Here is a 52,964-nt window from a genome sequence, read left to right as displayed (position 1 = left end):
AATACATTCTGAATGATTCAGAGCCATTATCAAACAGCATGTCACATTTAGAGCTAATTCATACAGAGCCTCTGAATCATTCACCATTTGAATCATTCAGCGCTTAATCATTCTGAAGTAAACAAGCAGCCCCTTAGTAGTAGTACTAATGAGGTGTAAGATGTAATTCATTAGCACGAATAAGTTATTTCAGAACAATTTAACTTGAAATCTACGGGTTTCGACTTGATCCAAATTGATAGGATCGGATTAAAAAAAATCGGATTTGAGTTAGGTCGGATTTTTTAAGGGGTGAGGTCAATCGAGTTGAGTTCGGGTGGAGGATGAAAGAACTTTGACCTGGGGATAAATAATGTAAATTCTTTAAAAATATATTATTTTTTTAATTAAATCCTTATCTTATACCTGATCGGATTTATACTCTAAAAGTTTGAGTCGAATGTGATTGGATGAAGGATATATAAATTTTCGGATCGAATGAAATTCGAATAGAAGATATAAATTTTTAAACTGAATCAACCAAAAACTCGACCCTAATTCTACCCGTAACCATCCCTAGATTGCAAATCCATATATAAGAACATCCCTCGTAACTAGATTTCAATATTTTAATGAAGATTGCAAATCCATTGAGAAATTATAACAACAAGCTTGTTTGCATGGCCTCTTTGTTTGCTATACACGTAAGGATGAATATGCAATATAATATAATTAATGGTTCAATGAGTTATATTATTTAGTATCCCGGAAACATTGGCGGAGGTGGCGATGAATACTCGAATCCCAAGTTTGGTGGGAGGGTAATGTCCGGTTTAGGTGGAGGTGGTGAGTAGACGGGTGGTGGTGGAGAGTAGACTGGTGGTGGGGGTGAGAGGACTGGAGGTGGTGGTGGTGGAGAGTAGACTGGTGGTGGTGGTGAAAGAACTGGAGGTGGTGGGGGTGGAGAGTAGACGGGTGGTGGTGGTGAGTAGACTGGAGGAGGCGGTGAGAGGACCGGATGAGGTGGAGAGAAGACGGGTGGTGGTGGGGAGGCGACAGGCACAGGCGGAGGTGGCGGAAATACAGGTGGCTTTGGTGGTGAAGACACTTTGCTGCACTTGTCTTTACTGCAATCCACCGGATTATTCACAACCGGTTGGCACTCTTCGGCGGATTTCTGTTGCGGCTGATCAGCCAAACAATTACCGGTGCCGTCGAACACGACGTTCTTCCCCGGTGCCGCTCGGCAAGCATCGGCCTCATCTTGGAAATAGTTGCTAGAATATGTGAAATTCACCAACTTTGGCAACTTGCAAACAGCTTCAGGCACCATTCCCGTAAGCTTATTACCGGAAATATCCAACAATTCAACACTCTCCAAGCCTGAAATAGTCTCCGGCAATGAGCCGACGAAATTGTTCGAGCTCACATCGAAGACCGTCACTTCCTTTAGCATCCCTACTTCTGGTGGGAAGCAACCGCCGAGGTTATTATTCAAAAACAATATCTGATTCAAGTTCTTCATCTTGCCGATGCTGCGCGGAATGCACCCCTCGAATTTGTTATTGGCGAACACCACGACCGACACCGTCGACGTGCCGATCGTGTCGGGGATGGTCGACGTGAACCGATTGTTGTTCAAAAACAAGGCGTCCAACGGTTTCTCGAAGAGCTCCGGTGGTAGTTGTCCTTCAAAGTCATTGAACCTTAGGTCAATGTACCTTACCGAGGGCCATGTGAGTACAACTTCAGGGAAAGGGCCAACGAACCGGTTGTTACTTATATCAAACTCGTACATAATTGTCATCTTAGACAATGTCTTCGGCACAATCCCACAAAACCTATTGCTATTTAGATGGATCAATGCAACATCGGCCAACATCGCCAATTCCACCGGGAGGTGTCCGGCGATATCGGCATGGTTGAGATCGACCCCCGCCACGGTTGTCAGGTTATTGTCATCCAACGCCTGTGCACAAAACACGCCGTTGTAAGCGCACACGTCAGGTCCGACCCAGTTTCCGGTTTTATTTAAAGGGTCCGAGTATATAGCCTTTTTCAAGGCTTGAAGGCCAATGAAAGCTCTCTTAAGCCTGTGGTTTGCAAAAGTCTCCGTTACTTTAACCTCGTACTCGACCTCGTCCGGTAGCTCATCATTCAGAGGAAGGCTTGTAAGCTGGCGGTGAACGATGAAAGCTACCTCGTCGTCGGTCAATGCGAGGACGAATGTCGATAACGAAGCGAAAATACAAGAAAATAAGAGAAAGCTGCCAAAGGCACACAATCTATGAAGGCTAGCCATCCTTGATGTACTAGGATGGCCTTGGAAGATTGATGAGAGGACCCATTGATGAGAGGAGGTTTATATTGAGGCACATAATAGGGTATGGTTTCAACGACCATTGAGAAGTTTATGGGATGTTTGGTCTTTTTTTTATGTCCGGAATTGTTGGTTTCATTTAGACACCATACAAATTTTGGGCGTCACCCTTGATTTTAGAGACAAATATTGTAAGCCCTTAATAGAAAACAAGCAAAGCCAATTGAACAGATTTAGACGTCCGAAATCATTAAATTTATCAAAGGCTTATTACTCAAATAAATAAGTGTCCAAACTATATCGTTTTCCCGAATAGGTGTCTAAAATATTTTTTGTAACGTTACAAACGTTACCATTTGAGGTGTTCGAGTCGTCAACGATGTTAATTTATTCATTGAGTGACCCATGTCACAATCTGGTGATTTTGAAATTTATTTATTTTTAAATATTATTATATTTATAAAAAAACATTATTTTCTCTTAAATTATAAAAAACCCACAAAACCCCAAATCCTAATCTTAACCCGCCACCGCCCTTTTCGGCCACGACCACTACTACCGATGTAGTCCCCGCAATCCTCCTAGTTATACGCCACCATAGTTGTCGTCGATTGGTTGTCGAAATCAAGTGGGATTGCGATTTTCATCCTAGAGTTTGCGGAGTATAGAACGTCGCTCGACCGTCGATCGGTCACGATTTCATAGGGTTTTGATTGCGGGGGAGGTGAGGTCGGGTGGAGCTGCGTCGACGGCAAATGGCGACTGTCGTTGTGGGTTTAGGGTTGAAATGAAGGTTTTTAAAGTTTTGGAGTTATTTCAAAATGTTTATGTTTTTTTAAATATATAATTTTAATTTTAAATAAAATTTTTAAAATTATCATATTGTGACATATGTCACTTAACAGGAGAAATTAAAATCGTTGACAGTCCGAACACCTAAAGTGGTAATGTTTGTAACAATAAGCATTGAGATGAGTCAAAAAAATACTTTAAGCGCATATTCGTGAAAAGCGATATAGTTTGAACACTTATTTGGGTATTAAGCCTTTATCAAAATGTATTACTGTTTATTATATTAAAAGGGTAATTTGTAATAGTTTGATAAGTTTAATAATCGTTTTGTAACATTTGAAAATTTGGTGGTTTAAAAAATATTTTAATGTAATTCAATGACTCACTGTACAAATTACCCTTACCTGAAATGCATGGCCGAATGACATGGTCAGACATTCACATGTAATGTGTTCTATGTTTTCCGCTATATTGTTATTAAATTATACTTGGGCCGAACCAAGCAGATGCACATGAGTCGGGTAAAGTCAGGTTTTCGGTCAACTTGATACGACTAAAAATTATGCATCTTTCATTCGACTCGAATTTGATTCGAAAATTATACACCCTCTATCTGACCTAAAATTGATCGCTCTTTTGAGATAAAATTCGAACCCTACCTGATCCGACATAAACCAAAATAATATATTTATAAAAAAATATTACTTTTATTTAATAAAAGTTAGGGATTTAATTGAAAAAAATAATATATATATAGGGTCTTATTGTAATTATCCCTAAATATATAAAGGTAAAACTACATTTTTTTGGGATCAGGTTGGGTATTTTTCATCCTAAACTCGAACCTGACCTGACCCGAACATATTCTCTAAAAAACCCAAACCGATCCGTACTCAAAGTTTTTAAAAAATTCTACCCGATAAAATCAAATCAGGTCAGAATCCGTCGAGCTCGGGTCACATGCCCATCCTGATCACGTCTCTTTTTTAATTTCATCATAAAAAGGTAAAATTGACCCTGGAAGAAAATTTTAAAGATGTCATTTGTTAAAAAAAAGAGTTAAAATAGAAATTCAAGTGTAGTTTAGGGGTCAATTTTCTTATTAAAGCTACATTTTAATGCGCTAACTTTTTAAGTGAAAAAAATGGGGTATTACACGTTTAACATCTAAACTATCCGTTTTAATATTTAAATTTTTAAATTTTTAAAATCATACTTAATGTTTAGTTTTTGTTTCATTTTAGTACCTCGCTGTTAAAAACTTAACGACATTGCATTTTAATGGTTAAATTACATCATTCATCATTCAACTATCTTTTCACTCCTATTTTGGTACTGAAGTTATTTTCAATTTAACTATTCAACTTTCAAATTGCTCCTATTTTAATCACTCTAATTTATTTTATTAATATTTTTGAAATGAAAATTTTTGTTATAATTTTATTAGTATATAATTAAAAATAAAAAATTGAAAGTTAGACTGGTTAAATTAAGAGTAATTTGAAAGTCAAGTAATTAAATTTAAAAAATTTAAACATTAGTGACCAAAATAGCAGTGAGAAGTTAATTGAGTGATGAATGATGCAATTTACCAATAAAAGAGGTGCCACATGTAAATCACCCATTAAGTTTTTAACGATGAGGTACTAAAAAGAAAAAAAACTGGTAGTTTAGGTATGCTTTTAAAAAAATTAAAAGTTTAGGTACTAAAACAAAAAAATGATAGTTTAGGTACTAAAACAAAAAAAGGATAGTTTAGGTACTAAACATGTAATTTACCCTAAAAATGGCTTAAGTACTAAAGAGAAAAAACGAAAATAAGTAAGGGATTAAATTCAGAGTTATCTCTTTCTTTTTTCTTTCCTAGTCCAACGCAAACACTGCTGGAGCTGACTGAAATATATATAAATGAAAATTACTTAATTATTCTCTGTTTAATCTCTGCCGATTAACTTCTTCTTCCATAAGAAGAATTTTGAAAATTCTGGGAATTCAAGCAATCGAATTCCCCGAATTGGAAAGAAAGTCAGAAAGGAAAGAAAAAAAAAAATCTGAAAATGAAGCCCATGGAGACGATACAGGATCTGATCGACGAAGCCAAAGCACGGACTGTTTGGTGGTTCATGGCTATCTTTGCCGTCACTTACTTCATGTCTCGTAAGTTAACTAATGAGATTTCCAAAGAAAAGCAGTTATTTGCTCTATGTTCGTGTTTTTTTAGTTTTTGAATGTATTTTTGTGGTGAATTCTTTAATTTTACTTCGCTTGGGGTACTCGAGTTTCTCAGAATTGTTTTTTTTTCTAGAGAGGTTTTTTTGGACAATTCCCGTTTTTATCGGAATCAATTGAATATTATATTTTAAGTTTCTATTAATTGAGTAATTTAGGGTGATCTATTTGTATTTTTCGGTTATGTGGATTAGTTTCTCCTGTAGGAATTGATTATAAGTGATTTGTCTGAAGTTCTACATTTGTTAATTGATGCAGATACAAGTACATCAATGTGGATGAATTTACCTATAGGGATTCTTATCGTCTCCGCGTTGCGAATTTTAACTAATGAGGTTGAGTTCAAATGGAAAAGTAAACCAGTTTGTCCGCAAACTTATTTATCTCATTTGGAGAAGAAACAGTTGTCTGTGAATGATTCTCGTCTTTCTAGCACACCTCCTCGGACCAAGTGGAAGAAGAAAATTGATTCTCCTATGGTGGAGGTGGCTATAAATGAGTTTATTGATAAAATACTCAGGGACTTTGTTATTGATTTGTGGTATTCGGAGATTACTCCAGATAGGGAGTTCCCCGAGTTGATTCGCGATGTGATTTTTGATGCTATTGGTGAAATATCAGGAAGGGTGAAAGAGATAAACCTTGTTGATTTGCTAACAAGGTAGGTTTTTAGTTTAAGAAGATTTTTCAATTGTAAAATTGTGAGATTTCTAAAGCTCAAGGATTTCAATTGGTTGTCTAATGTTCCAGGGATATAGTTGATTTGGTAGGGGATCACTTGGATCTGTTTAGAAGAAACCAAGCTGCAATAGGTGTTGATGTTATGGTAACACTGTCATCTGAGGAAAGGGATGAGAGATTGAAACACCATATTATGGTTTCTGAAGAGCTTCATCCTGCATTGATTTCACCAGAGAGTGAGTACAAGGTGTGAGTGGAGTGTTCCAATGAAAACACATGTTGCTTTTGCGTTTTGTGGTTTCTTTTTAATCCGTTTTCTTTTCCAGGTTATTCAGTGGCTTATTGGTGGAGTTTTAGCTGTAGTATTGAGACCGCGAGAAGCTCAATGCCCTCTAGTTCGAACTATTGCTCGTGAGATTGTAACTTGCTTGGTAGTGCAACCTCTTTTGAGATTGGCAAGCCCTGGGTACATTATTGAGCTATGATTTGTTGTGTGTTTAATTCTAAGTACTTCATTTGAAGTTGCAGTTCCAGTTACCAGAGTTAGCCTAAACTTTTAGGTCAAGAATTTCTCTAGTTGATTTGGAAATGCATTCCTATTAAGTGTTTATTTGGTTCTGAAAAAAGAAGAAGCGACTAGAATGTAGGCCATGATGCTTGTAATGACGTTTATAGTGGCTTCTTGATTACCCTCTTACTCTTTATCAATTTAGTTAAAACAATAGGAGGAGAATGTTTACAATGGTTACTTATGATGATTCATTTTTCCTGGGAACAGACTTTGGTATTTTCCTTAATAAATTTTCCTCCTTTTCCCCTTATGTTTTGTTGTCAGGTATATCAATGAAGTGATTGAATGTGTCTTACTTGCCATTAACAATGATACAAACAAGGCGGGGGTTGGTTTTGATCAGTCTTCAGTGGGAGTACATGGTGATGATTCTACCTTACATAAAAATGCATCCTCAAACAGTCAAGGAACTGATTTGACTTTGGCCAGAATTGACAATAGGAAAGAAACATCTTCAGATTGTAATAGATATGAGGAAGAATCAGCGCCGTCTCGACCAGCTGATTGGGCTCGAATATTAGAGGCAGCAACCCAAAAAAGAACTGAAGTTCTTACCCCTGAAAATCTTGAAAACATGTGGACGAAAGGGAGGAACTACAAAAAGAAGAACAATGATTTAAAAGCAGGATTTCAAGACTCTATTCCAAAGGGTTCTGTAACAAAGAGTGCTTTATTAACAGGGAATTCAGGAAGTGAAGTCTCTAACAACAAAATTGCAACTTCAACTGGAAGGGAAGAGAAAAATGTGATGCGACTTATGCCTTGTTCAACTCTTTACACTCAGTTATGTGAATATAACTCTACAGATGCAAAGTTGGGTTCAGAGTTTAACAAGTCGTCATTATTTGAAGGAGATCAGCTTGTCAAAAAGTGTGATGATACTAGCAATCAAGCTGCTGATGGAAATAAGAATAGACTTAAGAGATCCAGTAGTACCTCCGACTTGAAAGTCAAACCTGATATAAAGAAGGCACTTACAGGAGATATTGGAGGTACTATTATTTCAGAGTTCTACAGCCCTGATGCTGGTGATCACAGCAAAGAATATAGTGGAAAGATTGCCTCAAATATAGTGCTTCAAAATGAGGGGCCACATACTCCAAAGCTTAGATGCCGGGTAAGTTTACCTGTTAAAATTGCTGAGTTATACTGATTCAAATTTGATCTGCCAGCTGATTCCAAATGCGACATGGGATCTAAATTAAAACAGCTTCTTGAGCTTGGTGCTGTTGAAATGTGATATGTAATTCTATTTTCTATTCCATGTCTACCTCTACAGGTTATTGGAGCATACTTTGAAAAACTTGGATCAAAACCATTTGCAGTTTATTCAATTGCCGTGACAGATGTGGAAAACAAAACTTGGTTTGTCAAGCGAAGGTTTTATCTCACCAAACTGTTTTATCTTTCTTAAAAAAATACAAAAGCCATTTGTTTAAGGGTCTTTATTTGTTTGATTGCTCTTTTCTGTTAGACTTCAAGGTTTAAATCACTAAATATTCATCTCAAGAGAAAAACTTAAAGATCCAAAAATTTTATTTATTCTCTTCCTTCTTTTATTTTTTTTACAGATACAGTAATTTTGAACGGTTGCATAGACATCTTAAAGAAATTCCTAATTATACATTACATTTGCCTCCAAAAACAATATTTTCATCAAGCACTGAGGACGCTTTAGTTCACCAGCGTTGCATTCAGCTACACAAATATCTGCAAGTAAGTCACTTTTTTTGGTAGTATATTTACTTTCTAAACTTGTTGCTTCAATTAAGCTACCTTTTGGCAGGATCTGTTGTCTATAGCCAATGTGGCTGAACAGCATGAAGTGTGGGATTTTTTAAGTGTTTCTTCAAAGGTGTGTATCTTTGTGACATATGGTGCTACTTTGTTTCTTATGGGTGGGATGAATGCTTTCTGATTCTTCTTGTGGTTTTCTTTTGCTTTTGAAGAATTATGCTTTTGGAAAATCTTCATCAGTGATGAGATCCCTTGCAGGTATGTTGTTCCACTTCTTGGTTATCCACTTACCATGCTATTCTTCCTGTTTTTACATTTGGGTTCTAGATGTTAGCTGTTGCTAACTTAGATATGTTTCATATTGTGGGTATACTTCATCACATCAAGATTGTCCAGAATAAAACAGTTTAGAGATGCTCCAAATGAGCCTCTATAAGTTTAGGAATGCAATGTGCATTTTCCTATCTGAAGTCGAATTTTGTTTGGTAGATGAGGTGTAGCAGTATTAGTTGTTTCACTTCTTACAATGACGTGTTCTACCTATCTCAACTTTCAGAGAATTGCTTATCTTGTTACTTGGTTAAAATTCTGCTTCTGGTTCTTATATATAAAAGGCATGCAAACCCGTCTCTTTGATCAGGGATTCATGCACCTATCATTAAGCCGATTGGCTGGTGCAATTCAGTCTTTTCCAGTTTACCTGTTATGGTGATGTACTGTTAATTTATCTGAAAATAAAAATATCATATTTGTGTTATTATTCTTCTGATTGTGAACTCTTTAGTATCTCATTAATAGTTGAATCCGTATGCTTGGTTGTCTTATGAGTTTTGGCCTATTATCTTAGAATGGTAAATGATTATCCTTTGTCCAATTTACTGAAAATCATACATGGATCTTATGGTTATTGATTTGATTCCACCACTATTGTTTTGAATTTGGTTTTAACTTGGCCGATTTCTTGCTTAATATTGACCATTTTTTTACAGATTAATTCCTGACCTTTTCCAATTTTCCTGTTTATGAATAGTCAATGCGGATGATGCCATGGACGATATTGTACGCCAATTTAGAGGAGTATCAGATGGCTTAATGCGCAAAGTTGTTGGTTCATCTTCTTTCCCTAGTGAAGCTTCTTCTTCAGTCGCTGACAGGACCTTGCCATGGAGTTCAGATGAGATGGCTAAAGAAATTTCTAGGCAAAATAACTTAGAAACAATGAATAGCCTTTCTGATAACGAAGTAGGTGAAAAGGATGGTAGCCATGTTCTGGATGATAGATCTGGTTTACAAGGTCACGGCTGGCATTCAGACGATGGATTGAACTCAAAGCGTTTGCAGCCACAGGTGATAAAACATGGAGAGCGTAGCAATTCAGCTTCTGAGAAACAGGGTTTTGGTGTGAAACCTGAATTGCTTGGCCAGGGTGGATTTCCTGGAGTAAAATTTTCGGCGATCTCCAGCCATTTGGAGGATCCAGTTGGAATGCCTCCTGAGGTAAAAAGCTTCAGCTCTGTTTTTATTTTATTTATCTTTTTAATTCCTATTGGTAATATGATTTTAGCTTATTCTAAGACATTGTTTCTCAACCAATACTTGGAAGCTTCAAATATTTACCAATAGATTTTTGTGCAGTGGACACCACCTAATGTGAGCGTACCTTTACTGAATCTAGTTGATAAGGTGTTTCAGCTTAAGAGAAGAGGCTGGCTACGGTGAGCTAAGTTTCGACTTTTTCCATAGTTTTGAATTAATTAATTGCTAAAATGTTGTATTCTACTATTTTGTAATTATAATTTTAGAAAGATTCACATAAATTGATATTGGACCTTGTTCTTTGGTGTTACTACTGTTTGCTTACCTGTAATTTTGAGTAGTTTGTAAATTATGTTGTCACTGTAGTCATATTTTGTCATTTATTCAAGCCGTATACATTGCTGCTTCAAGGATAGGAGCGAACCGTTTGATATGGTGACTTGATTACCTTTCTTGGAACTAGTAAAAATAATAATGTCTCGAGTCTACTGTTGTTCAATCTTTTAACTTGGATTTAAATGCGTCAGACTACGGCCATGTTTGATATGTTATGATGTTCTAAAATGACTTATTTCTGGAATAAGTTGGGATAAACATGTGCATGTTTTCATTAATGAAGGAGACAGGTCTTCTGGATATCTAAGCAAATATTACAGCTGGTGATGGAGGATGCCATCGATGACTGGCTTTTGAGGCAGATCTATTGGCTTCGGAGGGAGGACACTGTTGCGCAAGGCGTTCGATGGATTCAAGATGCAAGTGCTAAACACTTTTAAGAGATTTTGTAATTTAACTAAGGCTGTTAATTGGCCCCGCATCCGATGCTGTAAAAGCATAACTTTTGTCATTCTAAGCTGCTGCTACCGACATATGAACTTTTAGGTGGTTTCCTGTTTCATAAGGCAGTGTATATAATGATTGGGTTGGACTAAAGATGACATCTTTAACCCGAAATCTGTCTTTGAATGAGAACCGTAAAAAAAAAAAATCTTGAAGAACCATGAACAAGTCTTCTGTTTCTATTAATTGTTTGTTTTTCCCGTAGGTTCTGTGGCCAGGCGGTACGTTCTTTACAAGATCGGAGAACATTCAGAGCAACTTTGGTGATACACCTCCGGACCAGACACCTGCAGAGACCAGCCAATTTAGTGGGCGTGTTGCTCCTAAACCTGGGTCCTTTGAGCAACAACTTGAAGCTACCCGTAGGGCAAGCGACATCAAAAAAATGCTTTTCGGTAAGCATGTTTTTGTGTTACTGGTATCATGCCATCATCAGATCAGGATGAATATCTGCCATGACTTTAGGATCTGTGGCGGTTTACATGCTTGCCATCTGCTCGATCGTCACTTCAAATGTTTCTAATTAAAACTTCTGAAGAACTTTTGTTCTGGTTTATCGTAGTTTGTAATATGTTTATCGATATAGTTTATGTTGTGAAAATCATCGACATATTTGGCAGATGGAGCTCCAACAACCTTAGTTAGCTTGATCGGGCATAAACAATATCGACGGTGTGCCAGAGACATCTATTATTTCACTCAGGTTGCGTTTTTATCCATCTTCCACAAGTACCTTGACGTCGATATTTTCGTACTTTCTTTTTGGTTTCGACTTTCTGAATGTATTTATATGCCATCATCCATTGCAGTCTACTATATGTGTGAAGCAACTTGCTTTTGCGGTATTGGAACTTCTACTCGTATCGATTTTCCCCGAGCTGCAGGATCTCATGAAGGAACTTCACGGCAAGAAACAAACGAAAGTCCCGTAGGAAGTTCCGGTTTCGAGATCTGCCAACGAAGCGGATTTTTGTGTATTTTTTTCGTGTTGTGTCTTAACTAACATTGCCATTGCCAGTGTGATTTAGGGAATAGGTTTTGTTTTCATGTTGTAAATGTAAAGGAATGTGGATATGCTATGTACACTGGGACTTTGGTGTAACACCCATAACCCGTATAATTATACCTATACAGATTATAAATGTCACCCGAATTTCTAAAATCTATTTCCATTTCACAATTGATTTAAAATTTATTTTCTTAAAATGGTAAATGATATTATAAAAATATCATATCATATGAATTATGTTTTATTATAACAAATTTAAGGTAAAATATTTTTTATGAACAGTATCGTGAACAGTGAATCGATGTACTGTTACAGTAACGTGAACAGTGTATCGATGCACTAAACTTTCGAATAAAAAATGTGTATCGATGCATTGCTACAGTATTTTTCGAAAATTACATAAAACTCAAAAATTTAACCTTTCTTCACTCCAAGGTTACCATTTTGTTTCCAAATTTGTTCAACAAAATAAATCGAACATTATTAATTACATGTCACTTTCTAAGTCAAATTCCATCATAGGATGTCTTACTGATATTGAAATATACTCATCGATGCTTGATGTCCTTTTTGAACTCTTTATTCCATTACTGACTTTTTACCTACGAGTGAAAATCATCACACGCTAAGTATAAACTTAGTGAGGCAATTTAAAACAATAAACAGTGCAATACAATTCATGCATGAATTTCAATGTCAAATTCAAAATGCCATAAAATCATGTTACCAACATGTCCAATATTTTTCCATGATCAAAATAAGATATAAAATTTCTTATCATTTATCCTATAAGCTCGTAAGCTTATTTTTCCAATATACTTACCATTTATCCCATAAGCTCGTAAGCTTATTTTACTAATATATTTGTCATTATTTCATAAGCTCGTAAGCTTATTTGTATGCTTACCATTTATTAAGCAATAAATCATAAACCATAGACAATAGCCCAATATAACACCCTGAGGACCCTTGGTATTCGAGTAATATTTGCACTGTAGTGCTACACATAAGGTCGTGCCCACCATATACACCGAAGTGTATTACACATAATGTTGTGCCCATCATATACACCGAAGTGTATTATAAACCTGCTGCTGCTATAATATATGGCATGCCAACTATACCCTGTCCCCCAATGACTTACTTGGGCATATAGTCTATTTTATTTGATCCATCCATGGCAAAATATATTAACATAATTTAACATTGGGCAGTTCATACCCGAAATAACATTCATGGTAAATCATCACATTTTCTATAATCAATGCATTATAATTTCATACGTTAACATATAAATGTCATGTCAATTTATAAAAATATGACATAATATCATGCTGATATAAATAAAGTCGACTTATCACAAGTCTTCCTGATGATGTATAAAACATCCATGTATAATGTTATGCATGTATTGCACTCACCTTGACACTTTATATCTTTCAAAAATATGTGTCTCACTATTGTCCACAATAACCCTTTTCTTTTATACTCGAATCGCTTTGAACACCGAATAAATCACGATCTGTATAAAATATAGATTCATACCTATATATATGTTAGTATTGTACTAACATAAATATATTTCCAAAATAAATTTCATAATCATACTTCAAACTATTCACCACCAATTACTTTAACACTTATTAATTCTTTTTAATATTGAAACCAACTTTTCCAATTTACTCAAAATGGTCATTCACCATTTTACCACTTAAATTCTTAATACCAATAATTCCAGCATTGAAATTATTTCCATTCAAATACTTTTACAAAAGCATAATTACATTTAAGTACCCCAACTATACAAATGTTGCACTTAAATCACAAACCTTTTCAAACTTCCAAAATAGTCATATTTCACATCTAACACTCATTTCAATTCCCAAACAACAATTTCCAACATAGTACATCAATTATATATAACACTTACACAACAACCCATCAATTTTCCATATTCAGACAACTCGCACTACCTTTAAAGAATCAATATCCTGTATTGATATACACATTGGAATTTAATTTTGTTTATTCCGTTGAAAACTAGACTCGAATAAGAATATATCCATATAAAGAACTCCTTCTAATTCATTCTGCACAATTTATGGTGAATTTTCAAACTCACTGCTAATTTCAAAATATAAACTGTTTTCTTTAACCTCATCCTTAGATTCTTCATCAATTCTTACAACCAATTCTTTAAAATCACTTAACTCTTCATAACCCATAAAACACAAGAAGTCAACATCCTCTTCATCAACTCAAGATGAACTTGGACACTAGCAATATTGGTATCAAATGATAGCGTTTTTCGCATATAATAATTTTCTATTTTCAGCATACTCAAAATCCTAAGGAAATTGCTTGAAAATTGAATTGAAGTTTTCTCTTACCTTAAGAGAAAACCCACGCAGCTTTGGAGAAGAAGAGAGCAAATTTGGATGAAATGTGGGGGAACATCTCATCTTAATTTACATTATAATCCACTATAAATGAATATAATATTCATTTACTTGAGATAAAACCAAATCACCCTTAATGAATCTTCTAATTCACCATAAAACCATGAAAACTCATCCTTATCATATTTCAAAGTCAAAGCTGAATTATTTTGACTTTCATTTATGAAATTTCCCCTGAATTTTTCAAATCTTGCGTTTTAGTCACTAAATTCCACTGTTTCGGTTAAATCTAAAAAATTGAACATTTCCAAACTAAATTTCTCTGATCCAAAATATTAAAATAATATTTCCAATCATTTTATAACATCCTTCAAATTTTTGTAAAACTCCAATTAGATCCGAATTACCAATTTCTTATCGGCTTTAACCCTTTCTAATTTTTCTTTACTAAAATTCCATGATTTCTATAAAACCCCACTCTCAATAGTAAAATATCTCTTTATGGAATAGAATTTTTTTAAGGAAATTTATCACTTAGTTCCCTAAACTTTTTCTCAATTTTCTACTTTGACCATCAAACTTTCCAAATTTTCATTTTGATTATTATCTGAATTTTTTGGTATTATATTTGGTATTTGGTTTGTGTTGTGATTTTAGGGCAATTTAGAAAGTGTGTCCCATAACCATAATTCTTAATGAAATTTTTGTCTTATTTGATTTTTATTTGATTTGATTTTTATTTTTTCTAAAATACTAATTAAGTTTATGAACTTTTAAAAAATATAATTTCGCTCTCGAATTCAATCAAAAAATCAATTTAATTCATCTATCATGTTAGCAGTCATGTTATCATTGTGGATTATCACATTAGCATAATAAACTGTCATGAAAATCAGATCATATTATATTTTTGGGTAAACTAAGTATTTAGTATCTAAACTATCAGTTTTAGTCTGTTTTAGTACATAAACTTTCAATTTTTTCAAAATCATATCTAACATTTAGTTTTCATTTCATTTTAGTACAGGCCATTAAAAACTTAACGCATTTAGTACTTAAAGTATCAGTTTTGGTCCGCTTTAATTCCTGAACTTTTATTTTTTCAAAACTTAACGTTAAATTTTGAACGAGATGCTAAAATGAAACAAAAACTAAACTTTAGGTATGCTTTTAAAAAATTTGAAAGTCTAGGTACTAAAATATATCAAAATTGATAGTTTAAGTATTAAACGTGTAATTTACTCTAAATCTTTTTAAGGAATATATAAGGGTTATATTAATTTTATTTGGAAAGTACAATGACTAAGAGACCTTTACTTAATTACTAACTTTCTCAGTGAATCTGAGTGGTGGGTTTGGACCCCACAGTAGAATAAAGTTGGTGGTAACATGAAAAAGAAACATTTTATTATTATTACTATTATTATTGCAAAGAAACATAGAAAGTATCAAACTTTCAAAAGGAAACATAAAAATCCTTTCTCACAGAGTTTTGATGGTCAAAGAAAAACTATGTCACAATCAGTGGGTCCATCTTTGCCTGAGAACAACAAATCCTGCATCTTCTACAAGCTAATGGTGCCCTCCATTCTCCATGACAAGAAGCTAGTTAAGTTTTTTTCTTCCTCTCTTCTGTTTGGTTCCCGGGAAAATTTCACAACTTTTCTGCAAATTTACAGCTTGTGTGGTAGTTGAAAGAAGAGAAATTTGAGGTGTTTGTATCATAATTAACCCATTTTTTTGGTATCATCTAAACCAGTCTTTGATCATTTCCCCTATGGGACTGAAACTGAGGGAAATTTCACTCAGAAAGTTACAATTTTTGCTTTTTCTCTGTTGTTTTTCTCTTTGATTTCTGTTTTTTTTTTTTTTTGTGAGTTACGAAAGTGTCGGATACCGTTATGTTTCTGTTTCGAATATGTTGTTGTTGATAAAAGTTATCCCACATTGAGAAGAAAGGGCCACTTTCTGAGATCAGTACACAATCTTGAGGTTCGATTTCAGTTTCGATTTTCGGAAATCGATCTTCGAATTCGAAGATCGATTTCCGAAAATCATCGATGACTGTGACTAGCATTTGTGTTTCAGCTGCAACATTTGGACAATAAGAACATGTTTTGTTGTTCTTTCTGCAATAGAACTTGAATGATGAACCAATGCTGTGATATCTCTTCGATTCTGACTCGCTTTTTGTACTCGCAGAGGATCCCGAATAAGTTCGTCAAGAGATTCGGCGACGAACTCGCTTCGATCGCTACGCTCGCCGTTCCCGGTGGCCGGCAATGGCTAGTCGAATTGTGGAAAGATGACAAGAAGATATGGCTCGACAGTGGTTGGAATACGTTTGTCGAACATTATTCCATCTGCATTGGGTACTTCTTGGTGTTCAAATACGAAGGGAATTCTCGTTTCGATGTTAATGTGTATAATCTAAAAGCTTCGGAGATCGATTACCTGTCGAATGGTCTAAATAATTTGCCGGAACCGGTTTGTAATCCGCGTTTAAAAGACGTCAAAGATGGTGACTTTGCTGATAAGGATGTTGAAGATTGTCTATATCATGATAGGAAGAGGTATAAGAGCTCTACATGCCTGCATTCAAACCATGAACTTCATGATTTACGAGCAATGCCTCGATCTACCCGAGACAAAGGCATTCAGTTCAATGGGGTTGATGTTACGAGTACCGGAGATGAAGGCAGACTGTGTTTCTCGAACGAGACACAACGGATCAACGAAGCTATGAAACAAGAACCGGACCTGAGTAAGCTCGATAAGCTTGAATGCTTTTTTATAGGGTGTTACTGATTGACTTTGCTTGTTCTAATTCATTGCAGATATGGAAGAACACGGGCCATTATGGAAAATCAAAGTGAAAGACGAGCTTCCAGCCCCGAACTCTCCGAGTGTTCCCCGTAGGCGGCGAGACGTGACAGCAGAAGGAAAACAGAACGCGTTCCATGCGGCTTCGATGTTCAAACCCGACAATCCTTTCTGCAGGGTCATCTTGCGACCATCCTACGTATACAAGGGAGTACTTCTCGTAAGCTATGTTACTCGGACTATCTCCTTCGATATCATTTCTAGATTCGAAACATATTCTAGACTAACGTCCTTTCTCCTTTCGTGTCTGCAGCACTTGCCCCGCTGCTTTGCTCAGAAGTACCTGAACGGAGTCGACGGGGTTATAACGCTCCAGGTATCGGACGGTGAAAAATGGCCAGTCCAATGTGTTTATGGTAACAACAACTTGAAGTTCAGCAAAGGATGGGCCGAATTCGTCATGGATAACGACTTAGACGAAGGAGATGTTTGCATATTCGAGCTGATTAACACGAAAGAGATTGTGCTGAAAGTTACCATATTCCGAGCTCTTCGGCCGAGTAATCCGATCGTCGCCTAGATAATACCATCAGGTACCTCTTTCGTGCAGGTTATTGTAATGACATTGAACTCGACTGCGGTAGCATAAATGTGTATAAAATCCTAGACGAGTTTGAGTTATAACTCAGCTGCTTTATTGGTATATTTGCAATTTAGTGTATGAAACTATAGACAGTGACTTTTTTGATTTAGGGATTTATTACACTTTTAGTCCTTCACTTTTCACCCACAAATAAGAATCTCATTTTTACACTTAACTGGACAAATTTCTCATCTAATAAGCCTAAACTTGGCTCAACAAATCTAATTAGTCTAATTTCAGGTCCCAATTAAGGGTCATTATAGGTGAATACGAGTGTCTAGGTAGCAAAATTTTTTTTATTAATCTGGGGCAAGTACAAGATACGAAAACATTTAAGAATTTATGGTACACTATGAGTTGGACCTGAGAACTTCGATCATGTGATGTCCACCCGGAAGCGAATCATCGTCCCTGTAAAGAATGACGGTGTCACCCGAATCGAGTTGTTTAAACCGAATGAATTGGATCTAACCACTGACGATGTCGAGTTTCAGGACGACGCCGGCTCGAATCACGCAACGAAAGTTCCGTAAGATGCCGACATCATCCTTGACCTGCAACACGTTGCCATTGGTCACCATGTGACTCTGGTAGAGCTTTCAAGTAGCCATATGGGAACGATAATGTTTGAGAGTTTGACATGGTTGATGAATTTAATTTGTGTGGAAAAGGTTAAACGAGAGACCAAAGTATGGAAAAGGACAAATTTAGAGCCCTTATTTATAGATATAAATATTAAGGGTAAATTACAAATTTGGTAACTAAACTTTACTTTCTCTCCTATTTCATTCACTGTATTTTAAATATTTTCAATTTCTTCACTGAACGTAATACTTTGAGTTTTTTTTATTACTCGGTCGTTAAATAGTTAACGGCATTAAAACGGACTGTTATATAAATGCAAAAATACGTTGTTTTGGTGAAATTTTTAAAAAAAATTCGATTCAATTAACAGTTAAAATAAAAAAAAATCGATTAATAAAATTTAGGTAATTCGATTCGGCCGGTTAATCGAATTACCGTTTGAATGCCCTTAAATATATGTATGGCGGTTGGATTTAGTTAAGGAAGAGCTGGAAAGAGAGTTTATATAAACACGTAAAGTGAAAGCCGTGCTACTTGTTGGATTAAATGATAATTAATTAAATTTAAAGCTCTAATTAATTAGTCAAAGTGCACAAACAAACAAAGAGACAACCACACTCAACATAGAGACAATAATATTATACCTTTGACATTGATTAAGATCATATATTAAACATGTAATTAATAAATATTTAATAGGGTAAATTACGTATTTAATATCTAAACTATTAATTTTAGTCCGTTTTAGTATCTAAACTTTTATTTTTTAAAATACTAAAAATTTTAAGGGTAAATTATACTAGTGACCACCTAACTATAATCCCTTTTAATTTTAACCACTAACATTTAACGAAAGTCATGACGTGACAGTTAATAAAATTAGTATAATTATACATTTAATCCTTAATATTTATACATTCTTTCAATTTAATCATAATTTTAATTTAATTTAATAAATAATCTAGCTCATGCGAGGAATTGAACCAACAACCTCTAACTCCTTTAGGCATGTCAAAACTGTTGGACTGAGTCCCTCAATTAGTAATGAATTACAACATTTTATATATAATATGTTATACTTAGGGATGGACATGAGACTCAAATCCGACGGATTCCGACCCGACCCATGCTCATCCCTAGTTACACTTAATAGGAGAAAGAGAGAGAAAAAATAGAAAACTAACATTATTTAAAATAAATTCAAACTTGGGATTTTAAGAGAGAGTGTAAGCACCTTAATCATTAAATTAGATCCTATATTCAATTAAAATTTACAATAATATATATATATATATATATATAAAACCATTAAATTGAGTTTTTTAAAAGTAAAATTTAGATTTTTAAAATTTTAAACTATATTTATTTTTAATATAAATTTTTATATATAATCATTAAATTATTTTTATAATATAATTAATAATTTTGATTTATTTAATGATTATATATATAAAGATTATTAATTATGTAAAAAAAATTAAAATTATACTTTGATTATATAAAAATAAATATAATTTCAAATCTTATATATATTAATTTTAAATTAATTTTGTTAAGAATCTGAATTCAAGCTTTAATGAAATTAATTTTTAAATTTTATTTTAAAAAATTAAATTTATTTTTCTATATATTAATTTTATTATTATTTTTAATCTTATACTAATTGTATTTTAAAATATATATATGAAATATTTATAGTTACAAGTCATTAATTAAAATTGCTTAAATAATTTTGATGTTTATATTTCTCTAAAAATATCAATATTAGATTCATATTATTGTTTTCGTTATAATACAAGTTAAATATATTATGTTTTAGTTTGTTACCAAGTGAATGCCTTAGTCGTGTGGTTCAGTCAAGTATGACCAAATTGAAAAAAAATATAAATATTGAGGATCAAATATATAATTATATTAATTTTATTAACTACCACATCATCACTTCCGTAAATTTTAACAACAAGTGACCTAATTAAATACATTTAAAAAGTTGGATGACTTGATTGACAAAAATTCAAAAGTTATGATCAAAATGAAAAAGATTAGAGTTAATAATCATTGGTATAATTTACCCAAAATTTAACGTTTTGAAAAAAAATTAGATATTAAAACAGACCAAAACTGATAATTTAAGTACTAAACGGGTTAAGTTTGAACAATATGGTACTAAAATAAAAAAAATCTAAACGTTATGTATAATTTTAAAAAATTAAAAAATTTAAGTACTAAAACATACCAAAACTAATAATTTAGGTACTAAATGCATAATTTACTCTTTAATAACACCATGATGTTATCAAAACCATATAAAATCATATGAGATTGATTGAAAATGTAACATCATGGCTAATTATCCTTGATTTTTCACTTTTGATGGTCCTTGTGTTTTCTGTATATACTACAATGGCATCCCATTGCCATGAATAAGCACAATGGTAAAACGCATATCCATAGTTGATGATGAGGATCAATTTTATGAACCAAGCAGCTTCTTCCATCTGGCATACCCGAGGATAAGCAGGAAAATCAGCACACTCCCTGCTGTAATACATCCCACAAAGATATCGAATATGCCGTCGACGTGGTTCCATGTATAGGGGATGTTCATGCCGAACCACCCAGCTATCAATGTTTCGATGGCTATGGCGAATGATGCGATGGTCAACGTCAATTGAAGTTGAATGAGTTCGTTCCGTTGGTTGTCCAGTTGGATGTTAACGTAGTCTTCTGTATCATCGATGTACTCGCGAACCTGCAAAATGTAAGACTCAAGGGGCATGAAAGTGGATGTGCATCGATTCAGCATGATGAACACAAATACTCACAGATAAGATCTTGTTTCGTGTTCCATCTAGCTGCATGAAATAAGCTTCGAGCAACATCTCTAAGTCCTCGACATCATTGTCGTCCAAATTGTGGCTGCTGCTCACCATACTCCCACTTCTGTTTGAACCGAGTCGAGGTATACGAGGCAAAATAGTAGTGATGCTATTTGAGGCTGCAGCTCCCGACAAAGCCTCTGATTGCTGATTTTTGATCCACTTTCTTGTTAAATACAGATTTGCCATATCTTCATTGTCATCCAGTAGATGTTCAATTTCATCCCTCACCTGACATTTAACAGGGAAATCGATGCGGGATCAATCAGTTAAATCTTCAATGAATCATACATTTGTTTCCATTCGATCCTTTCCGTCCCTTCAAAGACATGCACACAGAGACACCGAATACAGATACGAGCAACAGCTAGTACATGGAAAGAAACAACATGCATAAAAAAATACCTTTTGTACACGTGCAAGAAGACGAGTGAGATTGCTTTTCAAACTCCGCACATGCTCCAGATTCTTGGTACTGACATTTCGGGCCAGTTCATCCAGCACAGGGTAAGCATCCCTCTCGAGTTCCGCCACACTTTTGTCCAGAAACAAGCAGACAACCTCTAATGCTATCTCGAGAACCTGAAACTCGAATGGAAGCTCACACTGCAAACCCTCCATAGCTTCTGGAACAGGCAACCACTGTCCACCGGTTGAAACATGGGTTTCACTGTCATTTACATCCCCGGTGCCCGCCCCCCGTGTCTTATATGCACTTCTATGAGGAAGTTGTAGTCTTAGTTGATCCACGAATTGAAGAACCTCCTGTTGTAGAGGGTCCAGTATAAGAACTTCTTCAGCCGTAACTAAAGCCTTTATAAACTCTAAATTGACAACCATGGCTTTCTCCCGGGCTGACAAGGATACAATAGAATCTCAGAAAGATTTCTTAATTGTTTCATGATAACAATGAGTAAACAAAACATCCGCTATTAATTGTACGATACATGTACCAAGACGGTGAAAATAGATCAAGGTAAAAAACAGGTTAAAATATCTAAAGAAAATTCTTTATAACTGTTTCAAGATAATTATAACTAAATAGAGCATCCAGTATCCTTATTTGATCGATGGATATATCAAGACAATGAAATAGACCAAGGTACAAAATGGATCGATATAAGAAAAAATGGAATAGACTCTCGAGCGTATAAAACCGAACAATAGTTCACGACTTTCCTCTTTTGAGAGCAGACAAGCAAATAGAAGAATTCAAATGCTTGGTTTACAGCTACATATTTACCGGAGTCCCTTGCAAAAAGGATTCTCAATCATACAAGTGCAACTGCTAGGGAACTCGTGTGATTAGGCATGATGGTGTCAACATGGGGTTTTTTCTAACTGAGATCTGCCTGAACCCTATATTCAGCTGACTATCACGTGCATAGTTCATAATCAAAGCAAACTAAACCTTTAATTAATACCCAGTAACTTAAAACATGGGAAAATTATGCGTTTATATACCTAAACTATCAATTTTGGTCCATTTTAGTACCTAAACTTTCAATTTTTTCAACATCATACCTAAAGTTTAGTTTTTGTTTCATTTTAGTACCCACCATTAAAAACTATAGTTTTTTCATTTTAGTATCCCGTTCAAAGTTTAACGTTAAGTTTTGAAAAAATTGAAAGTTTAGGTGCTAAAACAGACCAAAACTGATAGTTTAGGTACTAAACACGTTAAGTTTTTAACAGAGGAGTACTAAAATGAAAACTAAACATTAGGTATGGTTTTAAAAAATTGAAATTTTAATTACTAAAACGGACCAAAACTGATAGTTTAGATACTAAATGTGCAGTTTAAAAAATCCAACGGTCAACAGAGAGTAACAATATATGCTGAAGTGTTGGCAAGCAAGCAAGAACAAGAGAATACTTCAAGAGAGTAACAATCAACTAAAATGTTCAAATTTTCCAAGTTTCTCAATATATTTTTCGAGGGTCCAAGGTCATATACCCATATTTGGCAGATATGTGTCGGACACGAGCATAGAATACTTCAAGAAAAATGAAGTGTAAGAACAGCATTGATGGGTCAGAAGTTTAACAAGCAAGAAAATTAGGAAACCACTCCAATGGCACCCATTTCTAACAAAAAAATGTCGGAAAGTATAGAACACGAATACTACAAGAAAAATGAGTGTGAGAACAGCATTGATGGGTCAGAAGTTTAACAAGCAAGAAAATTAGGAAACCACTAGAGTGGCACTCATTTCTAACCAAAAAATGGCCCCTGCCTTACTTTCAGAAGCAATCTTCAAATCTAAATATGAAAAAACTTTTACACAGTTCAAATTCGATGTATACCCAGAAATCTGAATCTTAGCAGCATATGCGAACTCCACTATGAACACACAATTTTTACAGTTCCTAGTTCATACTTCCTACTCGCAAGCTAATAGAATCCAGAAGCCTCAGTATATAAAGGAATGAACACTACATCAGGTGAACCCTAAAATCAAATAACTCAAAATCAGTGAAGTAAAAAATGGATAACTTCAACCAAACTAAATCCATTGAGAGCAATTTAAACATACCGAGGATCGTAGAGGAGTGAGAGAAGACAGGGCCAAGGATCCTCAGATCCCTAGCAGGGATCGAAGCCCTTTTGATTATCATACTCTTATCAAATTCCACCAGCTCCGAAACCCCACTTGTGTCGAATCTCATCCACAGCCTTGCTCCATACGCCTTCTTCTTCCCCTTCCCCGGCGCTCCCACCCCACCGCCGCCAATCAAGTTATCCGTACTAGGATGCGGATGTGAAGACGAAGAAGCAGCTTCAATAGTCGGCGGCGGCGGAGGAGATTGAGGTGACGTCGTGGATTTCGGACGCCGTCGCCTAATGGAGGGGCGCCGGAATGAGAAGGGGTTTTTGCCCATGGATAACTTATACTATCACCTGTATAAATTTTGGTTGTTTTTTCTTCTTCTCCTTTTCTCCCTCCTCGATTCCGGTTCTTCTTTTTCTTCTTCCATAAACGAATTAAAATCGGACCCTCTTTTAGGGTTTCATAAGCCAGAAAAGGCTCTTTGATTCCATCGAAACACTGCTTTTTGAAACCTCACGGTGTCCCACTTTGCGTAGAGGACAACTTTGTCTATGTTGTAAAAAAAATATTAATTATGCATACATTTTTTTTAAAATTGACTTAATATTCTTTTATGGTATTTTGAAAAAAATATTAATTATGCATACATTTTTTTAATAATGACTCAATTTTATTATATTCACAACGGAAAATATTTTATATAAAAACATATTTCAAAAATTATCCAACAAATGATTAAAATAAAGTGATAAAAACGAATTAGTTCAAGTTATAAACAACTAAATATTACTTAAGTAAGTCTCGTTTTTAAGTCATTGTATATGAAAAAAAAATCATAAGGAGACTCACTCACTAAAACAAAATGTATGATAAGGATCGATCCAAATTAATCAGGACGAAACCTAAAACCTACCAAAAAATGAATTAAATTCGAGTTTGAATTATAAACAAAGACTTTTACTTGTTTTCCATAAAAAAGTATATGGAAATTTGAGAAAAAATATTATCAATTATCATTTTAAACAACATTTTAATTATTTCCCAATTAAATTAACATTTGATAAACTCACACCAACTCAAGTAAAAAATTTATAATCCATCACCTCCATAACAACTAATGGCATGATGATCATTTTATAAGCAAATGAAATTTTAATGAACATTTTGTAACTTCTGAAAGTTTAAGGGTTAAAATGGTTCATTTCATTATAATTTAGTGATCATTTCTATACTTTACCCTGTAATATAAAAACCAACCAACTGGTAGACTCTTTGGGGAATTCCTTGTCCCTAAAAGAAAGTGCACATATTTTAGCCATTCAGTTCTTACATAAGACATCAAATAAATGCAAAAGGGATGAAGAAGGGCAAATGCATAACCAAAGAGTCTAATATATATATATATATATATATATATATATAAACTAGTTTTTCTGCCATTCTAAATGAAGCTTCCAATTATACATTTGTGTGTAAAAGAAAGTAAGAGGCAAAGCAAAATCTCAAGCAAACCAACAATACTATGACATCCCTACCTTAAAACCACGTGATTTCCTCCCTAGGCTTTGCTCTGGGGTCTCGACCAGTGTACACCTTCATCTAATCGTTTATTGCCTCGACGACAGCTAAAGATGCCTCACGGAAACACTGACGGTTATATTTTCAAACAACAAAAGGTTTAGTCGCACTTGATGTTTCTGTAGATCCTCCTCACGAACAAATTCGAGCCGAGATAACCAACAGCACCTGCATTTCGGAAAAGGAAACGATAAAGAACTCACATGATGTAGAAACAAAACAAAGGCTGCTAGACAGCAATGGAAAAATAAGCCCTCCTACTAGGTAGGCAAAAAAATGTACAGAGTAGATGCTTATTCGGAAGGAGTGCATAAAAAGGCGAGATAACTGTATAAATTGTTTATAATTTTTTTCTTCAAAACTCACCGCAGAGAATTCCCAAACCAAGACAAAACATCAAAGTGTATCCGAAGTAGAAGCTGGTCTGGAAGAAGCCTGACATCTTGGTTTTGACATGGTAATAGTATATGGAGTACAAATACACATAGATTGCGGTTGAGGCAGCGGAGAAGAAGGACGTCCACTGCCAATCGTAGTTCTCGGCATTTAGCAGGAAATATGTTCCCACAATTGTTACACAAATGGTTACGATGATTAGAATCAAGAAGACTAGCAGCATAAAGCCATAGACATAATAAACCTGCAAAACACAATTTTTTGCGTTCACGATTTCCATGTCAGAAAGAAATGAAGACTATGTTCTAGCATTCGTTAGCATATTAAACAATACACAGTAACTTTCAGTTTGTACAGCATAAGATTGAAAGGCTACCCGATCAGTTTTAAAGTTTTCTATTTCATCATTTTCCTCAGATGGTACATAATTGGCACACACACATTAGATGTATTTCTATTACGCCAGTCTCTCTATACAATCAAGACACAACTCACGAGGGCACATGAGTCTAGAATTATCAACCAAAATTATTTGGTATAAAAAAATAGCAACAGTGATTTTAGTTCACCATCAAGCAAATAAAACATAGGGAAAAGAATTTCACCTTGTAATTCCAGAAGGATGTGAAAACAAAATACATTTCAATGAATATGCTGCCAAATGGCAGAAGTCCTCCCATCATAGAGATCACAGAGGGTGTGAGATACCATTTCTTTTCTGGAATCGGGCGAGGAATGGTCTTCACACGACATGGATTATTTGGAGCACCACTCCAATTTCTTCCAACAACTGTACCAAGAAGGGCCAGGGGGAATGAAATAAACGCCCAAATTACAAAAACAACCACCATTGTACCAAAAGGAATTGCTGCCAGAGATCCATAAAATATGGCAATTGTGTTCAAGATGAAACCAATCCCAAAGACTGTAAATGGAAACAGAGATGCCGTGAGGATCATAGCTTTTATCCAATTTTTACCTGAAGAAGAAAGAATCAAACTCTTTAGAGTGAGAGACAAGTAGAGGAACAAATGCAAGTGAAAAAGGATAAGTGATAAAGCCTGTACCCGCATTGCGTGAGTACATTCCACCACTCACATAACCAGAAATGAATGATGTAAAAGCATAACACAGTATAAAAGTTGTGACAATTGCTCCTCTCCTGAACCAATATATAAAATTGTTACGACTCAAAAAGCTGAAAGCTGAAATGTCACCAAAGAACAATTTGGTCTATAAATGAAGGTTCATAAAATATGAGTCCTCTTACAAAGGTATCCCACTGAGAGCTGCATGTAGGATGCTTGTTTTCTTCTTTTTGTTTATTTATAAATCTAGAAAGTACTAAATAAAGTGGGAAGATATTTCACGTAAGAAGAATTTTTTCTCAAATGGATCGTTAATTGATTTTTTAAGTGAAAGGACTTGGTCTCACTTGATTAGTGCCACCAACTCTAAAGGGTTTTATGATAAATATAGATGTTCACAACTCTAATGAGCTTTGAAACCTGACTAGCTTCTCGACATACCCGACATACAATGTTCCCACAATTGCCAATAAGATGACAAGGAGAACAAGCAACGCTAGCTGAGCACCTGTGCCAACAACAGCAGAAAGCAGTGCCAAATTGCGAGGAGGTCGGAAAACATCACCATGGACAAGTTTCCAACCAGACTCTTCACTCACATCCCTTTCCTGAGAGCATAGATGAAATTACAAGGAGAACGTGAATTTTCAAATGACAAAACTTTACTTAAAGAAGAGGGAAGAGAGGGTCTGGGTATTATTACCAAGCTTTCCAGATCATCATCTTCCCTAGCATATTTTGCATAGTCATTTCTCAGAGTTCGCATCAAGATCATTGACACCAAACCAGTGAGGAAGATAACCATCATGAATGAATTGAAAACAGAGAACCAATGGATCTACATATTGCAACATGTATCAGAAAATTAAAGAAAAAGAACAACTTAATGCAAGACTAATGAAAATAAAATAAATAATACATCGTTGCAAAAGAAAAAAAGAAAAGAATCCACTGAAGTTGAAAATTATCACCAACAATGGTACTTACTTGGTGCTCAAAGAAAGGATAGTCCAAATAAACATCAAAGCGACGGGCAAAAGTGACATTAGTTGGAATCCATTTGACAGAGTATGTCATTTCCAATACTCTACCTACTTCCAACAGTTTTGGATTCTCCTGAGTGAGATTGACATGAATAATCTGCAAGATCAAGTGTGGTCACTAACAGTACCAGATTAAAAAATAGCGAATTTAAGTTGTATATATACCAGGAACCACAAACCTGATTCTTATTGTACTTAATAACAATATTCTTGTGTGTGTAGAGGACGTGCTTGCCGTTATCACTGTTCTTATCAGGATGCAGCTCACCAACAAAGCCTAAAAAGATATAACTCTTCAGCAACAACCCATAAGGATTAATAAACCAGATAAAAGGAAAAGGAAGTAGGCTATGCATACCCCATAGAGGCAGATCATCTGAGTTTCAGCATTGTTAAGAGCACAAACATGGAAAAAACAGAAAAGCAAGGAAGATAGAGTAAGTCCTCCAACAAGGTAAGCCATATAGACAAAATGATACCTAAATCCATCAAACATCCTTTCAATGCCAAAACAATTCAATGCTTTCAGATCCTGAGATTTTCAGTACTCAACCAAGCTGTCAAATATCAGTATCTTTGTAGCTCTATTTGTACACACTTACTATACTTGTATAAAAGAATGAAAAGGTAAACATACCCACAAAGAATTCAAACCAATAACTGTTCTCAATAGCATCCTTGAACTGTCTGACCTTCACCTCATCAAGTTCCAGTTGGCAAATAGTACTTTTGTCAACATTCTCTGTTGAAGAATAAAATACAAGGAGCAGAAGGAAGAATATAGAAGTCAAACACATGGAAAAGAATTACTAAAGTAATTACAGCAATCAAAATAAGAATCCAAGAATGAAAAAAAAGAAAAATACTTTGGAACTTTATATCAATTTCGCTGTCTATCAGTTCATTTCCACCAAGGACCTCACCAAGACCACCCCACTTGTGAGCAGGTTTGTTATCCGGATGACAAAACGGTAGGATGTAATAGTTATATGTTTCCTGTGGATTGTTGTATGGGCCAACTTTATTCACCCATAGAGTAACTGGATCATCTGGTTGATACTGCAAGGAAAACCAAGACAGGACTCAGGAATTGATAAGAGTTGGCCGTAGCCATTGAAGTAGAGTAACAAAAGAAAAATATTACAGAAATCTATCTATATGTAACAACAAAAATCAGAATATCAAACACACATTGAAAGAGCAGTTATAAACTTAAGTTCTCATTAAGAAGAAATCTGATTTTAATATAAGGACATGCACATGATAGGATGATGTAACATTGATCTCAAGAAGGACCGGCATTCAGAAAGATACTTTGAGAAAGCTTGTGAAGCTTATATACCAAAAAAAATCAAATAAATGAAACTAAAAATTCGCATTCTAACAGTTTCTGATAGTAAAAATATATGAATGAAGAAAAGGTAGTAACATTATTTTACAGGCAAACTGGTTTCTAGCCGATACGTCAAGTCAACAAGCGATAGATATAAGATAGATAAGTTTTGGCACATCTAATCCAGGCCAGAATCCTTACACTGATAATTTGATTCAAGACTGTAGATCAAATTTCTAGGTCAAAGTGAATGATTGACATTTGACAAGCAACGGTAAAAAATAATAGTGTAATGACCAATCCACCAAAATAAAGAGTTTAAAAGTGCTAAGATCTATATACGTAAACCTAAATGAATGGAATTAGGAAAAACATCCCCATGCCAGATTCGTCACATTACCTCAACTCAGCTAAATGTGAAGAAGATACAACTCAATCGTGCATACCATTCTTTCGACCATTTCATAGATAATTCACGTTGAAATTTGTATAACAAAGAACACCAAAAATGACGCCTAAATCACCAATAAAACCTAAACGTGGAAACGATACAATTCAAGCATGTATATAAATCTTTAAAGTAAATATCTAGGTATGCACGTAAACGATTTCAACCATTCTTAGAAAAATTACATTAAGAAAGAGTCTATTCATCAGAGATCCATATCTTACACCTGATAATCACAAGATAATAACAATTTTAAGGTTTGAGTTGAGGTAAAGAGGGAAGAATAAGAGAGATTACCTTGTGATCTGACTCGGAACCGAAAGCGCGAGAGAGGAAGACGAAGAGAAGGAAGGAGAGAAGAGAGGAGGATCGGACGGTGGATGACATGGCCGGCGATGGTCGGATCTAGAGGTCCGGAAACCGATTTCGAAGGACAATGGTGATGAGTTCTCTTTTATTCTTGCATATTATTTTGGAAGCCTGCCAGATTTTAGAGAGACTGTCTTATTTTCGTGGTTAAATTACGTATTTAGTATCTATACTATCAGTTTTAGTACCTAAAGTTTTAAGTTTGTAAAATCATACTTAAAATTTAGTTTTGTTTCATTTTAGTATTCTACATTAAAAGCTTTAGTTTTTGTTTCGTTTTAGTATCCGTTCAAAATTTAACATTAAATTTGAATAAAAATTAAAAACCCATACCTCGATTTGCAGATACTACTCCATTTAACCTAGTTTATTGATCCGCCTTCCTTTCCCCCCCCCTCACACAAATCTAGCGATGCTTCTATTTATTTTCTCTGCCACTGCAGCTGGAATTAAAAATAACGAGATTAAATAAACATGTAGGTTTGTAAACATGAACCTTACTGAAGTTAATCGCCTTCCGAAGAAAAGCATGAACTTTAGCAACAATAGGCTGCCAAAGATCTTTAGGAGATGTTTGGTTCACGTCATAACTTATTTTCAGGAGAATGAAATCCACATTCTCCCGTATGGTTGGCCAACATTCTCAGCCCCGATAATCTTTTATTACCAATAGTGATATTTTGGGGTATATTACCGAGAATGTGATTACCCCCTTCGTTTAGGTATTATTGAATTACCGTCGTTTTGGAATAATAAAAATTCTACGAATGTTAAATTACATATTTATCCTTAAACTATTTTAAATTTACAAAAAATCTATAATTAAAATTTTATATGAAGTTCAGGGGTTAAAATAAAATTTTACCCTTTCATTAAACCTATTTATCTTTTCAATTTTGTAAAAAAATATATATATAAATTTAAAATTTTTAAAGAAAATATATAAATTAATTATAGTAATATTATAGTAAAATTCAACTTGTTAAAAAACAAATATATAATAAAAATAATTTGGTAAAATATACATTTCAATAATATTTTATTCTTTTAACCAAACACTGTAATCTTACATTCCTACTAAACCAACCAAACACAAAATACAACATTCTTAGTAATCCTATTCATCCGTAATCTTTTACTCCCACTGGTAATCTTACATTCCGTGAACGAAACACACCCTTATAGTTTCTCTTCGGGCCCAACGAGAGTATTTAGTTGAGGTTAGATTTAGACCCTACCGGTACAAATACAGGTGATTTGATTACATGTATAGATATAACGATGCATTTTGATGTTCTGAGCAGATGGTTTACCTTCAATAAAGGTCTCATAGATGGATCCCTTTCATATTTACTTTGATTGATTTATGTCAAACAAACAAGCTTTGTGTATGCAATGAATGCTCAAATACTCCTACAAGCATTATACTCGAACCTAAAACCTATGATAATAACAATTATCTCTTTAACTACTGAGATTGCTTGATTTATGCCCAACAGTCGAGCTTCGTATATGCAATAAAGCATCATACCATCTGCTGCATGATGATATTAACTATTTGGCCACACTATAGTCACAACCAACAACCCTAAAACCTTCTCTAACCAAGATAGATGCCTATAGTTTATTTCATTATCATTTAAGATGTCTAATTTTCTATTTTGTTACCGTTTTAAGGTTATCTCGTCATCGAACGTTAAAAAAACCGTCAGTTAATAATCGGTTGACATTGATTTTTTATTAATATTAAAAAAACACTAATTTTCTCAAATCTTTAAATCTCAAATCCCATGAAACACTCAAAGCAACGAACATGAAGTTTGAGTGACTCAATTTTGGTTTGGATGACAATGTAGTCTTAATTTTGGTTTGGTTAGCGACTTATTGCTGCGATTATTCTATTTTCGAATGACGACATGCAATAATAAGGGGACGATCGATCAATGGGAGTCCGAAACAAAAGGAGTGTTAATTCAATAGTGGTATATGAGATTTAAAGATTTGAGATTTATGGATTTAAGGAGTTTAATAATTTTGAATAGTCCAGGGATTTAAGAAATTATTTATTTTTAACTTTTTTAAATTAAATTAAAAAAATATATATGTTACACCAAACATTGATTGAATAACAGATTTTTTAATGATCAAACATCATAATCAATAATAAAATAAACTATAGACACTTAAAACAAATAAAAAAATATAATTAAAATGTTATTTTTAAAATTTATTTTTTATTAAGCTAAGGTGATTATAAAATAGTATATGTTACTATAAATTGTTTGATAATAAACACTCAATCATTATGATGCAGTCGCTGGTGCTCAAACCCATGACTTTTAGAAACAACAACGATTCCTTTAACCACTAAGGTAACGATTAAAAAAAGTGTTACTTTTTTGTTGAGATCCAGGATTTGAGCAGTTATGTCGGGAAGATGAGTGCATTATGAATGATTAAGAAAAGAATTTAGCAAGAGACATATAATTTATGACATAATGGATGTTTCCTTATTATAAGTAGAAGCACCCTAAAAGGATATATCACAAACTAGTTCATTAAAATCCATAAGATCCAACTTACATGTCCTATTAGATGAAGGTTTTGGCCAAATCCATGACAAAAGAGGTTTTAGTTTCTTGAGGTTTTTCATCTTTGTATTTGGTATCTTGATACTCATCATTTTTCTTCAAAGAGATCATGGCCTCTAGGGATAGATAATTGTATCGAGGACGGTTGGGGTTGAAATATTTGAGAAAAGTGTTTTTCATGGCCTCATGAGATAGGTAATTGTACTGAGGACGGTTGGGGTCGAAGTCCTTGAGAAAAGCATTCTTCATGTCCTCCTGAGATAGGTAATTGGGCATGAAACGCTGACTCACTACCACGTAAGCAGCTTCAAGAAGCATCCAGTCAACAGCCTTCTAGAAGATGAGCTGACGACTGAGCATTTCAAGCACATTTAAATTCAAGATTTAGAATTTATCTTTTAGAATTAAATTTAAATTATTTTTCAGAATTATCTTTTGTATTTTCTTAGGATTATCTTTAGTATTTCTAGGATTTTAAAAGATTATAAATACCCACTTCGGGTAAGCCATTTTTGGGATATCTCGAATACTAAAACATTTCTTTCTTTTCTTTCTTTTAATAAAATTTATTTCTTTATTATTTTCTTTTAAGCTTTGTTTTTAAAATGCTAAGTATGACTTTGGTCATGCTTAGCTAATTTTCTTTTAAGCCAAGGGCTAAGCGATGACTCAATTCTAATGTGAGAATTGAAAAGCACTTAAGTAACTACATATACATTTCTTAATTTCTTTTGCGCTTATTTCAAATCAAAATAATTTTTCAAAACCAAAGATAGTCAATGGTCGGAATGTTGTTGCGATTAAACATGTGGGAGGAAGGACCGACTAATTGATAGCAAATGAACTTACTGGGAACACAACTAGCAGATTGTTGCTAAGTGGGAATTGAGATCGGAAACGGTTTGTATGGAAACAACTATCCTAGTCGGTTTTTATGCGCTTAAGCGGTTCTTGATCTACGACAATTAATGTTGGTTAGATCTAAGAATTGCACTCGGGTATTCGATATACAAGTTAGTCGCAAGGATCTGTCATTGTAGACAAAGTAACCGACGTGAATCCCGAATGATAAATCTATTTCGATGATCCGAAGAATTTGAGTCAGAGCGAATGTCTAAGGCTGATTTAATCAACGGAGTTTTTGCTTTCCTTAATCTACCTTTCTCTATTTTCTTTAAATCAATTTTCCTTGTTTTTATTCTTCAACCAACCCCTTTAATTTGATCTCATTTTATAAATGGAATAAAAGAATATATTTATTTAAAAATAATAATGATAATGAAGTTATTGATGTAACATTTTGTCATGAAAAGATTAATAATTGTAAAATGACAACCCATAAAGAATTATATTAATAGTAAATCATTTTGAAACATAGTAGCCTACGGTATATTACAAAATGATAAATTAAACAAATAATCACTCAATTATTCGAGAAGTTTTGATTTTAACATTTAAATATCGTAATGATATATTTAAGCACCAAAATTACATTTAAAATATTGATCGTTTAGTCGTTATTTATTTTGGGTGTAGTACGAACCAACTTACCTCAATGGTTAAAATAATCGTTGTTGTTCCTAGAGGTTACCGGTTTGAGCACCAACGACTGCAACAGGGTGATTAAGCGTTCATTGTCAAATGGTTGAGAGTATTTCAAACAGATACTACTCTATAATAACTTAAATTTAAAATATTACAAAATGAAATAGATTATTACAAAATGATTGATTGAGAAAGTCACTCTTATAATGGATCTTTATAATACTCGATTCAAATTAATCGCTCACCAACTTAAAGACTGATAGTTAAATGAAATATAATGATCGTGCAGAATGGATGTAACGTGCAGAATGAATTTAATACTTCCTACGTCCACCATATCCCATTAGTTTAATGGATCTCCAGGTGGTATTAGATTTGGTAGCATATAAATTTATAAATAAACCAATCGATTAAGATTTGGTAACATAAAAAAAGTAGTCATGATTAGGGATTGGCATGGGTCGGGTCGGGTCGGTTTAGGTCGGGTTTTTGGTCCACTTGACCCGAGAACAATGAGTCCTCCACCCGAGACTTGACCAGATCAAAACAAGTTTTCACCTGACCCGAAATAATAAAAAATTTATTTTTATTTAATAAAAACATTAACTTAATTGAAAAATAATATATAGAGGGGTATTATTATAATTATTCATAAATATATAAGGTAAAATTATATTTTTTCGGATCGGGTATTTTTCACCTTAATCCCGAACCCGACCCGAACATCACATAAAAAAATCCGACCTAATCCGAATCGAATCCGAAATTTTTAAAAAAATCCAACCGACCCTGTGGGATCTCATGCCCATCCCTAGTCATGATTCCCGATCTTCTACAGAGAAACCTAATCGATTCGCCTTTCCCAAGTAATCACCCGTCATAATAGCTTCATTATTGAATATCGATGGACCTTTACAAATAATTGAATTGAATTGGGGCCAACAAGAAGTTATGGTTGAATTGGGATGGTCGTTGGACCTTTACAACACCAAATAATATGATTGGGAGGGTCATTAAACTTTATATTATTCGATTTAAATTAATATGTCGATAAATCGAACATTGATGATTTAAAAGCTAGGATAAATTATGTGTTTCTATTTAAATTATCAGTTTTGGTCTATTTTAGTATCTAAACTTTCATTTTTTTCAAAATCATACGTAAATATAAGTTTTTGTTTCATTTTAGTACCCAACTGTTGAAGACTTTAGTTTTCATTTCATTTTAGTACTCCACTCAAAATTTATCGTTAAGTTTTGAAAAAATTAAAAGTTTAGGTATTAAAATGGACCAAAACTGATAGTTTAGGTACTAAACGAGTTAAATTCTTAGTGATGGACACTAAAATGAAATGAAAATTAAACGTTAGGTATAATTTTTGAAAAAAGGTTGAAATTTTAGATGCTAAAAATAACCAAAACTGATAGTTAAAGTTTTTTTTTCCTAAAGGAATTAAAATTGTTTTCATAGAATCAACCAAAAATAGCAATGAATCACAATATTAGTCCAAGTTCAGTGTAGCGGGAAACAAGATATCAAATGGGTTGTCAAGATATCATAATCAAATGGGTTGTTTATCCATTTTTTTATTAAAATAAAATATTTTGGACCAAACATAAATATTCTTGCATATGTCTTCTTTGTTTATTTCCTTTCTATAAATAGGAAGGATTATTGCTTATCGACACCATAAGAGTTGTAAAAGTTTATTGTAATAAAAAAAACATGAAACCTTTCCTCCCTTTCTTTGCCTTCCTCTCACTCCTCCTGGTAAGCTCTTGCAGTGTTCGTTATGAATATTCAATTTTCATGGCGTTTTCACGTATATATTTTGTTAATTTGTATGGTTAATTATATATATCTATCTATATATATATATATATGTTTTTATATGGATGCAGTTTGCAGACACCCTTTCGGCTGCTCGAAAAGATGTTGGGGAGTACTGGAGAGCTGTAATGAAAGATCAGCCTATGCCTGAAGCACTTGAAGAGCTTGTTCGGATCAAGGTTGCCTCCGCCGGCGCTGGTGATTTTGAACCGATGCCAAGCGTAACGTCCTACGGTGGCAACGATGTTGGTCTTCACCGAGTGAAGAAACCGTTCGCTGGTGTTTTTGAACCGAGACCAAGTGTGACGGCTTATGGAGGTGATGGTGCTGGTCTTAAAGGAGAAAAGAAACCATTCACTGGTGATTTTGAGCCAAGGCCAAGCGTAACAGCTTATGCCAGCAATGATTTTGAACCGAAGCCTAGCGTAACAGCCTATGGCGGAGATGGTGTTGGTCTCAAAGGAGGGAAGAAATCATTCATCGGTGATTTTGAACCAAGACCAAGCGTAACGGCCTATGTCAGTAGTGATTTTGAACCGAGGCCAAGCGTAACGGCTTATGGTGGCAATGATGTTGGCCTTAAACGAGAGAAGAAGTCATTCGCCAGTGCTTTTGAACCGAGACCAAGCGTAACGGCCTATGGAGGCGATGATGCTGGTCTTAAAGGACATAAGAAATCATTCAGTAGTGACTTTGAGCCAAGGCCAAGTGTTACAGCTTATATCAGTAGTGATTTTGAACCGAGGCCAAGAGTAACGTCTTATGGTGGCAATGATGTTGATCTTAAACGAGAGAAGAAGCCATTCATCGGTTATTTTGAACCGAGGCCAAGTATAACGACCTATGGAAGCGATGATGTTGGTCTTAATGGACATAAGAAACCATACACTAGTGATTTTGAGCCAAGGCCAAGTGTAACTGCTTATGTCACCAGTGATTTTGAGCCGAGGTCAAGCGTAACAACCTATGTCAGTAGTGATTTTGAACCGAGGCCAAGCGTAACAACCTATGTCAGCAGTGACTTTGGACCGAGGCCTAGTGTAACAGCCTATGGCGGTGATGATGTTGGTCTTAAAGGAGGGAAGAAATCATTCACCAATGATTTTGAACCAAGGCCGAGCATAACGGCCTATGTCAATAGTGATTTTGAACCGATACCTTAAACGAGAGAAGAAGCCATTCACCATTGTTTTTAAACCGAGGCCAAGCGTAACTGCCTATGGAGGTGATGATACCGGTCTAAAAGGACAAAAGAAACCATTCACTAGTGATTTTGAGCCAAGGCCAAGCGTAACTGCTTATGTCGATAGTGATTTTGAACCGAGGCCAAGCGTAACGTCTTATGGTGGCAATGATGCTGGTCTTAAACGAGAGAAGAAGCCATTCATCAGTCATTTTGAACTAAGGCCAAGCGTAACGAGCTATGGAGGCGATGATGTTGGTCTTAAAGGACATGAAAAACCATTCACTAGTGATTTTGAGCCAAGGCCAAGCGTAACTGCATATGTCAGCAGTGATTTTGAACCGAGGCCAAGCGTAACATCTTATGGTGGCAATGATGCTGGTCTTAAAAGGGAGAAGAAGCCATTCATCGACTTTGAACCGAGGCCAAGCGTAACGGCCTATGGAGGCAATGATGCTGGTCTTAAAGCGCATAAGAAACAATTCACCAGTGATTTTGAGCCAAGGCCAAGCGTAACAGCCTATGTTAGTAGTGATTTTGAACCGAGGCCAAGCGTAACGTCTTATGGTAGCAATGATGTTGGCCTTAAACAAGAGAAGAAGCCATTCACTGGTATTTTGAACCGAGGCCAAGCGTAACGGCCTACGGAGGCGACGATGTTGATCTTAAGGCAGTGAAGAAATGATGGACTACAGGCCTAGTTATCTTGAACCAGAGACAACAGCCACATTTTACATATTATGTTTTACTCTGTGTTGGAATAAACTCATCATCAGACTTAGTGTTCTGCTTGTGTTTGAAAGTTTGAATATTCTAGCACTATTTTTACCGAGTGAATTTTCCATGAAATTTGTCACAAATTGGCCATTATAGCCCAAAAATAGGCATACTGAATATTGTTACTTTATAAAATAATATTATAATTTATAAATATTAAAAATATATAATTAATATTACAAGCATAACAAAAAAATATATCATAACAATATTATAAACAAAAAATTATGAATTTGATTATTATATAGATTTTAAGTTTTGGTGTACTTATTTTTAGAGGAATATTATTGGTAAATTTATTATTATAGTTGAATTTTAAAGGTAGTTGAAAGATTTTATGATAAATTCATTAAGTTCGAGATATTTTGTAACATCCTCAATATCGGGTTAGTGATCAAATTGTAAAGTTTCAGAATTTGGTGACTAGAGTAGAACCATGGATTAGTTCAATAATTTATTTGGAAATATGTAATACCCCAATTTAGGGGTTAAACTTAAGAAATTATACAGTGGTGAATTTAATTGGTATTTTTGGAAGAAATTGAGGATTAAATTGTAAGATTTCAAAGTTAGCAGATCGTTTTAAGAAATACAGGAAATTCAGTGGCTAAACTCATGATTTGACTATTTTTCTTTAAGAGTTAATATAAACCCTTTCTATAGAAATACACTCATAATGCCTCTCCCGATCAACAACTTTCAACTCCGATCTACTCGCCGTTTGACCTCCAATCGACAAATCAAAACCACCATCGTGTTCGTTGTCGATCGAGGAACAAAACCCCTCAAACCTTTTGTCACGAATCATCTCTGTTCGTCGTTAATTTCAGTCGGAAGTGTAATCGGTAATAACTCGATATTAGTTGATTTTTCATCGATTCACGACGATCCGGTCATCCGTTTATGACACCTCCCGCACCATCGTGTTCCTTGCATCATTTTAAGTCCACAGGTGTTCTACGTTTCTCCTTCGTCGCCGGCGCGTGGAGGGTGAGATCGTCAAAGTTTTCGACGTTTCGGAATCAAGCTCTCTGCCATTCAAAATTGTGAATCGAGCTTGGTAAGTGCCTCAAAATTGCTTAATATAATTTTTAGGAATTTTTATGGGAATTTACCGACACCGTAGCACTGTTCACATGCCACCCCCGAGAGTGGGCATCGTCTAGGTGATAATTTTGTAATTAAATTGTGTTTGGGTGCTATTTGTGTAAAATTCGGGTGTTAGTTTCATAAATATTTACAGAATGTGGCTAATTTGGTAATTAATTTCTGTTAAGGTGATATTTGTGTAAAATGGTTGACTGTTGACCGTTGACTGTCGTTGACCACAGTTGACCAGAAGTTTGACCGGCTTTGACCGAGCATTAAACGACCTTTGACTTTGACCGAGTATACCTATCATGTCATTTTTTGACGTTCCAAATCTGATTCCGCGATCTGTTTTTCGAAATTCGGACCTGAAGGCCTCCAAATTACAGTCAAACTTGTTGACTTTGATTTTGACCGAAAATTCAAGATTTTTGAAAAGTCATATTTTATGTTTTCGATGTCCTGAATTTGAATCCGAAGTCCGTTTTGTCAAATTCGAACCCGGTAAGCTGTTTTCACTGATTTATCATCCGGTTCGATCCGTTTTTTCAGAATTAAGCTTCATTTTTATGTAATTTCTATTGATATGGATCCGATGAAATATTGGAAGATGATTTCAAGATCGAGGGCGTTCGAATGGAATTTTTATGGTCGATCAGTATGACACGAAAATTGAGGTAATACTTTACTACCTTTTTATACTTTATGGAACATGTGAATATTGGTAAATGCATGAATAAGATAATGTTGGTCTCATTTGTGTAGTTAATTAATTTCTACACTTGATCCGAATACAGTAGAGATTTGGTAACTGATTATGGTTCATATGACTTTTATAAGAAATTAAGGAATTATTAGAATTAAATTTCAAGTTATGTGTTTGGTAATAAAGAAATCAATCTAGATATGTATCTTATAATTTATTTCATCAAAGGTCAAATGTTAAAGGTACTTGGATGAGAAATTATGAGAATACTCCGGTAAGGTAAAAATTATGAAAATAACATTATATTATAAAAAGACAAGATTTGACTATGGAAGTTGGATAAGAGATTTTTGATCTGATGAAACTATTGATGTGCATAAGAAATACTAGTTTTGGTTGGAAAATATAGATAATCGATTTTTAACCACGAGGATTTGAGCAAGAATCTAGGAGTCTGTTAAGGGAATCATTTCAAGATCAGAGAATGTTCGGGAAAGCAATTAATCATATGATCTCTAAATTATAATTATTTCCGTTAAGAACTAATATCGAAATTATCTGGTTAAGAAATTATGAAAATGCCCTTGAGAGGTAAAATAGTTTGAGTTGACCCTGAATGAGAAAGTACTTTGAGTATTTGTACTTAACTCGATAAATTACAGATTTAATTGTTAAGATACTATATTTGTACAGAAAAATTCATGATATTCCGTTTGTAAAATCTAAGAAGGCACTTGGCCCAAAAATATCTGAGTAATGAGTAAATACCTGAAGAATAATTTATCGGGGGTATTCTGTTGTCAGAATTATTCGAAAGGACTGAAATAAATGATAAGATTGAATTTAATAATAAGATCGGACGTAAGGAAATTATGGAAATACATTGGATCTGTAAAATGACCAAAATACCCCTGGAATGAAAATGACTCAAGAATGTCACCAAGCTCAGGAATGAATGGATATACTCAAGCTTTGAAATGAATAGAAAAGCGTCGAGCACCAAAATGACCTTATGACCTAGAATAAGTAAAAGCCTTTGATTAATTAAGAAATCCAAATAAACATGGATGTTGTGCTACCAGTAAAAGTTATGGAACACAACTTAAGTGATCAACCAACGCTAGTGCTATATCATTACCTGAATGATATAAGTACCACTTGAATGTTTGTTCATCTTCTCAAATTTGGATCGATGATAATTTTGGAAGTACTTGGCTCAGCTCAACTCTAGAGCGCATATAGTACTAATAAGTGGGTATTCGTGAGTCAAATCAACCACGAATACCAGAATGACTTTATTATATGAATAAATTGAACTGAAAGGAATTACAACTTGTATTTGAAATTCAGAAACGTCTGAATTATTCTGGAAAACTCTAAAGTAACCGGGATAGACTTGCTTACTAAACGAACTAAGTATCCTCAATGACTGAGGATTAAATAGGTGATTGGGTGAGTTTGGAAACACTGTTGAACTTGCATGATGAATTATCCTTATGGGTTATGAACCATGAATCAAGTAAGTCCGTATTTCATGATATCGTTGAAACGTAAAAATGAAATAAAGACTGTTGGAAGATCTATTCAGCGATGGTTATAGGGATAATCTATGGATCTGCATTATGGTATTAAAGAGTGAATACACTGAAAGGATAATGAATTGACTTGTTGACATGTATCAGTTTGGGAATTGTGTACCTCGAGTTGTTTGATAACACGATCGATAGTCATAGATTGTAAATGACTTGAATCTTCGATTCTATATTTTCATCTAAAATCACTTCGGTCATGTTTGAAAACGCAAGTAACGCAGAAGAAAAAGATTTTGAATACCTCATGTGGTTCAATTGGGCTGAAATCCTATGAATTCAAAGTATATTCCTGAATACCCCTGATTGTTTGGGTAATGGAATCACTCGCAATAAATCAGAATTTAGAATTATTATGTATAAAGGTTCCTGAACGTTTTCCTTATGCACATGGAAACTTAGTGGAATTCTAAAGTATCAATCTAAAATGTTTGTTTAGATCGATTAGTAATCGATTATCTTCAATAGAATCTCGTTCCTGGAATATGATCAAATTGCATAAGTTTTCTGCTATCCAAACTGATGACTACAAAATGCCTCTGATAAATATTGGGATTTCTCTAGTGTGTTCCTTATATTTTAATAAATTGTTTTAATATGTGGTACACTGAAATCTATGGTTACTGTTTTATGGATGCATCGACTTAACGATGATGGCTTATGGATTTGTATCATTGTATAAATTGTATCTTGGAGATACAGATTTGTAAAGTACAACTCTGATCAAGCTGGAAAATTTTTATGGACCTAATGTGACTCTTAGGTAGGCTCTGCAGCCCTGAGATCATTATCGGGTAGGCCCTGCGACCCTAAGACATATTCTTAGGTAGGCCACACGGCCCCAAAATCTATCTTGGGTAGGCTCTCAGGCCCTAAGATGTTCCCTTAGGTTAAATCTTTGTAAGATGGTTTTAAAATACGAGTTTAAAAAGCTCCACTACATAATGGTTTATGGGATTTTACTGAACTATCATTTGATTAGTGTACCTATTATGATTGTATGAAAGGTTTCTTATGAACTGAGATTCATGACTTCTATTCATTGAACTACCAGTGGAACTCCATATTATTCCGAAAACCGATATACGTTTGATTAAATAAGAAATGATATGGCTTTCCATTTATTGGCATGTCTTGCAGCAGCATCTGGTAGTTCTGTATTACTGAGCTTTCCGAAGCTCACTCTATTACTCACCATTGCAGGTTAAAAGAATTGTACCATTGCATCTATCGAATTCAGTAAGGGAGCTCTTCCGGCGTTGTTTGCAGAGTATTGTACATGTGATTAGAGGGCACGTAGATTGTATTTTGTTTTTATATCAGAGTCTGATAAACCCGTTTTATTTCTGAAAAACAATAAATCATTTTATGATTTTACATGTTTTAAGAAAAATTATAAAGTTTTCGCTATTTCTACGGTGGGTCGCTCCGGTGACCCTAATGTGACGCTCCAGATCAGATCGGGCTATCCGTATCGGTCTGAGGGGGTTACAAAATAAATCATAAAAGTTGTTAGTAATTATAAGATGAATTGAAGGGCAAAAGGGTCATTTGACAAGGAAGATTTTTATTTTCCTTATAAGATAAGGAAATCATGGGAAGAGAGAAAAGGTTCCAGAGTTCTCTTCTCTTCTTTCTTCTTCATACGTGAAGGCTTGACTCAAAGGTGAGTTTCTTTGTTTGTTGATTAATTATTGATTTTAAGGTTGGGTTATGATCATTAGATGATAATTAAGCTTAAGGAAGGCTTAATTTGTTCTAAAACAACAAGATGAAAGATATAGAAGAGATTAAAGAAAATGAGTTTTTAGATGAATTTCTGGAAAAAAGTTAATAAGTGAAATTTGAGAAGGAATTTGACTTGTCATCACTAAGAATAAGAGATATATGAAGTTAGAAAGGATTAATAACAAAGTTGAAAGTTTAGTAAGATTCTTAAATCTTAAGAATCATGATGAGATATGGAAGATAAAGATGGTTTACATGGATATAAGTTGGTTTAAGTAATGGTAGTTGAATTTAATGACATATTAGGGGCTTAAAATAGAAGAATTGAATGAAGAATTAATGATTTTCGGGCTTAAAATGCAAATTTTGGGCAAGGTGTATCGATGCACATTCAATGTGCATCAATGCACTCTTTAAAGAAGAAACATCGAATGCAGTTGGTGCATCGATGCATAAGGAGTGCATTGATGCATCCCCTTAAAATGAAAACATCGAAGGTAATTTGTGTATCGATGCATAGGTAGTGCATCGATGCACATGTTAAAGAATGCATCGATGCACTGTAGAATGCATCGATGCACTTCAAGGGAATTTAAACTTGCGATGAGTCTAATTCCGATATTAGATTACATGAGTACAAAGATACAAGCATATTGCATAGGATGTTTATGAGTAGATGAATATACATATATGCATTTAGAAGTTAATTGCATCTGTATATATATGATTTATATGAATGTATATTGTGTGATAAATTTGATAGCCGATTTATGTGATAATAAGATGTAGGATTCTGTGATGATAATAGATATGAATATAAGTTTATATAAAATAAGATCATGTGATATGAAGGTGATATATAAATATAAATGATTAATTAACATGAGATACATGACCATGTGAAAGCAAGAATATGTATATGTGAACATGTGTTATGAGATAATAATCATAACTATGAGCTATGTGAAAAAGAATACAAGTAAAATTGAGAAGTTATGTGATAAGTGAATGTGAATTACATGAAAATATGTTATGTGAAAGTGAACTATGTGCCTACGTGAATATGTAAAAAGATGAATAATAATTCCCATGTTATATAATAAGAGAGCTATAGGTATAGTTGGCATGCTAAGAGTCTAGGGTCTACGTGGTCCTTCGGGACATAGTGGTCCTTCGGAACACAGTGGTCCTTCGGGACACAGTGGTCTTTCGGGACACAGTGGTCCTACGGGACAAATTCTACGCGCCCCTAGTGAGATTTATACGAGCTGTGGTGGCAGCATTGTGTACAGCCTCTATGTACTCACATACCTTAAGTTCTCAGTAGTGTGCATGGGCTAACCAAAAATGATAACAATAAAATGTGAGTTGTAATGAGAAATGTGTTACATGTTTTATATGAGGATATATGTGAATGTGTGTATGTGTTACAAGAAAGAATGTGTGTTATGGGTTATGACATTTGTTATGTGATGTACATGAATATATGTTAATATATATATATATATATATATATGAATGAATATCAATGACTCATATGATGATGTAAGAACATATTATAAGATATAAAATATGAAAATAAGAGATCATATGAACAATAGATAATAGATAGAAAGGACAGTCATATAAGAGTATGAGGAAATATAAATGATGACATGCATGTGTGTATGTAATTGTTACATGAAAAAGTACTTATACAAGTATGACGTTGTATTACATTATATGTACATACATTTAATAATTTACATATGGATTTATATGTCTCACTAAGTCTATGACTTAGCGTGTGAGTGTTTCACACGTAGGTTCAAGAAAGCATGAAGAGAAGCTATGAGGAGCAAGACATGTTAGTTTCTCCTTACTGAAGGTCAGATCAGAACATAAATGAATAACATGTATTTTGTTATATAGAATCTAGTTGGCATGTAGTTAAAAGATTTGTATTAAATACGCTCTGATCAATTTTGTAAAACCATATGTTTTGTGTCATAGAAAGTAAATTTTTTTATTAGAAATATCAAATTGAATCTTGGATATTTTGTAAAAGTAAATGTTTTGAGAAGTCAATGTAACATCTCATACTCGTATCCGGGTCAGGTACAGGTTGGGGGTGTTATATATTTTTAGTGAAACAGACACTAGATATGTATTCAAGAGATCAAAAGATAGTGATTTAGAAATTTTAGGATCCACCAGTGGTTGACAGCAACTGAGGGTGACGGTAGTGAGTGACGGTCAATGACAGGAGACTTTGATCAAGTAGGAATTAAATTGTTATTTTATCTAAAATTTAGGATCAAAATGATATTTTATCTAAAGTTTAAAGGTCAAATTAAAATTTAATTGTTTTTATTAATGTGTCACGCCGTCGTATTAACGTAAGTTAACGACTCAATGATCAAAATATAATAATCAATAACATAAGACTAAAATTTAATCAACTGATCATATAAATGATCAAAATTTAACTTTCACAAAATCAATGATTAAAAGTGAACAACAAAACTAAAATAATCATTCCGATAATTAACCTAATATTTTAATGTGATTATAACATGTCAATATAAATATATGGATTCCCGACAAAATTAAAAAGATATTGTAGGCGGGAAAAATTTATAGAAATTATTTTGGAAATTATGACATTTGCTACAGTGGATTAAGAACTTATCAAGTGGACATAACGAACTTTATAAAAATATATATTTTTTATTATAACTCTTCATGTGGGTATTATAAATTTCATGAACGAATTTTATAAAATATAATTTATTTATTAAAACTCGTCCATAAAATATATCATGTCTACGGACGAATTCCTAATTTACTGTAACAAATTTTATAACTCCTTAAATAAATCCTCACCAGCCCTGTATCCTAAAATAATTTGGCGTGAGGATTATTAGTGAAATATAGTGTTGACATATTAATTATAAGTAGGGATGGGCATGAGATTCAAATCCGACGGGTTTCAATCTGACCCGATCGAGTCAGATTTTTTTTAAAAAAAATTAAGTTCGGGTCGGGTTCGAGTTTAGGATGAAAAATATTCGACCCGACCCGAAAAATATATAATTTTACCTTATATATTTAGAAATAATTACAATAATAGCCTCTATATATTATTATTTCAATTAAGTCACTGTTTTTATTAAATAAAAAATAATATTTTATTATTATTTCGAGTCAGTTTGGGTTTTTAAGTTATATATCGGGTCGGGGTCGAGTTAGATCGGATCTCAAATGGAGAATTTCTTGTTCTCGAGTCGGGTCAGGTGGACCAAAAACCCGACCCATACACATCCCTAATTATAAGTATGTTATTTTAGATCAAATTCTCTCTAAAACTTAGGTCTCTCGCTTGTTCCCCATTTTCAGGCGACCACATTAGTTTTACGTCGCTCGCTTTGCTCTCCATTATCATATTTTCTGTTTTTTTACACGTCAATCGTTTGATTATTTTCCATTTATTTTTTTAAGGTTGAGTTTAATATTATATCGATCGATTAAGATGACGCTTGCTTATTACCTTATTATTCTTCTATTATTTGGAACCTCGAATTTGATTTGATACACCTTGTGTTCGCAAATAGTTGCCTCACGACGCTTGACTCTAATTTACGATTGTCAATAGTCTTTTAATATTTTCATTTCATGTTGAGATTTGTATTTTGATAAAATCATATATGTTCATATCGATATTTTGTTTGAGTTTCATGTTGAGGTTCGTTTTTTTTGATAAAATCAGATATGTTCATATCGATATTTTGTTTGAGTTTTTGGGATAAATTTTTAACATTTTCCTTGCCAATCTGATCTCAAATAGTTTTTTCTGTAATGATTATAGGAAAATGTCTTAATTATACATTTAGTACTTAAATTACTAATTTTGGTCCGTTTTAGTATTTAAACTTTCATTTTTTTCCGAAAAATTATATCTAACATTTAGTTTTTATTTTAGTTTAGTACCTTGATGTTAAAAACTTAATGTGTTGTGCCTAAACTATCAATTTTGATCCCTTTTAATACCTAAACTTTCAATTTTTTCAAAACTTAACTTAAAGTTTTTAACAAGGTACTAAAATGAAATAAAAACTAAATATCAAGTATGATTTAAAAAAATTAAAAGTTTAATACTAAAATGGTCCAAAATTTGTGGATGCACAACATAGGAAAATAACAATAATGCCATTATGGGCCGGTAGTAGCTGTTCAACAGCTGAGCCGTTAAAAAATGCGGCCCAATTTATAACTACAATAATTCACACACTACTTCGTTTTCGGCTCAAATCAACCAAATTTCACACTGATCCGACTGAAAACCCCTTTTTTCCCCATTAAAACCAAACCCGGAACCCGTGATGGAGGAGAAACGCCGGGACGCGGCTAACTCGCCGGCGGGGGAGAGCTCAGCGGAACCGGATTCGACGTCAACGCGCCGTCGAGGTGGAGCTTTGAAGAGAAAAGGCAATTGGCTTTCCGGGTCGAGCTCTTCGTCGACGCCGTCGAAACGGGTTACTCGAGAGAAGTCAAACTTGATATCCCACCCTCCGGTCAACCATTACGGTCCTTTAACCAGGGCTCGCCAAGGGGCGCCTGGCGGAAACTTTGCCTTGGGTTCGAGCTCGGGATCGGATGGCGCGAAGCTGGAGGCGAGCACGGTGAAACAAAGTGTGAAGGCGGAAGATTTGGAGGAATTGAATAAGCTAAGTGAAGAGTGGGAAGCTCTGGAAGCTAAAACTGAGGCTGATTTTGAGGCTATTAGATCTCGTGACAGTAATGCGCATGTTGTTCCTAATCATTGCGGTGAGTGTTTCTATTTCCCCCTTTTTTTCTTTGTTTGGTTGATGGGAAAATGAGCAGAAATGGGAAGGAAAGGTGAGCTTTTATCTCTTTCAACTTTTGTGAGGTAACTTCTTTAGTGGGAGCTAGCGAATTGGACAAATTATGTGGATTTTTTTTTGTTTTCTGACGATTTAGGATTTCAATTCAGTTTGAATAGATGTTTTTGTCTTACTTTTGGAAAAACGTGAAATGAGAATTGAATTGTTTTCTTGAATAGTTAATTTGGGAGTTTTGTTTCTTTATGCTATAAGAATGATAAGGTAAAGTCCCTAGTTTGTTCTGCTTGCTTCTTATCAGCCATGCTAGAGAATTAGACATTGCATGATTTCTCAGAATCCGCTTAAACACGAATATGACAAAGCAAATGCATGCATATTGCATGGATACACAAATTGCAAAGAGAATGTCGATCTTAGTTCTCATTAGCAGAGTGCAAACTAGGGTTCTGAATAAATCGGCTTCATTGGAAGCCATTTATTTTGAGGCTATAAAGAGTGGAAGAGGAGAAAATGAACTATTAGATACCACGGTATTTCATTCTGTCGTTAGTTTTTCTATTCTTTCTCTCTTTGTACTGACAGGATGGTTTTCATGGACCAAAATTCACCATCTGGAGGAGAGTATCTTGCCTTCTTTCTTTAATGGGAAATTCCCAAATCATACCCCTAATTTGTACATGGAGATTCGTAATTGGATTATGAAGAAATTCCATGCAAACCCAAGTAGGGAGATTGAGTTGAAAGATCTGGAAGATCTTGAAGTTGGTGACTTGGATGCAAGGCAGGAAGTATTGGAGTTCCTGGACTACTGGGGTTTGATCAACTTTCATCCGTTTCCTCCAATTTGTTCAGCTGTGTGCAATGACGATGGGGATGGAATGGCCAAAAAGGATTCTTTGCTTGAAAAATTGTTTCACTTTGAGGAAATTGAATCACGCCCACAAGTTGTTACCAGAACTAACGTTTCAACTCCATCTGTGCCATCTGGTTTTCTTCCAGAATCTGCACTTACTGAGGACTTGATGACACCTGAGGAGCCATCAGTTGAGTACCATTGCAACTCTTGTTCAGCTGATTGCTCTCGAAAGCGTTACCATTGCCAGAAGCAGGTTAGTTACTGAATACTGACTAATAAATAATTGTTTAAGCCTCAAATTGTTTAATTCAGTACAAAGAGAAAAATACCTGCACCAATTCTTTCCGAGTGTTGTTATGGTGGTAGTCAATGTTTCAATCTTGCCGGCATTTGCATGTACATTTTTCACAAGCCCTATATTTCTGAGAGAGTCAGAGGGAATTCTACTTCTACAAAATCAATTTATATGACATCTTCAGTTCAAGCAAACTGGTTAATAAAATTGGATTTCCACAAACCTTTTTAGGTACTGGTTCGTGTCCAACAAATAAGAAATGTGCATAAATTGTTTGCACCGCCGGTGCATCTGTTTACTTGCAACGATAAGCCATTGGTCTTTTAAGTTTTTATAATGTGAATGATCAAAATGGAAAGAGTAACCAATTTAGTAATTTGGTTTATTTATTTATTGACTTCTTGTTCCATTTCTTTATGATGTAATTGTGTTTGTATTTGGCAGGCCGATTTTGACCTATGTACTGATTGCTTTAACGACGGGAAGTTTGGCTCCGACATGTCTTCTTCGGATTTTATTCTCATGGAACCTGCTGGCGCTGGTCTTAGTGGTGGCAAGTGGACAGATCAGGAAACCCTCCTCCTTCTTGAGGCACTTGAACTTTATAAAGAAAACTGGAATGAGATTGCAGAGCATGTTGCTACGAAAACAAAAGCACAATGCATACTGCACTTTGTTCAAATGCCAATTGAGGATGTATTCTTCAATAAAGATGATGACATAGACACCAATTCAAAAGAAACTGCTGGACCAGCTGCCAGTAGTGATGAAACCTCTGTCCCTAAAGATGTCTTGGAAACAACAGAGAGTAAGACTGCTCTGCAAGAGGATCAGGCCCAGACTACACCAACGGAAACTTCAAAACCTGAAGATGGAAAAGAAGTGAGAGCTAGCGAGGAAATGTCTAAACCTGAAACTGTAACTGATGTTAATGGTGGTCAAGAAACATCAAAGCCAGAAGAAACGAATGTAGCAAAAGATGGGAAAGACACAACTGAAAATTGTGCACTTGTGGCACTAAGGGAGGCATTTGAAGCTATTGGTTATAATTTAACGTCTGAAGGGACACTCTCATTTGCTGATGTAGGAAATCCTGTAATGGCATTGGTAAGTTGACTGTGTAAGTATTTAATTTAGGTTTTATCAATTGATGTATATGAAGGGAAAACTGATTTCATTTAACAATCTAAATTTATCCACTTTGTACCTAGCTTCTGAAATAGTCTTCTTACCCTAAAAAATAATCAAGAATCTTTTGTTTCTGCTTTTAGAAAAACTTGGAGTCCTTTTTCCGACCTCCAATGTAAAAGACATGGTGGCTTGCTTGGTAATTAAATGAATGATCAAACCTCAAAGTAATGTTCTATTGCATTTTGCTTTTCTGCTCATCAACAATAATTTTTTAATGATCATTTTCTCCTCTTCCTTTTAAATGATTGCAATGCTGTTACCTGTGTCCATTTGTTGTGGTAATATGTTATGAAATTAGTGTTGCTCCAACTGCAGGCAGGGTTCTTTGCTCGTCTGGTCGGACCCAACATTGCTGCTGTTTCAGCCCAGAGTTCACTGAAATTGTTATCTGGTAGTTGTCCTAACCTTCAACTGGCTTCAAGGAACTGCTTCATTTTGGAAGATCCACCAGATGACAAGAAGGAACCAACATGTTCTGAGAGGTATGTTAACCTATGTCAAGCTTATATCTACTTAGCAATTTGTGAACATTATCTGATGTTAATTTGAGACGCACAGTGTTGTCAATGATACGGGTAATGGTGATGCTCAAAATGTGAAAAACTCGGAAGACAAAAGCCTTGAGGGGGATCAGAAAAGTTCATTGAGCAAACATGGTGACGAAAACACCGAAGTTTCTCTTCCTGAAGAGAAGGTGACATCCCCTTCAGCCAATGACTTAACCATGGATAAAAAAGAGTCCAGCAATATTGCAACTAATGAAGAAGATAACAAGGCTAATTTGAATGAATCCACCATTATTAATCAATCAAAGGATCATCAACCAAGTGTAACCACGGTATCAAATAACTCAACATCCCAGTTTCTACCTAATTCACTGGAGAAGAGGGGCGGGAAGGAAACAGAAAAAGAACCTTCAGCGCCTCCAAAAACTGTGAAGGGAGTAGATATGTCTGATTCTGTTCCAGTGGAAAAGAATGAGCTCTGTGATGCAGCTGGTTTAAAGCCTGGAGGAGAGCCATCTGAACCGGAAAATGCATCAGAAAATTTAGAGACAGCTTCCTCTTATCCATCCGGAGCAAAGAACGAGCAAAAACCTGTTCAACCGAGTGCTGATGGAGAATCTACTAAGCCTGCAGAGGCATCAAATGATGTTGAAATGGCATCTGTTTCACAACCAGCAGAAAAGACCGAGTCTCGGCAACCAGTCGCATCAAATTCTGTAAACGAAAAAGGAGCTACCACAGGTTTCTCTCTTTTTCTTCTATGAATATCTTGTTTAGAATGTGGAAGTCACATTAACAGGAACCAACTCTACGGCCAAATTCTTAGCAATATCTTATGAGAATATGTAGAGATAGATAACAAGTCTGATTTAGAATATATACAGAATGCTAGAAGAACCGCTTGGTTCTATAAGGTTAAGCGCATGCTATATCTATTGGTTTTATGGGGAGCAGCTAGGAAAATGCATCAATTCTGGATATGTGGCTGTGTTTTTATAGTTTTAATCAGAAGAATATATTACAAGAACCACCTGCTGGTAAAATGCATCAATTCTGGATTGTATCATTTTATCTTATTGATTTTTGCAGACAAGAGTAAAGAAGGTAAAAACAAGAATCATGACTCTACAGGCAGAGAAGATAATAGTAGCATTGATAGAGTAAAGCGTGCTGCAGTTACGGCACTCTCTGCGGCAGCAGTGAAGGCAAAACTTCTAGCAGACCAGGAAGAGGACCAAATCCGACAACTCACAGCATCATTAATAGAAAAACAGGTTAGTAGCAAAATACATGTAATCTCCTTTTCCCATAACTATCCAACTGGAGCAAAATCCAAGTTTTCAGAGGCTTTAATTCAATGCAGTTACATAAGTTGGAAGCCAAATTAGCATTCTTCAATGAGATGGAAGGAGTCGTAATGAGGGTTAAGGAGCAATTGGACAGGTCAAGGCAGAGGCTTTACCACGAGCGATCACAGATAATTGCTGCTCGACTGGGCTTGCCAGCTTCCTCCTCTAGAGCAATGCCACCACCAAATGCTACAAATAGAGTTGCAGCAAACTTTGCAAATTCAGTTTCTAGGCCCCCTATGAGCTTGAAAGCCCCAAGACCGCCAATGTCAAGACCCATGGGTCCTGTGACTCCTACCCCTTCCAACCCATACGTATCCACAACGGTTGCAGGGAGTTCAATTAGGCCTTCTAACAAGGACAACCTTTCCTCCATCGGTATCAAGTAGTCTCTACTTGTGAATAGAATTTTCTATCCATTCTTATACGATGGTCATTTATCATGAGATCTATTAGGTGAGTACTACCCTTTATAGTTGCAGTTTGCATTAGCGTTAGTGTTGCTAATCGTTCTGGGTGCTTTTAAGGAGAATTCACTCAAACTAAACTCACAGCGCATTCATACTGATTCATCTCTGAGTAATCTGGATACCACTGCCTATCGACTGACATCTCCTGATCATAGGAGGAAGGAGCAGATGGTTATGGTTCTCCCTTCGATCCTGTTCTAGTCGAAATTGTCGAGGCTATGTCTGACGTGGATTTTTTTTTCCATCTATGCTTTTGTAGTTTTTGTAAGGCTAGTTTGTAGTGTTGATATTTTGGTACGTCAATGATGAATTCTAGGTGATGCAAATTAAACATCCATAACCTTACCAAATTCTTAGGGCATCTTAAGATCAGATATAACCCCCATGTATTCCATTTTGTGGACGCACAGATCTGTTTTGTTGTTATAAATGGCGGGGAGTTCCCTTTTCGCGGCTGTAATTATGCTTTTTTTTATAAGGGTGAAGTACATATTTAGTACATAAATTATTATTTTTATTTTATTTTAATATCTAAATTTTCATTTTTTTCAAAATCACACCGAATGATTATTTTTTGTTTCATT

The 52,964-nt window shown here is 34.7% G+C and overlaps 7 protein-coding genes across 12 annotated transcripts; 4 read left to right on the top strand and 3 right to left on the bottom strand.

Annotated features, from left to right (window-relative positions):
• Positions 1 to 624: 624 nt before the first annotated feature.
• On the bottom strand, positions 625 to 2,293 carry LOC120115817 (pollen-specific leucine-rich repeat extensin-like protein 3). Its single transcript, XM_039136415.1, has one exon. The coding sequence runs from the start codon at positions 2,279 to 2,281 to the stop codon at positions 737 to 739; it is 1,545 nt and encodes a 514-aa protein (XP_038992346.1). The 5' UTR covers positions 2,282 to 2,293; the 3' UTR covers positions 625 to 736.
• A 2,668-nt stretch (positions 2,294 to 4,961) lies between these two features.
• Positions 4,962 to 11,847, top strand: LOC120115869. Of its 2 annotated transcripts, XM_039136473.1 has the most exons (16): positions 4,962 to 5,248; positions 5,579 to 5,981; positions 6,071 to 6,248; positions 6,328 to 6,467; positions 6,837 to 6,934; positions 7,031 to 7,689; positions 7,852 to 7,952; positions 8,144 to 8,288; positions 8,359 to 8,427; positions 8,522 to 8,567; positions 9,340 to 9,806; positions 9,945 to 10,024; positions 10,465 to 10,600; positions 10,891 to 11,080; positions 11,306 to 11,388; positions 11,495 to 11,847. In XM_039136473.1, the coding sequence occupies exons 1-16, from the start codon at positions 5,149 to 5,151 to the stop codon at positions 11,615 to 11,617; spliced, it is 3,018 nt and encodes a 1,005-aa protein (XP_038992404.1). In that variant the 5' UTR covers positions 4,962 to 5,148; the 3' UTR covers positions 11,618 to 11,847. The 2 variants fall into 2 exon arrangements, with proteins under 2 accessions (XP_038992404.1, XP_038992403.1); XM_039136472.1 differs by having other exon boundaries at positions 4,963 to 5,248; positions 6,837 to 7,689.
• On the bottom strand, positions 6,905 to 29,924 carry LOC120115870 (transmembrane 9 superfamily member 1-like). Of its 2 annotated transcripts, XR_005515516.1 has the most exons (13): positions 29,759 to 29,848; positions 28,547 to 28,739; positions 28,318 to 28,422; positions 28,039 to 28,056; positions 27,860 to 27,957; positions 27,625 to 27,777; positions 27,341 to 27,475; positions 27,079 to 27,245; positions 26,617 to 26,711; positions 26,155 to 26,528; positions 25,520 to 25,793; positions 25,167 to 25,321; positions 6,905 to 6,916 (listed from the first exon to the last, which is right to left on the bottom strand). XR_005515516.1 is itself a non-coding variant. In XM_039136474.1 (12 exons), exons 1-12 carry the CDS (start codon positions 29,846 to 29,848, stop codon positions 25,254 to 25,256), a joined length of 1,770 nt encoding a protein of 589 aa, XP_038992405.1. In that variant the 5' UTR covers positions 29,849 to 29,924; the 3' UTR covers positions 24,934 to 25,253. The 2 variants fall into 2 exon arrangements, 1 of the variants encoding a protein (XP_038992405.1); XM_039136474.1 differs by lacking the exon at positions 6,905 to 6,916 and having other exon boundaries at positions 24,934 to 25,321; positions 29,759 to 29,924.
• Positions 15,161 to 17,638, top strand: LOC120115872 (B3 domain-containing transcription factor VRN1-like). Of its 2 annotated transcripts, XM_039136477.1 has the most exons (5): positions 15,161 to 15,165; positions 15,582 to 15,701; positions 16,296 to 16,857; positions 16,931 to 17,136; positions 17,230 to 17,638. In XM_039136477.1, the coding sequence occupies exons 2-5, from the start codon at positions 15,606 to 15,608 to the stop codon at positions 17,494 to 17,496; spliced, it is 1,131 nt and encodes a 376-aa protein (XP_038992408.1). In that variant the 5' UTR covers positions 15,161 to 15,165; positions 15,582 to 15,605; the 3' UTR covers positions 17,497 to 17,638. The 2 variants fall into 2 exon arrangements, with proteins under 2 accessions (XP_038992408.1, XP_038992407.1); XM_039136476.1 differs by lacking the exon at positions 15,161 to 15,165 and having other exon boundaries at positions 15,526 to 15,701.
• Positions 20,495 to 24,098, bottom strand: LOC120115871 (magnesium transporter MRS2-4-like). Its single transcript, XM_039136475.1, has 4 exons — positions 23,561 to 24,098; positions 21,429 to 21,877; positions 20,970 to 21,254; positions 20,495 to 20,896 (listed from the first exon to the last, which is right to left on the bottom strand). Exons 1-4 carry the CDS (start codon positions 23,904 to 23,906, stop codon positions 20,618 to 20,620), a joined length of 1,359 nt encoding a protein of 452 aa, XP_038992406.1. The 5' UTR covers positions 23,907 to 24,098; the 3' UTR covers positions 20,495 to 20,617.
• A 5,753-nt stretch (positions 29,925 to 35,677) lies between the features above and the next one.
• On the top strand, positions 35,678 to 37,663 carry LOC120115828 (organ-specific protein S2-like). Of its 3 annotated transcripts, none has more exons than XM_039136429.1 (3): positions 35,678 to 35,737; positions 35,869 to 36,488; positions 37,394 to 37,663. In XM_039136429.1, exons 1-3 carry the CDS (start codon positions 35,693 to 35,695, stop codon positions 37,413 to 37,415), a joined length of 687 nt encoding a protein of 228 aa, XP_038992360.1. In that variant the 5' UTR covers positions 35,678 to 35,692; the 3' UTR covers positions 37,416 to 37,663. The 3 variants fall into 3 exon arrangements, with proteins under 3 accessions (XP_038992360.1, XP_038992358.1, XP_038992359.1); XM_039136427.1 differs by lacking the exon at positions 37,394 to 37,663 and adding an exon at positions 36,771 to 37,101 and having other exon boundaries at positions 35,869 to 36,481; XM_039136428.1 differs by lacking the exon at positions 37,394 to 37,663 and adding an exon at positions 36,525 to 36,742 and having other exon boundaries at positions 35,869 to 36,481.
• A 9,498-nt stretch (positions 37,664 to 47,161) lies between these two features.
• Positions 47,162 to 52,717, top strand: LOC120115864 (SWI/SNF complex subunit SWI3D-like). The gene is made up of 7 exons (XM_039136469.1): positions 47,162 to 47,675; positions 48,296 to 48,822; positions 49,309 to 49,971; positions 50,371 to 50,537; positions 50,614 to 51,302; positions 51,651 to 51,835; positions 51,925 to 52,717. The coding sequence occupies exons 1-7, from the start codon at positions 47,231 to 47,233 to the stop codon at positions 52,297 to 52,299; spliced, it is 3,051 nt and encodes a 1,016-aa protein (XP_038992400.1). The 5' UTR covers positions 47,162 to 47,230; the 3' UTR covers positions 52,300 to 52,717.
• Positions 52,718 to 52,964: the final 247 nt, after the last annotated feature.

This window comes from Hibiscus syriacus, unplaced genomic scaffold (genome assembly GCF_006381635.1).
Source record: "Hibiscus syriacus cultivar Baekdansim isolate YM2019G1 unplaced genomic scaffold, ASM638163v2 tig00110279_pilon, whole genome shotgun sequence".
NCBI classification, from domain to species: domain Eukaryota; kingdom Viridiplantae; phylum Streptophyta; class Magnoliopsida; order Malvales; family Malvaceae; genus Hibiscus; species Hibiscus syriacus.
The sequence above is the reverse complement of the archived record's forward strand: the minus strand, read 5'-3'. Positions and strand labels throughout refer to the sequence as shown.

Bases quoted from the DNA above. Each gene is read 5' to 3' on its own strand.
- LOC120115817 (XM_039136415.1), bottom strand. From the start codon at position 2,281: ATGGCTAGCCTTCATAGATTGTGTGCCTTTGGCAGCTTTCTCTTATTT.
- LOC120115869 (XM_039136472.1), top strand. From the start codon at position 5,149: ATGAAGCCCATGGAGACGATACAGGATCTGATCGACGAAGCCAAAGCA. The intron at 10,025-10,464 runs GTGAGCTAAGTT...TCATTAATGAAG, and splicing joins AAGAGAAGAGGCTGGCTACG to GAGACAGGTCTTCTGGATAT. The intron at 11,389-11,494 runs GTTGCGTTTTTA...CATCCATTGCAG, and splicing joins ACATCTATTATTTCACTCAG to TCTACTATATGTGTGAAGCA.
- LOC120115872 (XM_039136477.1), top strand. From the start codon at position 15,606: ATGTCACAATCAGTGGGTCCATCTTTGCCTGAGAACAACAAATCCTGC. The intron at 15,702-16,295 runs GTTAAGTTTTTT...TTGTACTCGCAG, and splicing joins TTCTCCATGACAAGAAGCTA to AGGATCCCGAATAAGTTCGT. The intron at 17,137-17,229 runs GTAAGCTATGTT...TCGTGTCTGCAG, and splicing joins TATACAAGGGAGTACTTCTC to CACTTGCCCCGCTGCTTTGC.
- LOC120115871 (XM_039136475.1), bottom strand. From the start codon at position 23,906: ATGGGCAAAAACCCCTTCTCATTCCGGCGCCCCTCCATTAGGCGACGG. The intron at 21,255-21,428 runs GTATTTTTTTAT...GTTAAATGTCAG, and splicing joins TTCTTGCACGTGTACAAAAG to GTGAGGGATGAAATTGAACA. The intron at 20,897-20,969 runs GTGAGTATTTGT...TACATTTTGCAG, and splicing joins CACGAAACAAGATCTTATCT to GTTCGCGAGTACATCGATGA.
- LOC120115870 (XM_039136474.1), bottom strand. From the start codon at position 29,848: ATGTCATCCACCGTCCGATCCTCCTCTCTTCTCTCCTTCCTTCTCTTC. The intron at 28,740-29,758 runs GTAATCTCTCTT...TTTTCCTTGCAG, and splicing joins GTTCCGAGTCAGATCACAAG to TATCAACCAGATGATCCAGT. The intron at 27,476-27,624 runs GTAAGTACCATT...TGCAATATGTAG, and splicing joins ATCCTTTCTTTGAGCACCAA to ATCCATTGGTTCTCTGTTTT.
- LOC120115828 (XM_039136429.1), top strand. From the start codon at position 35,693: ATGAAACCTTTCCTCCCTTTCTTTGCCTTCCTCTCACTCCTCCTG. The intron at 35,738-35,868 runs GTAAGCTCTTGC...ATATGGATGCAG, and splicing joins CCTTCCTCTCACTCCTCCTG to TTTGCAGACACCCTTTCGGC. The intron at 36,489-37,393 runs CTTTGAGCCAAG...CCATTCATCGAC, and splicing joins AAGAAATCATTCAGTAGTGA to TTTGAACCGAGGCCAAGCGT.
- LOC120115864 (XM_039136469.1), top strand. From the start codon at position 47,231: ATGGAGGAGAAACGCCGGGACGCGGCTAACTCGCCGGCGGGGGAGAGC. The intron at 47,676-48,295 runs GTGAGTGTTTCT...TTGTACTGACAG, and splicing joins TGTTGTTCCTAATCATTGCG to GATGGTTTTCATGGACCAAA. The intron at 48,823-49,308 runs GTTAGTTACTGA...TGTATTTGGCAG, and splicing joins GTTACCATTGCCAGAAGCAG to GCCGATTTTGACCTATGTAC.